The sequence below is a fragment of the Cibotium barometz genome, chromosome 23 (genome assembly GCF_041138505.1).
Source record: "Cibotium barometz isolate CiBa-2024 chromosome 23, ASM4113850v1, whole genome shotgun sequence".
In the NCBI taxonomy this organism is placed as follows: domain Eukaryota; kingdom Viridiplantae; phylum Streptophyta; class Polypodiopsida; order Cyatheales; family Cibotiaceae; genus Cibotium; species Cibotium barometz.
In genome coordinates, this window is record NC_141068.1 from 29221943 (window position 1) to 29282890 (window position 60948).

The window sequence follows — 60948 nt, forward strand, 5'->3', positions numbered from 1 at the left end:
AGGCCTTTTGGAGCATTTTCAGCAAGCGGAGGAGCCTAGTGTGCTTTGGCAGGAGTTGAGCATCTTGAAGCAGGTTTGTGGGCAATCATTGGATGATTTTGTGAAGGTATTTACATGTTTGTGGGGTAAGTGGTGTATGACATTGAAGCAGGAAGTTCCTCCTATGTTTTTGAAGAAAAGCTTGTTTATTGATGGTTTGCTACCCCATTTGAAGGTCAGGGTTGAGTTGAAGAATCCCAAGTCATTTGATGATGTAGTTAGGGTTGCTAGGGAAAAGGAAGGTAAGATTTTGAAGCAGATGGAGATGGGTATTTATCCGCATGAAGGTGTTGTGTCTGCAAGGGATATGCATATAAATTTGGTTGAGGTGGATAAGAGTTCTATGCAAAGTTTGATTAGACAGGAGCCTCAAATGCCTATACACGTGCAAAGGGGGATGTTTTATGTGCCTTCTGATTTTTTTCCAAAGTCTTTAAAGCAGGTGAAGGTGGATGAAAAGTAGGTGAAGGAGCAAAGTGAAGATGTGTGTTTGGTGAACAATGTGGATGTAGCTAAGGTTTTCCCTATTGATGCTGTGATTGAAATTAAGGATGTGCATGTTGAAAAGCAGGATAAGGAATCTAGGTCAAGGTCTGAGACTTTTGCAGATGAGGAGTTGCCAATGGATTCTTCTTTGGATTTGGACGTCATAGCTGTACATGACAGTGATTTGGAATGTTCTATTGAAAATTATTTGCATTCGGATTTGGATGACATGCATGCACAAGGAAGCAAAGAGGATGATGCCTTGGGATTCGCTGATGATAAGAAGGAAGAGGAGTTGGATACAGAATGCTTTGAGGATGATTCTTTGCCAGATTCTATAAGGGAGGAGGATGGGGTAGAGACTTGTGATGAAGTGAAGATGGTTTGCAATGCGGATGTGGAGAGCATGGAGGAAGATCCTATTGTTATGGATTCTCTTGGACAGCTTGATGGTGGTCTGGTACTTGCGACGATGAATGATGTGGATGATTCTCCATTTGATGCATTATGTGCTGGGGAGTCTTTGGACAATGATACTAGGGGGGTTGGCAACACTCAAGAAGGTATGCATGTAGATTGGGCTGATGAAGAGCATTGTGAGATGAGTATTGTGCTTGAGGATGATATATGGGAAGTTTCTAGCCTTGATGAACAGGAGCCAGAGGTGGACATGGATGCAAATATGGCTGAGAATGTAAGGCTTCTTTGCGTGTTGCTGAAATGCTAAAGGCAAACTGCATGGATGACAAGGATTCTGAACTACTTGAGCTGTATGGTTGTGAAGAGATGCCTTTTTTATAAGAGTCGGAAGTGTTTGTGGACACTGCTGTTGGAAAGGATGTGGACTTTTCTATGCATAAAGGTCAAAGTGTTGGAACCTGGCCTTTCACTGGTATTGATGAATTGGATGCTAGATGTTGCAATGCCACAGGTTTTGAAGACAGGGAGGTTTGTTGTGGGTGAAGTGTTCTCTCATGGTTTATTTGAAGAGCAAAGGCTTGAGGGTGATGTTGCATGGTCAGAGTCTGTGAATGAGTATCAAATGATGGATGAAAATGATTTTGTGGCCTATATGGTTGACGTCTCGTATGTAGTGATACAGCTATGGTTTTTCACAGATATTGGGAAATGGGATGGTGAGTTGCAGCAGTTTCCTTTTGATCCTGGTGGTGGATAGCTATTGGACTTTATCTTTTTGGTGAGCATAAATGCTCTAGCAGACAGGGGGGTTGGCAAAGTATGTCAGGCAAAAATCTGAGAGGTGTTTTGGGCTTGTGTACATTTGGAATGCATGGCATGTGAAGAGCTTTGCCCTTGAAGGCCCTGGCAAATGTACAGAGTGGGTGGTTTTATGTTTTTTTTACGAGCTCTTGGTGATGCCTTCATGTGAAAGTATTACGAGAACCCCGAATGTGATGATGGTTGGTCAATCTGGGCTGATTCTGGATGCAGAGATGGCGCTCCATTTTTAGCATGAATGTGATGATGATCGGCAGTGCATGGCACTGACTGCAAAACGGTCGTGTTTTGGTAAGTCGAGGTGCAGCTGATTGAAGACATGTGGGTAGCTCTTGCATTGTTTTGGAAAGTTATGGACGCCGCATGTTCAGGTGAAGCATAAGGAGCCGCCAGCCCTCTTAGTATTGTGGCCATCATTAAAGCTATGGAAAGTTATGGACGTCGCATAGTATTGTGGCCATCATTAAAGCTTTAAAGAAGAATAATAATAAATACCAATCAACATGGCCACCAACAAGAAAAAGGACCACGTGGAGGTTTGTTTCAACTGCCAGCTACCTTGCCAGCGCAGATGCTAGAAGGTTGGCGAAGAGTGGTGAGTCGGGTTTTGGTAAAAAGGTGCCTCCCGATAGAGGAGAGGATGGCTCTGGAGTGATCGTGCAGAGCGAAGGGGAGGAAGGAGCTACAGAGTGGAGTCGAGTCCTCTGAAGTGTGGTTGCCGCCTTGCTGGAGAGGGGCTGGAGTGGAGCCGGACAGAGGGTGGTTGGCACAGCCGCAGCACAGCAGAGAGTGGGCTGGTGATTGACAAGGTGGAGAATGCCTTGGGTTAGCTGCTCTGCAGATGCTGGAGATGGCTGGCAACGTCGCGACAGGCTCTGGTTTTGAGGCCATCGGGAGGTGGACCACCTGCAGAGGGAGACGCCTAGGACAGCGTGGCTGGAGGCTAGTAGCGATAGAAGGCTGACGGCGTGAAAGGAGCGGTCTAGAAGGTATTACTCTGGCTGGGCTGCTGGAGTGAAGGAAAGTGTAGAGCCGGGCAAGCAGGTTTGGGTGTTGGCTGCAGGGCAAGCGACAGAGCGAGGGCTTGGTTAAGGTGGTCACCTACGACACTTGGCAGGCAGCAGCAGACAGCTGGACAAAGAGTCGACGGGCTGCAGAGGAACTTGAGGGTTGCTGGTGGGGCGCCCTCTGAAGAGAGAGAGAGAGAGAGAGTTGATGAAGGTGGCTGATGGCTAGCAGTGGCTAGCAACGTTGAGGGAGCTGTGGCTACTGGCGAAGACAGTAGAGGTGCCGACTTGGGCTGGAGACAGCAGGTGGGCTCGCCTATGACACCTGGCTGTGCACAGCTAGAGGCAGTGACTCCGAGGTGGCTGGCAGTGAAGCTGTGAAGGAGGGACAACAGTTTCACCAAGAGAAGCAGAGATCGGGAGAGAGGCTTGGTTGTCAGACGCAAGGGTGAATTCTCTTGGTAGTAAATCCAAGCCAGAGTCTTGGTTTTTGGTGTAATTGTTGTGTTTGTTTGAAGTGTGGTGAAGATGGGACTGGATTTCTCAAAGTTTTATGGTGTGGATGGTGTTGTATATGTTTTTTGCTGGATGATCATTTGTCTATCGAGGTTTTGAGCTATCTTTATGGTGTGGGCGGGTGGTTCCAGCCGGTGGCTGGTGGTGCCCCCGTTGTCGTGGTGTTTTCCTAGGTTGGGAGGTGAAGGGCTATAGAGGAATGGTCTTTTTTTCTTGTTTTCACCTCACATCTTTCTGGTGCCCCCACTGAGGATAGCTCAGGTGTTGTTCTTTGCCTAGAAGGGTGTATGTCCCACTGAGGAGAGCTCACGTATTGTTGCAGATTTTCATGATGTAGTCTTATCCAGAATTTCATGGCAGGAAGGGTGAAGATGTGTTTGACTTTTTGGAGCAAATAGAGTTGGCATGCATTAGCAATCATGTTACAGATGAAGAGCAGGTTTTGAGGTTAGTAAAGATTTTTTTGAAGGAAGATGCCCGAAAGCTGGTTTAAAGATTTTGAAGCACAGGATGCGGCATATAAGCTACATGGTGTTTTGACCTTAGACAGGTTGAAAGAAGGCCTTTTGGAGCATTTTCAGTAAGCGGAGGAGCCTAGTGTGCTTTGGCAGGAATTGAGCATCTTGAAGCAGGTCCGTGGGCAATCACTGGATGATTTTGTGAAGGTATTTACATGTTTGTGGGGTAAGTGGTGTATGACATTGAAGCAGGAAGTTCCTCCTATGTTTTTGAAGAAAAGCTTGTTTATTGATGGTTTGCTACCCCATTTGAAGGTCAGGGTTGAGTTGAAGAATCCCAAGTCATTTGATGATGCAGTTAGGGTTGCTAGGAAAAAGGAAGGTAAGATTTTGAAGCAGATGGAGATGGGTATTTATCCGCATGAAGGTGTTGTGTCTGCAAGGGATATGCATGTAAATTTGGTTAAGGTGGATAAGAGTTCTATGCAAAGTTTGATTAGACAAGAGCCTCAAAGGCCTATACAGGTGCAAAGGGGGATGTTTTATGTGCCTTCTGATTTTTTTCCAAAGTCTTTAAAGCAGGTGAAGGTGGATGAAAAGCAGGTGAAGGAGCAAAGTGAAGATGTGTGTTTGGTGAACGATGTGGATGTAGCTAAGGTTTTCCCTATTGATGCTGTGATTGAAATTAAGGATGTGCATGTTGAAAAGCAGGATAAGGAATCTGGGTCAAGGTCTGAGACTTTTGCAGATGAGGAGTTGCCAATGGATTCTTCTTTGGATTTGGACGTCATAGCTGTACATGACATTGATTTGGAATGTTCTATTGAAAATTATTTGCATTCGGATTTGGATGACATGCATGCACAGGGAAGCAAAGAGGATGATGCCTTGGGATTCGCTGATGATAAGAAGGAAGAGGAGTTGGATACAGAATGCTTTGAGCATGATTCTTTGCTAGATTCTATAAGGGAGGAGGATGGGGTAGAGACTTGTGATGAAGTGAAGATGGTTTGCAATGCGGATGTGGAGAGCATGGAGGAAGATCCTATTGTTATGGATTTTCTTGGATAGCTTGATGGTGGTCTGGTACCTGCGACGATGAATGATGTGGATGTTTCTCCATTTGATGCATTATGTGCTAGGGAGTCTTTGGACAATGATACTAGGGGGGTTGGCAACACTCAAGAAGGTATGCATGTAGATTGGGCTGATGAAGATCGTTGTGAGATGAGTATTGTGCTTGAGGATGATATATGGGAAGTTGCTAGCCTTGATGAACAGGAGCCAGAGGTGGACATGGATGCAAATATGGCTGAGAATGTAACTAAGGCTTCTTTGTGTGTTGCTGAAATTCTAAAGGCAAACTGCATGGATGACAAGGATTCTGAACTAGTTGAGCTGTATGGTTGTGAAGAAATGCCTTTTTTACAAGAGTCGGAAGTGTTTGTGGACACTGCTGTTGGAAAGGATGTGGACTTTTCTATGCATAAAGGTCAAAGTGTTGGAACCTGGCCTTCACTGGTATTGATGAATTGGATGCTAGATGTTGTAATGCCACAGGTTTTGAAGACAGGGAGGTTTGTTGTGGGTGAAGTGTTCTCTCATGGTTTATTTGAAGAGCAAAGGCTTGAGGGTGATGCTGCATGGTCAGAGTCTGTGAATGAGTATCAAATGATGGTTCGATGAAAATGATTTTGTGGCATATATGGTTGACGTCTAGTATGTAGTGATACAGCCATGGTTTTTCATAGATATTAGGAAATGGGATGGTGAGTTGCAGTAGTTTCCTTTTGATCCTGGTGGATAGCTATTGGACTTTATCTTTTTGCTGCTGAGCATAAATGCTCTAGCAGACGGGGAGGGTTGGCAAAGTATGTCAGGCGAAAATCTGAGAGGTGTTTTGGGCTTGTGTACATATGGAATGCATGGCATGTGAAGAGATTTGCCCTGGAATGCCCTGGCAAATGTACAAAGTGGGTGGTTTTATGTTTTTTTTTACGAGCTCTTGGTGATGCCTTCATGTGAAAGTATTACGGGAACCCCGAATGTGATGATGGTTGGTCAATCTGGGCTGATTCTGGATGCAGAGATGGCGCTCCATTTTTAGCATGAATGTGATGATGATTGGCAGTGCATGAATGGCACTGATTGCAATGGTCGTGTTTTGGTAAGTCGAGGTGCAGCTAATTGATTGAAGACGTGTGGGCAGTTCTTGCATTGTTTTGGAAAGTTATGGACGCCGCATGTTCAGGTGAAGCATAAGGAGCGGCCAGCCCTCTTAGTATTGTGGCTATCATTGAAGCTTTAAAGAAGAATAATAATAAATACCAATCAATGTGGCCAACAAGAAAAAGGACCACGTGGAGGTTTGTTTCAATTGCCAGCTACCTTGCCAGCGCAGATGCTAGAAGGTTGGCGAAGAGTGGTGAGTCGGGTTTTGGTAAAAAGGTGCCGCCCGGTAGAGGAGAGGCTGGCTCTGGAGTGATCATGCAGAGCGAAGGGGAGGAAGGAGCTACAGAGTGGAGTCGAGTCCTCTGTAGTGTGGTTGCCGCCTTACTGGAGAGGGGCTGGAGTGGAGCCGGACAAAGGGTGGTTGGCACAGCCGCAGCACAGCAGAGAGTGGGCTGGTGACAGGGTGGAGAATGCCTTGGGTTAGCTGCTGCTGCAGGTGCTGGAGATGGCTGGCAATGTCGACAGGCTCTGGTTTTGAGGCCATCGGGAGGTGGACCACCTACAGAGGGAGCCGCCTAGGATAGCTTGGCTGGAGGTTAGTAGCGATAGAAGGCTAACGGCGTGAAAGGAGCTGTCTAGAAGGTATTACTCTGGCTGGGCTGCTGGAGTGAAGGAAAGTGTAGAGACGGGCAAGCAAGTTTGGGTGTTGGCTGCACTGCAAGTGACAGAGAGAGGGCCTGGGTTAAGGTGGTCACCTACGACACTTGGCAGGCAGCTACAGCAGCTGGACAAAGAGTGGGCGGGCTGCAAAGGAAGTTGAGGGTTGCTGGTGGGGTGCCCTCTGAAGAGAGAGAGAGAGTTGATGTAGGTGGCTGATGGCTAGCAGTGGCTAGCGACGTTGAGGGAGCTGTGGCTGCAGGCGAAGACAGTAGAGGTGCCGACTTGGGCTGGAAACAGGTGGGCTCACCTACGACACCTGGCTGTGCAGAGTTGGAGGCAGTGACTCTGAGGTGGCTGGCAGTGAAGCCGTGAAGGAGGGACAGCAGTTTCACCAAGAGAAGCAGAGATCGGGAGAGAGGCCTTGTTGTCAGACGCAAGGGTGAATTCCCTTGGTAGTAAATCCAAGCCAGAGTCTTGGTTTTTGGTGTAATTGTTGTGTTTGTTTGAAGTGTGGTGAAGATGGGACTGGATTTCTCAAAGTTTTATGGTGTGGATGGTGCTGTATATGTTTTTTGCTGGATGATCATTTGTCTATCGTGGTTTTGAGCTATCTTTATGGTGTGGGTGGGTGGTGAATAGTGAGAAGTGTTCCAGCCAGTGGTGGCTGGTGGTGCCCCCGTTGTCGTGGTGTTTTCCAAGGTTGGGAGGTGAAGGGCTATAGAGGCATGGTCTTTTTTTCTTGTTTTCACCTCACACTAGGCTATATCTCTCGATTCATTTCTCCATAGCACTTGAGTTGAGGATGCAAAATTTATTAATCTTCTCTCGTAATGCCATATCCATTGTTCTCTGAAGCCCTTGTCCTTGAGGCTCTTCTCCAACGAGCCATCCCATTGCCATACTACCCTCAAGTTGAGATTTTTGACAAACAAAACCTTTCAATGTTTTCATAAATCTCTCAAGGAAAAACATCTATCTCGAGACTATTAAAAACACCTGCTATAGCAACCTTGTCAACCACATGAACAATTAGGTGCAATTGAATGTTCAAGAAACTTGTTGGAAAGAATTTCTTTGCCATTATAATTGCTTCAATCGAGTTTAGACAAGCTGCTTCCAACGTATTTCTTCTAATATCCTTCTTTGATATCCACCTTACCACTACACTAATCTTGTATATTGTCACTCTTATGTCTTTGCCAAGGCAATCCTTAATGGCTATTGGCAGCACAAACTATAAGATTTTATGCCAATCATGAGACTTCAAGCCACTAAGCTCTTCATCCTTTGTGAATGCTCCCCTTCAAGCAATGCATACAACCAGAGGGAGTACGAAACTCACTTATGCACGTCTTTATATGCCACTGCTTTTCTTTGGTTAAGACCCGAAGTGCTCTATGGAGAATCACCTTCCCACCATCAGGTCTACTCCGTGCCCACCATTAGTGTTGCATGTGGTCCACCTCTTGTAGATCATCCCTTTGTGCCTTGCTCTCTTTAGCACCTATGATGGTTTTCCAAAGCAGATCGGCTATGTTCTTGAAAATGTGCATAGACTCAAGAAGATGGTTGACTAAAATATCACTCCATCATGGGAGTAGATGCAAGATGGATAGCCACTTCTTTACGGTGTGGGTGAACAACTTGGATCCATTTCCCATGCCCTCCTCCAATCACTTTGCTTTAGCACACAAGGAGGCCTCCTTAGAAATCTCTCTCGCAACTCATGGTTGTCGGGCCCATACTTTTCGTGGCTCTCATAGAGACAACCTTCTTTAAAGATGTTAAGTACCAAGCCTCTAATCCAAGCTCACATATAGGGCATGCATTATAACCAGATATTGAAAGCCTTGCCAAACATGCTAATGATTGTGATGAGGTATGCAAATAATACAAAATGATCAAAATCGTGGAATTAAATCAGATCAAGAAATCTTATAATAATTAACTTACCATAGCACTCTCCATAGCCCGGCCAATCATGCATGGTCTACATAAGTATTCCTCCCATTGTTGCATCTCTTTCTCCAAAATGCTTAGATGCATCATGAACTTGGATACCATCCCATAACGTGCATAGCTCATCAACTAATGGAGCCAAGTATACATCCATGTTCTTAACCTTGTACTTCCACGGAACTATCAAGGAAAGTAAAAGGTTCCCCTTCTTTATTGCTAACCATGGTGGTAAGTTATAGTTCACTGGGCCATGTACTCCATGATGAACTTCATAAGCCAAATGGATTGACTCCATCCATTGCTAGTCTGAGAGACGAATAAGATGAGGCTCTTCCCTAAAGTCCACCCACTTCTCTTCAATATGCCTCCACGCTCTAGAGAATCAGCAAGAGCACATGCATAATGTCATCTTTGGATCTAGTGTTCCGATGCCAAGTCATTAAAGATGCAATGGATTTGGATCTGAATCATTAGGGCCAAAAACGTCTCAAAATGGGCTGTGTAAGGAATTTCACTAACTTGCTAATTAGTAGAATGCTGACGGTCAAAACGGCTCCAAATTTGGCCGTTTTGGATATTTAAAGCGTATCTATGTGACTGAACACGTATCTAAGTACATATTTTAAAATCTAAAAAAATATATCGTTTTCATGCTACTCTTTAATGGCTCGTCTCGAAATTTGTCCTCTTTTAGTGACTTCGCGGCAAATACTTATTTCTCTTACTTTTGAATGACCATTCCCTCCGAACGCGCTCTCATCCATTCTCCAAAAAATTTCACTCCTCTGTTTCTCTAAGAATTTCACAAGCTACATCTCATTCTCATTCTTCTGCGTCTCTCATGTTCTAATAGCTCTGCTAATATTTTTAGCTCTGTTAGTAATGAGTGATACATCTAATCGTAAGTTTCATTTGAATATCAAGCTCAACCAAGAGTATGCAACTACACGGAGTGTCTACCAACAAAGACTCCTTTCATGTGCGAATGAAGCTCAACATCTTCGCAAACGAAGGAAAGAAGCATATTGACCTATGGACAGATGGAAGTCTATATCCACCGGATCCCAGAACAGGACGGTATCCTTCTTTTCACACACCACATGATTTGATTAGATTTGTTGGTGATGGAGTGGATGGCTTACTTGGTTATAGTTCAAGACTATCTCAATCACATGCAGAATATATTACATATCTTCAAAATACTTTATCTTTGAATGCAACAAAAATTATAGAACTTGAAAACAAAATAGTGTCTTTGAAACAAGAAAATGATCAATTGAAAACCCTAAAAGAAGCTCCAATAGGGTTAAGAGCACGAGTAAAACGAATGCGAGATGTAGTTAACTTGATAGAGAGATCTGGACAAAGGAAAAAAAGGTTAAAACTTGTAAGAGATCATGTTGCATGATGAATGAAGATCAATACAAGGATGCAACAAAAAAGACACTTAGGGCTCTTGTAAAGAATTCCAAGTTGTAGATGAATGTGGGAGAGGGCTTGACAATAATCCCACATGGGAACTTTTGGGAGTTCTAAAGTTTTTGTATAAAAGGTGGCCCATTTGAGAGCTAGAGAGGACTCTTTGGTCATTTGGTTGAGAGACTCATAGAGAGAGCTTGCTCCATAGCTCCTTCTCATGTGCTCTCCCAAGGCTCTCCATCTCCATTCTTGCTTCAATCTTGTACTCTCTATTCTCTACATTTTCAATGATATGAGGTTATGGTCTACACACTTGCTAATCTAGATTTCTTAATGATATTTTGATGCTAAAATCTAATTTGTAGAGTGCATGTGATGAAGCTTGTGCATGAAATGATGTGTAGTTGAGGCTTGTGTGATAGCTCTTTGCATGTTAGATTCTTTGCATAAGTTGCATTTTTGTGCTTAAGTGTAGCCTAATCTTGATGCGTTGATTATGTTAGATTGATTGCTTGAGTATTGAAGAAGGATTGAGTAGGACTAGAAGTCATTAGTGTGTGGTTAACTAATCTTCTCCCATTCGGGATAGCCTCTATGCGCTAACCGGGTTGCATTCACGGGGATTGACAAAGTGTGTGGGTTGGAGTGTAGCCTCCGCTATGCTATGATGTCCCAAACAATGGCACCGCTGCCGGGGAACGCACACCTAAGTTAGTGAAGGGTGTTAACCATTACTTCTTACTAAGTGCTCCATTGATTGTAAAATCGTGGATTAGGGTAGATTAGAGTAGAGTTTGCAAGGGCATTGAGTGTGTGATCTCAAGGGCGCCTTGTGTGTTTTCTGTTTTTTGATTAGAAGCAAAAAAAAAAAACCCCATTGCGGTAGAGAAATCCCGCCATTAATCAGATTTAAGTACTTTCTGTTTTTGCATCTTTGACGGGGTTGGCGAGAGGTAGGTAGGAAGTGTTGGAGGCGGCCTTTTTTTATTGTTTTGTTGTTTTGTTATTGTGTGGGGAGGCGTCTCCATCAAGCGCAGCAAAGAAAAATAGATATATATATATATATATATATATATATATATATATATATATACGTGCATCTGTAAGGCGGCCAGCTGAAAGCCTGCAGTGAAGGCGGTTTTTAAAAAATATATATATATAAATATATATTTTTATATACTGACGTGGCAGCAGCCTGCACAGTGGGTGGCATTGGCTGCATCGAGCGCTGCAAGTGCAGAAGGCTGGTAGAAGGAGCAGACAGCGTTGCAGAAGGCGAAGCTGTGGGCGGCCGACTGAAAGGTGGCCGAGCGAAGGTGTTGCAGCTGTGGGGGGCGGCCAGCGTTGCAGAAGGCGAAGCTGTGGGCGGCCGGCTGAAAGCTGGAGGCGAAGGTGTAGGCGGCCGGCTGAAAGCAAGGTGGCCGAGCGAAGAACTGGAGGTGCAGCCTGCAGAGTGTAGCACGGAGAGGAAGGCGTCGAGGAGACGGCAGTTGGAGTGGAAGAAGTCGGCAGCACGGAGAGGAAGGCGTCGGTGTGGAGGCGATAAGGTGAAGGGGCACCTGGCCATTAAAGGAAGCAGAGGCGGTGGTGAGACGAGCCAGAAGGGCGCCTGACGAAGCACGTGAAGGCGGCTGCAGCGGCGTACAATCCGGGCCGATAAGGATTATAAGGTGAGTGTTTTTTTTTAAATTTTTTAATTCTATTTTTTATTTTTTATTTTTCTTAATTTTCATGTTTTTTTATATTTGTTTTTAAAAAAAATTAAAAAAATAATAAAAAGAAAAAGAAAAAGAAATATAAAACAAGAAAAATAAATTTTATTTTTAAAAAAAATAAAAGGAAAAGAAAAAAAGAGATAGAAAAAAAGAAAAAAGAAAAAAAAACAATTTTTATTTTTGTATTTTGAATCCATTGTTCATTATTTAAATTTCTGTAATTTTTTTTGCATAATTAGAGTAGCTTGCATTTTTTTAATAGAATTTTTATAATTGCGTGCATAATTAGTAGATTCGTATTTTTTGTAATTGGCACGAAATTTATTAGTTTAAAAAAAAACAAACAAACAAACAAAAAAAACCAACAACAAAAGGAGAAGAAAACAAAAGAAAACAAAAGAAAAGAAATAGAAATTAAAAAAATAATAATAATAAAAATCTATAAATTAAGTGTTTTTTAAGAGTCTACTTTTTTGCATATTTTGTAATTCTTCAATTTTTTTAATTTTTTGCATAATTAGGGTAACTTGCATTGTTTTAAAATTTCTGTAATTGTGTGCATAATTAGTGTTTTGTTTAGCGTGATTCATATTTTTTTGTAATTAGGAAAAAAAACAAAAACAAAACAAAACAAAACAAAAACACATAAAAAACCAAAAAAATTTGACCTTATGCACTTGCGGTCGGGACGTCTTATAGATTCTGCCATAGGGCCTAGGGCACCTTCTAGAGTACCTACGCAAGAAAGTGGGACCCAATCGATAGGAAATTTGGCAGATATTGCTGAAACCCTTTCTGAATCCCAATCCGATACCCTTTCCTCCAGAACAACTGGTTCATTGTCCATGGACAATCTAGGGCCGACAAATAGTCATCCCGTAGCCCCAAATAGGACACCCGCAAGATCTTTTAATCCATTTGAAGCCGACACCATGGGGTTAACACTTAATGTGAGACTCCAATATGTTTACACAAATGCTCAAGGAGCTGAGATCTTTAGGGATCCACAACAACGGTATCTTGTTAAGATCGCATACATTTTCTCAGAACTTGATAGAGCACCTCTAGTCAATGACTAGGGTAACATGTACATGGGTGGAGATGGTGTTCGCTACGAAGTCACCTACCATCCAGAAAATGTAGACAAATTAGGGGAGCTCTCTAAAACTGAGTTCTTAGACTTGTCAAAACTTTCCAGAGCAAGGGAGTCTAGAGATAACTGGCTCATTGAGCCGGACATGCCTGGACCCTCCAATGCCCAGTCCTCAAAGCCATCCATAGATGATTTACTTCTTGTAGATCTAAATTTGGAAAGGGATAGGAAAGGCAAGAGTAAAATGGATCAGGGGGCTGAGAACCAATGGGAGTTTGTACGACAAATTCCAGTGACAAAGATCTTACAGGATGACCCACTTCAAGAGGTCTATAAGGACTCATTAGAGGGATATTATGCCACAACTAGATTGCCACAGCTAGATCTTCCTCTAGCTCTTGTGGTGGTAGTTGCAGGACACATGAACAGAATAATTGATAAATGGGCCAATGAATACCGAACCTTAGATTGGAAAGAGATTCGGGAACTCACGTGGAAAGGACAACCATTATTCATGGAAGTGTTCTCAACAAATACAGCCAAACCAGGAGAGACAGCCTTTCTTGGAGAAACTGTTGCTCCTCCCCTACGAGAGTTTACTAGAGAGGGACCTTCAACATCCAAGTGGACCACTGCTATAGTAGCCCAACTCTAGCACCAAGATATCGTCCTACACCAAATGTGCGACCATCGGTCACACCACAACAACATCTTTCTCACTATGACAATCGGAGGAGAGGGAAGCCAACTCGGCCTCCCATTAATGCACCTCCTGAAATGCGGGTGACAAGATCTTTGGAGGGGTTTGGTGAGGCTGGTAATAGGGGAGCCACACCAAGTTTGGATGCATCTGGACCATCTTACCAAAGAGAGGAACAATTCCCACTGAGAGTGAGAGGCCGTAGGCCCTATGATGAGAATTCAAGACAAGTAAGGCCATCAACTCTTCAGAAACTGGTAAAGAAGTATGAAGGGTCGGGAGATCTATACGACCATGTAGCAGCATTTAGGCAAGCAGTTCGAGCTGAGCAAGTGGCTGACAAGCATACTTAAATTGAAGGATTTGGACTCACTCTTGAGGGAAAAGCCCTGGCTTGGTTTCAGGCACTAGAGGCTTCAGATAAATCTTCTTTACGAGTTTTGGAAGAGAGATTCATTGCTGCTTTTTCCTTGATGGAAATTCAACATGACACGGTAGCACACATCTACTCTTTCAAGCAAGGCGAGAATGAGAGTGTTAGAGACTGTGTAAATAGAATGAAGCAGTACATTAATCGTTGCCCAGATGATGAGAAGCCCGCCCAAAGTCGATTAATTTCTCTCTTCTTAAAAGGACTCAAAAATTCAACACTGCATACACATCTCTATGCGAAGAAGCATACAAATTTCAATGAGTGTTGCCATGATGCTATGGATTTCACCGATAACTTCAAATTCCAAGATGGTTCTGGCCCAGAGGTGAAACCTAGAGATCAGTGGGGTGATGACCAAAGTTCAGGGTCTAGCGCGCTAGTAAATCCAGACCAGATAGCTAACCTAGTACTAAGGAGATTGGGACAGACCTATCTTCTATCCTTGCAGCCACAACAACAGCAGCAGAGAATGAGGAGTGTACTTCCTACAGGTCCTCATCTTTGTGGAGCATGTGGCGGTAACCATAAAACAGAGGAATGTAATACCTTTTCTCCTCTAGTCACAAACCAACCCACAAAAAAGTGGTGCCAAGCCTGTGCTTGGAACTTTACCCATACCACATAGGAATGTACTCGCATTGCGAGAATGAGACAGGAACGTGAGCAGCCAAGGGGTGGAGTGGCTCCACAAATGTATCAACAGTATACTAATTTTGAACGTAAGCCACCGATGGCACAAGAGCAAGCACGACCTGTTCTTGGTGCTCAACCTCCTGCTCCTGTGAGGGTTGTTGACTACGACAATTCAAATATGTGTAGAGACTTGGTAAAAACAGGCTATGTGGAGGAGCAATATGCATCATATTCATCCGAAGAAAATATCTTTGAAAGTCTCGCATACCCAAGCCCAGCACTGGAGACTCAACCAGGGGAACAAAACTCTTTGATGTTGCTAGGCGGCTACCAACCTAGGACTCTAGGCCCCTCAGGTCAATGGCAGCCAAGGAAAGTAGAGGCCAAACCAATGGGCCCCTGTTATGAGTGCGGAGAACCCCATTGGGCTCGTGATTGTCCACATCGCTCAAGGCAAGCATCTCGATCCAATATAACAGTACAAGAGTTTCCACCAATTGAAAGATATTGTCTAGGGTGTTGTGTAGAACACTTCCCAAAAGATTGTCTGCTGAAACCACATGAGGAAGGCACCTCTCAACCAAAGGTCTCACTCAACCTTGTAGGGGCAGTTCCATCACCACCTTTATCAGAGAATGAGGATGTTGTGCCACTTAGAGTCATGACTAGATCACAGACACGAAATGCCAAAATACAGACTGATGAGACACCTCGAACTAGGGATGCAAAGACAAATCTAGTGGATAAGACCCTACAGTCCAATAGAAAAAAAACCACTAGAAGGAAGAAGAACCGAAACAAGCAAACTAAAAGTACATCCACTAGTTCTCAAGAAGCCTCTAAACAAAATATGAGGGATCAAACTTTTACATCCCAAGAAGTGCATGAGGAACATCAACCTCAACCTGGGCCTAGTGCTAAACAAGATGAGGCTAGTACGACTGAGGATAGTTCTGGGGGTTCTGTTTTTGTGGATAAAGTGAATGAGACTCTAGATGCCATCATTGATGCTCATAGAAGTCGCATTGCAGCTTTATCTGAGCTACCCAAGAAGCTTCAAGAATACCCAAACCCTCGTGAGGAGAAGATCAATCTAGCTGTACATCAGCAACTCATTAGGGAAGCTCAGTCAATACTTGAGGGACCACCACCACCTATTCCTCAGGGCCTGACCTCTCTTAAGCCAACATTAGAAACCATACCAGAAGTGTCATCAAGTCAGGAAATGAAAAGTGAGCTCATTTCACAAGCTCATAGCGAAAGGTCTGCACCAATTGACACCCAATTGAAAGGAGGTAATCTGCCACCACCTAGCCTTGTCTTCCCATGCAATGATGAAGTTATTGATGCTAATGAGGACATGGCAAATGAGATGTGGGCCGCAGTTCATGAGAAAGTTAATGAGAACATGTCCTCTATTAGTTCGCCTCCATTCTCTGAGGTGGATTTTACCAGGGGCACGGAAAACAACTTTAGACGCCCAAGCATCCAGGAGGAAGTTCAAACAATTGTTTCTCCTAGAAGTAAGCATACAATGAAAACCTTACCACCATCATATCTGGGAGAATATGAGAACTATTCTCAAACCTTGAGGATACCCTCCATGCATAAAAGGTTGACAAAGCAGAAGGATATGAATACTGTGCAAGCTATTTTGTCAGCACCAGTGGCTTGTACCTTACCATTGCTTGATTTGATAAAAATTCGACCTGAGTTGTGGAATGATATTGCCACATGTTTGTCAGAGCAGGTATTGTTACAAAAGGGTCACCATGAGTGTACTATACACCCCGAGACAAAGCATGTTATGCCAGTTCCTATCAACAAAGTAGGAAAATTTTGTGAGGACGATCAGGGAAATGCTACCCTCCCATTAGAAGTGCGAAAAGTAGCTTCAACTGCAATACTTGATAGTGGTGCAGGAGTGGGCATTGTGACAAGGTCCATTTGGGAAAAGTGGGGCAAACCAGCTATTAGGAGTACCAGGATGCGCTTGCAACTAGCAGATGGAAGCTTAGAACATCCCCTTGGGCTGCTTGAGAACATATTGGTCACCACATGTGGGATTGAATATGAGCACACCTTTGCAGTAGTGGATTTTGGAAAACATCCAAACTATGAAGTGATATTGGGTAGACCATTCATGCGACAATTTCAAATGATTCAAGATTGGGGATACAATTATTCGTACCTCCGACATGATTCTGTCATCACAAGGGTCAACCTAAGGAATCACTCATATCGTGATGTAACAAGGTCTCCAATAGATGAGTTTGATTCTGCTTCATCTGAGGGCTCAAGAGTTACATTGTCAGACGGGCGAGAAGATCTGTGGATGTGTGGAGCCTCATGTAGGGATTTCAACACTGAGAGACTTAAGGGTAATCGAAGTGTATCAGACGAGGCATACATTCCACAACCCTTCCCTGAGCATTTAATTGATCCACTAGAATGGAGTCATGTCCTTGCAACATTATCGACATGTGCTTTACCGAAGCCAATTCAATTTTGTGACTCGGATAGATATGATATTATTCCTATACGAATGGTACAACCACGTGCCCTTCTAGATGATTTGTACTATAGGGATACATCCACAACAGCTATGCATGTCGAGGAAGTCTCAGTGGAGGATTTAACACTCGAATCTGCTAATGATGCTGATAAGGAAGATGGATGGGACTCTGATTTTAATAATGATGTGACAATCCCTGAGGAAGAGTTAGGAAAGGCATGCCTACTCTTGAGAGGAAGGGAGGTTCAAGTAGAGATCCCTCGAAGCCGACCTAAACGTAAATGCTGTAAGAGCCATAAAAGAATCAGTAGACAAGATGAGCGGGAACAACGTGAGAGACTACAAAAAGAAAGGAGGAGTCTAAGAGTGAAAACTCTCGACCACCACCTCACTTCTCAGGAAAGAACGGATATCTATACTATGTCCAAGCACAAGATAGTATCAAAGACCAAGTAAAACGATTAGATGGATTCCAAGCAGGGGAAAAGCTAACAACTGTTAGCAAAAATCGTAAAAAAACGAAGAAACAAAAACCAAAACTCAAGTCTAAAACCGATTCAAAAGAGAGTGTCGGAAGTGCAAAGACAACGGTTGAACAAAAAAATCCGATGCAAGATGGCAAAGGAGAGCTCAAAACCGCATGGTCTTTAATGAGTGAAGACTCAAGTGGACAAGAACAAGGTCTCAATGTTCCTCCCAATTTCACACAGTACACTCTTCAAGATCGGAAGATTGTTCTTCAATAGCCCATGCGACAAAAACCAAGTATGCCAGGGATTTCATACGATGGTCCAAAAGATGCAAAAAAGATTGATATTGCTAAGCCAGGAGAAGAGCCTCGCTATGTGTGGATTGCCACTGACTTGTCCTTAGATGAGGAGAAGTTATTAATACAAACAATAAAGGAGTATCGCGATGTTTTTGCTTGGAGTTATAAAGACCTCAAAGCAGTTGATCCAAGCATATGTCAGCATACAATTCCATTGCGAGAGGATGCAAAACCCTCCAAGCAACGTCCTTATACTTACAATGAAAATTTTGCACGGAAGATAAAGGAAGAAATAGACAAGCTCTTAGAGGAAAAATTTATCTATGAGATTGAACACACTGAATGGGTCTCCCCTATTGTAGTGGTGCCCAAGAAAAATGGAAAACTTCGAGTATGTGTAAACCTCAAGAAGGTAAATGCAGCTACTGTGCGTGATCATTACCCACTTCCAATCACGGATCATGTTCTAGAACGAGTTGCAGGGAAAAAGGCATATAGTTTCTTGGATGGAGTCTCTGGTTACAATCAAGTGTCAATTGATCCAAAGGATCAACACAAGACAGCCTTTGCTACTGAAGATGGCATCTTTGCCTATCGTGTTATGCCATTTGGTCTAACAAATGCACCAGCAACCTTTCAGCGGTTAATGAGTCATGTATTCAAGGAGTATCTTAGGCAATTTCTTGAGATTTTCATGGATGATTTATGTGTTCACTCACAAGAGCGTGATGATCATATAGAGCACCTGAGACTTGTGTTTCAAAAGTGTCAACTTTATCGTATATGCTTGAATCCTGACAAGTGCAAATTCATGGTAAGACAAGGAAAAATTTTGGGCCATATTGTTTCTCGCAATGGGATTTCAACAGATATGGATAAAATTGATGTCATTGTCTCATTACCTCGGCCTATCAACCCTAAAGGGGTACAAACATTCATGGGACATTGTGGCTATTACCGTAGATTCATCTACATGTACGCTGTCCTAGCCAGACCATTATATGCTCTCCTTGTGTAAAGTTTAATTGGACTGATGAGTGTGAGGAATCCTTTGAAAAGTTGAAGCAAGCATTAGTGACTGCACCCATCTTACAGGCACCAGATTGGAACCAAATCTTTCATGTCCATATTGATGCTTCTAACTTTGCAATTGGATGTATTTTGGCTCAATCGGGAGAACATAATAAGGATTTCCCAATCTTATATGCTAGTCGACAGTTGAACAATGCTGAGAAGAATTACACCACAACAGAAAGAGAAGGATTGTCCATGATATATGCAGTGAAAAAGTTTCGCCATTACCTTGGCAAACAAATTCATATTTTTTGTGGACCATCAAGCATTGCTATATTCGGTAAATAAGCCTTGTGCAACTGGAAGGATTGTGAGGTGGTTTATCATCCTTTTTGAGTTTGATTTTGAAGTTGCAGCTCGAAAAGGAACAACTCATCTAAGGGCAGATCATTTGTCTCGAATCACCTCTGGCGAAGCTCCTGTGGGTGTGGATGATGATATGTTAGATTCAACACTTTTCCTTGTAGAGACAGCTCCTAAATGGTCTAAATCCATTTTAGAAATTTTGACAAGTGGGCAGATACAACTAGCGGGTCCTAATGTGGACCTATGACAACCATTCACGTTAATCTCAGGGAGATTATATCATCAGGGTAATGATGGAGTGTTGCGGCTTATACCTAACCCCGACCAATATGAGGAAATCTTGCAATGGGCACATGCAGGTATCGATGGAATCCATACATCAGCTACTACTTGTGTGCGACGTATCTCTCAGGATGGGCAATGGTGGCCTACCATGCATGCGGATGCTGAAACATTTGTTCGTAACTGTGCTTCATGTAAAATTCAGAAGCCAATTCATAATATCACATTATTCCAAATTTCAACTACACCAAGTTGGAGTAAGTATATTGTGGACTATCTTCAGCATGGTCATACGGATCAAAAAATTCCTAAACATCGAAAGCATGCTATTAAAGTTGAAGCGGCAAACTATATGCTGATAGAGGGCCAACTCTACAAGAGGGGCAAGGATGGCAACTTACGCATGTGTGTATGTGAAGCTGACTACTTGAAAATCTTAACTCATGCACATGCAGGTGTTGGGGGTGGACACTTTTCGGGCAATACCACAGCTAAGTTGATTAGGTGGTCTGGGCTTTGGTGGCCAACCTTACAAATGGATGCCGAAGAATATGTGAAACATTGTGACGATTGTCAAAGGACCAAACCTCCCATCACAAAGGACAATATGCCATTGCGGCCTATGTTAAGCACACGTGCATTTGCAAAATGGGGTATTGATTTTGTCGGTCCCATTAAACCTCCAGCTCGTCACACGCATGCTGAATATATTATAGTCGCAACCGACTATTTGACCAAATGGGTAGAGGCAAAGGCAACAGTCAAAAATGATGCCAGAACCACAGCCAAGTTCTTGTATGAGTACGTGTTTACACGCTATGGCTTACCTATTGAGATCGTTAGTGATCAAGGTGTGCACTTTGTAAATGAGGTCATAGAGTTTTTGCTTCAAGAATTTATGGTAATTCACAAGCGTTCTGCACCCTATCATCCCCAGACCAATGGACAAGCTGAGAGTACTAACAAGATTCTCTGCATAGCGCTCACAAAGATTGTTGAGGGACATAGGACTGATTGGGAGTAAAAGTTGCACTCAGTTCTCTGGGCATATAGGACAGCCTATAAAACATCTGTGGGCACAACCCCATTTGAGCTTGCTTTTGGATTAGACGTAATTCTTCCCATTGAATTTCTTGTACCTACTCTACGAGTAGCTAAACAATTGGATTGGACTGGTCATGAGCTTTCACAACGCGTTGATGAATTGGAAAAGCTTGATGAGACCCGCTTATTGGCGGTAATGGGGATGTATGCCGAGAAGAGGAGACAGAAGCAATGGTATGATAGAAATGTAACAACTGGACGATTCAAAAAAGGAGGCCTGGTGCTCTTGTACACACTTAAGAAGCATAAGAGAAAGCTCAAGAAACGTGGCCTAGGACCGTTTGTGATTAATGAGCTTACTCCAAGTGGTGCAGTGCGTTTAGAGACACTAGAAGGTGAGCAAATGCCTAACTTCATTAATGGAAGTCGTCTCAAGAAATACAATGAACCATTAACTGAAGCCATGCTTCAACAGATGCATGCTGCACAAACACGAAAAGAAGCACTTGACCTACTTAAACGTCAGGCTCAAGAGGAGGCTAAAGCTAGAGTTGCAAAAGCCAAGGAGCGTCGCAAAGCTTCTATGTTGGCCATACAGTTGGCTACTGATGAACCATATGTCGATCCATTCAATATTCAAGTGTGCCTCCATCTTCATGAGACTACCTACTTTGTCTCTGCCTTAATTGACTCTGGTGTAGATTATAATGTTCTCTCGTTTGATAGCCTTGGGTCAACCACCACTTGTGCAAATTCCTATTGACTTACGAAGCTTCTCAGGTGAAGATAACCCTATAGAGAAAAAATGTGTCATTATGATGTCCATTCAGGATCACCAGATGTCAGTGCCCTTTTATGTGGCAAGTAAGTCCAAGGCAGTAGTAGAGGCTGTTCCCGGTAGATCGTGGTTAAGTGCTACCAATTGCTCATTAGATTGGAAGAATAGACAATACAAGTTGCAAATTGATTCTGATTGCATCTTGGGATTTGCTACTCCACGAGCTTTATCGTGTCAAAAGGGTAATGTTTCTACCTTACACAACCAACTCTCAAAATCTGCTCTTGAAGCTCCAAAACAAATGATGTGGATAATTGATGAGTACTCAAGTGAAGGACATGGGTGGCATGTTCCAACTACTCTAGTTGCTGCTCAAAGAAGGCCAGGCAAGAAGGAATTATCAATTTGGCTACCCAAAGATGCGTACAAACTTGTACCATCTAGTCGAGTTGCTAAGCCTCTTAAGAAGCACATCATTTCCAGGCCTAAACCTCGGATTGTTACTCGATGGGTCCCAAAACATGTTCTTAAAGCACAAGGCTATTATGAGGGGACAATTGAAGCTCTTTGGTAGATCAATGTTTGAATAATGTAGTTCCTTATGCCTTTAGAAGATGTGTTCTTTTTGAGATAATCTTGTTTTTGATTGGAATTGTAATGATGGATATGAGTGTTCTAAATTTCATTGTTTTACGTCCAGATAACACCTGATGGATATTTGGCGAGATACATGTCCACCATGCATTGACCCTGATAGTACTCGACCTGATCATCGCGGGGGTTATAGTGCTCCTCCGTTTCAAACACATTCTAGGTACTTCTATGCTCCCTTAGGTGAAAATTGCTGTGGGCATCACTTTGTCACGTTATTCTATCAACAGCATCACCCATTTCCACATTGTCAAGAGTGTACACGGCTCGTATTAGGAGAAGCTTCACATATTTGTTGGATATGCCGCTCTTACTTTAGACGATATGGCACAGGCTTAATGAAGCAAATTGTGGGAATTACACCCCAACGCCATAATCTTCTTAATGTGAGAATACCAGAGAGAGGACCAAATCAACGTAGATTACCTGAGGAGGTTCAAGCACAACAATGGAGGGATACAAGCTTAAATGACTTGCAACCACCGATCTTGCAAGCCCTCCTTCCCCAAGCCTCAACATGTCAATATTGGATCAATATGAGTACCTATATTGCGCAGTTCCAAAATCGAAATTGTCTGCTTAACCTTCCCATAGAACCAATGCCATATTTTAGTGAGGAAGCACTCCTTCCTCTACCACCTTCTCAAGAGGCCGGTTTTTGTGAGGGGTTGCCCCTGCATCCTGAGGAAATTGATACCATCTTTCCAGCAGACGAGGACACGGATCCACCACCAGCGCAAGGGTAAGCTCAACGACTCCACAATAAGATCGACAAGCCAGGGCACTTTTCTCCCACTGGGTTTTTCCCCTCGGCTATATTCGGTGATTGGCACCAATAGCAAATTTTATTCTTTTCTTTTCTTTTCTTGTTTGTTAATAAAAATTTTGCAGAGATCTTTGCTAAAAAAAGAGCATCAAAAACGCCCCAATAGTCCACCTATCGTGCACACAAATTAGGAAGGGGGGAGACATGCTATGCCTACAAAGTTCAAGGAGGGGCAATCTGCACAAAATCAGCAATGCATCAATGCAAACGAACAACATCAACGGGCACTACAACAGGTGTATTCAAATCTTAATCTTTTTGTTCTTTATGTGCTTTTATCTTGTGGATATATGGTTTGCATGTTCACACAATGTTGGCTGGTTTAAGTTTTTGATTAGTTGTTAAAATATGGTGAGTGAATTCTAGATTCTTAGAAGACTTAGTAAAAGATATTTCTATCTAAAGACAATGTAGGATATATACCAATGGAATATGCCAAGTTCTTATGCTTTCAAGGTATATTAGTTATCCCTAGTGGTGGCTACCTCTTAGGTATGAGCTAGGTGCTAGGAGTAATAAAAATTTATGAAAATATACCCTAAAAATATATATATATATACAAAGTGAATTGAGACATGACGTGTCTACAGCCATCAGGAATGCTTGGTAGGACCTAGGGTTGTCTTAGCACCTTGGGGCCGATGCCTTGGTTTCCATGGGGTGAACACGGACGTCTAAAAAACTTCAGAAGAAGACCTTCAAGGAATCTATCGCCTTGATAGATGTTGGTAGGACTCTGGGGTACACTATGGGCCCTCGAGACCGATGCCCTCATCTTCATGGGGTACTCCTTATGTCATAAAAGAAAGAAAAAGGGTCTGTCGCCCTTGAGATACTTAGCGGCTTTTAGATTCTCTTTGCGGAGGTCTCTTGGCCATTGCTTGGGTCTTTTTGGGATGGAACCTTAATCTTTATCACCTTCTACACACACATCAGAAAAAAAAAAAAAAAGAGAGTTCCAATCACCTTTGCTCATATTTAGGAGTAGACAACATAGGTGATTTCATTGTGGAATGACATTTGAGTGCCGACCTCAAGGCGTTGAAGTGTATGTTTGGTGTATGTGGAGGAGCAAATACCAAATATCCATGTCTTTATTGCATGGCAAGCACAGGGACAAGAGAATGGCTTGCAGAAAATGAGATTGGAAAACCACCATCCAGAAATAATGTGAATGTTGTCGATTATCAAACATCTGTTAAAATTTGGGATCCAATTCTACCAATAAATTTAAAAAATGTGCATATATGTACATTGCATGCAGAGATAAGAATCTTGGACAAATTGCTCCGACTTCATCTGGACTATGCATATTCTATTAAGCCGACTAAACTTGTAGATGAGTGCATAGAAAAATGCGAAGCCTTGCTCTCTCAAATGGGTTTCCAAGGTGGCGAATTGCAACTTAAAAAAGATCCTGTTCTTTCTAGAGGTACAGGAGATGTTCTTTAAGATGTTTCAATGGGAGGAGCAAAAGCAAGAAGATTTTTGAGCAACCATGACACCAAACAAGTCAATGCAATGTGGAACTGCTGGAAACATCTATGTGTCATCACCACAAATGTCAAAAGTAGACCAGATGTAGCCAACAAACGTATGGAAGTTTGGAAAAAACTCGACAATTTTTTCAAAGTCCTAAGACAACAAGTTGGTTCAAATACTTATGCAGATGATTTCAAAAAAGCAATAAAGTTTTTAATAAAAGCTATCATAGATGCTTGGGGAGAAAAAGACATAACTTATTACTTGGTGAGTGTTCAGACTTATCAAAATAGTTAAAATTAAAGTGTAATTTCTTAAATTTACTAACAAAGAATTGTCTTTGTAGCATATTCTTTACTTGCATGGACCATATTTTGCTATAGAAGGACCCCTTGCAATATGGAACACACAAGGAATGGAAAAGTCTCACTATCAAGCGAGAACTTCCTTTTTCAGATGTACCAGAAGAGGAGGTGGTCAAAGAAGAAGCAATGCATTTAAAGAATTATTCAATTGGTTCTATAGGAGGCAATTACAAAGAATGAGATCAAAGAACCAGCAATCTGAAACTACACAAACACCTCAAGATAGAGACTAATGATTTACTAACACATTTGTACCTCTTACAAAATATTTGCTGAATTATAATCAGTCCTTGCAAAATATTGTGTACATTAGTTTTTGATTCTCTTGGGACTATTTGGCATGTCACCTCTGTATCTCAAAAATTTTCTCCTTCTATAACCTCCAAGAAGATTGATATCTGACTCCTCAGCTACAGCTGCATAGCTAGAGTAGCAAAGAAAGTATCCTGCTCTTGAGGCATTGAAACCTGCAGCATATCCAAAGATTCTAAGAGCAGCAGCTCTCTCTAGAAGCAAGACCTTGTTAGCATTTATTTAAAGGGGAGTGTATCCCATGAACCTTGACAACACCTTCAAGGCAAATATTGGCAACTCAGCATCTTCAGAGAAGTTCATGTGGAATGCATAGAACACAGCCTTATCCAATGTAGGTAAGAAGTGCATGAGAGCAGATGAAGGCCTTCTTGACCTAGTCTCTGTAGCTTTCACTCTGCTGCCTTTAGCTCTTCCTAGAAAATCATCCTTATCAAGCAATTCAATCTGCAAGACAAAAACCTCACTTTAAAAAAATTACAATCACAATAACATTTTGCAAAAGATTAAATGGAAACTACCTTCTGCAACTCATCCTCAATTACTACTTTGTCTTTCATCAAGTTGCATGAGCCAACCCTTTCCACTTTATCAAAATCTGCCTGAAGCTTGAAATCTCTGCCAAAAGACTCTACACCTAACTCAATAAGTCTGTTCTCAAAATCCTCATATCTAAGGGAAGGTTTCTCCTCATCCACTTTTTTAAGGCACAAGGCAAGAGCATCAGGAGAGGAGGGATAAATGAGTGGTCAGATGTTTGCAAATCAAGTGGTAAAAACTCTTCCTTTGACTTTACTTCTGTATCAATAAAGTCTTTGGTCACCTCACAAGCTTCTGAAATTGCTGCAATACAGTAGTCTTCCCTGATATTGAAGAGACATTGAAGATAGGACAAAGGAATAAAATCTTTCTCATTGATATAGAAGAAAGGAAGGCTTGGAACAGTAACAGAGGATTCAGATATGCTTGCTTCCTCTGAGGGCTCTTCAGTAACAGTGAAAGCCCTAAATTCAGCAACATCAAGATTGGCACTTTCTTTCTCCTCAGCTTGAACATCAATTTCTTCCTCTTCTGAAATCTCACTTTTCTCTAGCTTTGAGACTGTGGTGACATTTAAGTTTTCTTCCTCCTTCTCTGCATCAATTTTTGATTGTTGCTCTTTATCTTGTATTTTTGCTCTCAAAAATAGAAAGAAAAGAAAGGAGACATCCTTGGGGACAAGGTTACAAAGCTTTTTATGAATTGGACAAGAAATGGATGAAGGGCATGTGAAAGAGATTCTATTTGAAAATCTACTGAACCTCTGTAACTTTGGCTTTCTCCACTGACAGCTAAGTAAAATCGGTAAGGTGACAAAAATCATTGTCTCCGATATGAAAACAATGAGCTTCAATTGACATTTCAAATTGTTTGTACTCCTCTTCAAGAATGTCCTTAAGCTTCATCAAAACATCTGAAAGAACAAACTTTGGATTGAATATCTCCACTGCATCTACGTATACCTTCATTTCATGACCATCTTGCAAAATAGCATTCAAGAGTCTTTCACTTGGGCTTTCTTCAACAAGTTCATGTCGTCCCTCAACACTTTTACTCATTGTGATATTTGAGAAAAATGCTGGAATAATTCTGAAGAAGGCTTAGAAGTCTTGATATGAAAGAGCCCGAACGAAGCGAAAATAAGTGGTCCAAAAGTTTTGGAATGCTTCTATCGCTTGGTGCGGGCTTTGGCAATTTGAAGGTTCGAAAAAAAAACAGAGGAAGTTTGCAAAATAGGGCTTGGAAGTCAATATATGGCACATCTTGACTAAGCGAAAATAAGTGGTCCAAAAGTTTAGAAAAAAATTGAGAGAGAGTTTTTGAGAATATCCGATGGAGCATGTGGAGCGTGGCAAAAACACCTTAAATGACCGTTTGTGCCACGTGGCAAAAATGATTGCATGACACGTGTATCCAACAATCCTATGTACGACGGATTCGAGGTACAAAAAGTTAATTTTCTTGAAAACATTTCTATTTTTCACCGACACGGTATCAAGCGAGATCACTCCTCCGAATTTCTCGGAATCTCCTTTTACCCTTCTCACCCATATCAAGCGATAGATCTCATCCATATCAATCGAACCTTCTTCATCGCTTCGTTCCGGATCCTCCCCTATCACTTGGCCATACCGAATCAAGCTAGAACCAAGCGATTGCACATTTCCAATACTTTAGGAAGCCTTCAATCGCTTAGTTCCATCTCCATTTATCATTGCCCGAATCAAGCGATAGTGCTTATCCAACCACTTTGGATCCGCCCAATCGCTTCGTTCGGGATCCTCCCCTATCACTTGGCCATATCGAATCAAGCTAGAACCAAGCGATTGCACATTTCCAATACTTTTGGAAGCCTTCAATCGCTTAGTTCCATCTCCATTTGTCATTGCCGGAATCAAGCGATAGTGCTTATCCAACCACTTTGGATCCGCTCCATTGCTTCGTTCGGGCTTTGTGAGTTTTTTTTATCTCAACACACAAATCACCTAGATAGTGTCTCTTTTTTTTCTTTAACTTGAATGGCGAGGACAAAACAAACTGCAAGGAAAGTCTACCCCCCTTTGGAGACTAAAAAAGCTGAAGACAAACCAGGATCTTCCAAAAAGCCAGTTAGCGATGAAAAACAAGAAAAGCCTCCTCCAAAGCCTCGTGCTAGGGTAACAGCAAGAAAGAGATTAAACTATCAGGTGAAGTCATTAAGAGAGATTAGAGCGGCACAGAAATCTACTAGTCTTCTCATCCCTCGACTGCCATTTATTCGGGTTGTCAGGGACATATCAGAAAGGTTAGTTGGCAAAATGAGACACAAATCTTGATAAATTCCGATGGGAGTCACAGGCCCTTATGTGTCTTCAAGAGGCTGCTGAAGATTTTTTAATCGACTTTATGAATGATGGATACATTGCTTGTGTCTAGACTTAGATACAATTTTGACAAAGCTTTGGAACCCATTCCAAGTCAAGATATGAGGGCTTTTGAAATTCTTAATATTTCTCCAGCAAGACAACCCAAACAATCAATTGTTATTGAAGATATTTCGCATACTTATAGTACAAGAAAAGCTCAGGATATTAAAGAAGAAGTGGAGAAAGAGAGAGAGCAGGAGAAGATTACAGAGGATGCCATTCTTTCTCAGCAAGGTGAAATTCTTCATGCATCCAATTCAGAGCTTTATCAGAATGTAACAGGTCAAATGATAGTAGATGTCTCCATGCATGGAGAGGATGAGGTTTATTGTGACATTGCCCCTGAAGACACAAGTATGCTTGTGAATCACAATATTGAGATATCTGACACAGTCCTCTTCATCTGTCTGAGGTTTGTGTGGATTTCCTTTTGCTTTCTTGATGAATTTCTCAGATTTCATATTTTGTTGATATGTTTTGTTTATATCTCCAGATGTCTTATGATGGATCTTCCTGACTCAATGGCTATGCAAGTGACCATTCTTGATCCCCTTGTTACACAGTGCCTTTTCAATAGGCAAGGGGATCTTGCAAGTTTTCTCAAAAACTTTGATATGCTGACACCCTTATGTTGAAGTGTAAGACACACTCAATTATCTTTTGTCCATCATTATAATATTCACAACTAATTGTAGTATTCATCTTATCACAGAGGCCATTGGAGTCTTATTATCTTCAATCTATTGGATAGACATGTAATCTTTATGAATTCTTTAGCATCCATTCATGGGAGAAGTAAAATGTAAGAATCAACTTTACCATGGTTTATGTTCTAGAGCAATATTTTGTATGTTTTCAATTGTTTGGTTGACCCTCAATATTTTATGCTTGCAGTGCTGCCAAACTTATCTTGAGTTTTCTAGGTTCCACCTATGAAGACTACAAATTTGAAGATTTTAAGTACTACAATCAGGAAGTTCCTTTGCAGAAAGACTCAACATCTTGTGGATGGTGCTTGCTAATGCTTGGAGATATCTTGAGTCAAGATTTAGAATGACAACACTTACTGTAAGTTCATGTAATAATAGCATTGATTGATTGGGTCAATACATTTAGTGACTTTGTCATATTAAGAAATTTTCTTATTTTCTTTTGCCTTAGTTGCATGAATATCTAGATTCTTGGGTAAGTTGGGTAAGGGAGAAGGCAGTGTCTATGGTTTTGGACAGATCTATCAATCCAGTTGATCCTGATTTCCCCTTTCCACCTAATAAAGGAGCCAAGGGTACAACTTCAAAGAAAAGAAAAGAGGAGGAGAAGGAAAGCCATGTCAAGGATGGCTCATCCAAAAAGAAAAAGACCTCTGCCAAAGAGAAGAAGAAAAGAAAGAAGAGCCCTACTAAGAGCCGATCTTCCAAGGGGATTAAGAGCACTACTAAAGAGAAGAACCATTCTAAAGGAAAGAGCCCTCAGGCTATAGAGAAGAGCCGTAGCCCTCCTGCTAAAGAGAAGAGCCCTAGCCCTCCTGCTAAAGAGAAGACCCCTAGCCCTCCTGCCAAAGAGAAGATCTCTTCACCAGCTCAAGAGAAGACTCCTATCAAAGAGAAGACCCCAAGCCCTCCTGCCAAAGAGAAGAGCTCTTCACCAGCTCAAGAGAAGACTCCTATCAAAGAGAAGACCCCTGTCAAAGAGAAAACCCCAAGCAAAGAGAAGACCCCTGTCAAAGAGAAGAGTGCTACTAAAGGTCTTCCATTTCACTCACCAATGAAATTTAAAATTCAGAAGCATCGTTTATCCAACAAAGAAAGTAAGAGGGCAAACGTTGGCTCTCCATTCAATTTCTTTTTCATATTCCCCAAGAAGACTGCCAAGTCTCCAAAGCCAACCTCCAAAGAACCTTCTCCAAAGCCAACCTCCAAAGAACCTTCTCCAAAACCAGACCCCACTGCCAAATCTCCCTCGCCAACACCTAAAGATCTCAGAGAAGAGCCCAACTTACCACCAGTTGAGGAATCCACTGCAAAGTCTTCCTTTCCAACACCTCAAGAGCTCAAAACTCCGGAACTTGAACCTCAATCAACCAAATTTGATCAAAGCAAACAGAAGAGAGAAAGATTCTCTAAAGAACCAGGGTCATCCCATGCCAAAAGAAAAGTTGATTTTGTTGAGTGATTCCACAAATTGGCTTTTGTTTTGTTCATTTTGTCCATATGAACACACCCTTTTTGGGACTATATTCTATACTTAAATTCAGTATCAATAATTTGATATTCAACTATTAAACCTTGTTTTGTGTTGCGAACAATATGTTGACCATTTTTGTGAAGAAGTCAAGACGAAATTTAGCAGAATATATTGATTACATTATTGGAGAAATCCTTTTCAGCTTTACAAACTTGCCCTTGCAAGTGGCTCAAATACAACTTTTTTTGGGGGGAGACATGTGATGCATGAGGTTACACTCTCCATCCTTGTACTGACAACAATATCATCTACTTTGAATCTATATTCAGGTGATGTTTCGTCCAGAAACTCAAGCGACTCTCTTACATGTTGTAGTCTCCAGTTTGATGTTACTATGAGGTTCCTAGGATCTATGAATGGATGGACTATGATGTTAAATTCAAACTCTGGACAATTCTCTTCAGAATCCAAAGGGACCCAACTACCAAGCTTGCTTTTCCATCTCGTATAGTCATAGCCCAAAACTAGGGATTGACGACATAGTTGGTATGAGATAGACATAGAATTTGGGCTTACTCTACAACTGATATTGTCGCCAATATGAAAAGTTTCCTTGGTACTCCATCCTTCTCCAAGTACAGTGTCCAGATCAGTCGTAGATAGTCTTCTATTAAGCCACATCGTTCTTGTCCTCTCCAATTCCATAGTATTGAAACATGCCACAAAGACATGTATAGGCAAGAACCATTGAATTTTTATCCTTCTTGAAATCCTTCCAGGAGAGACATAGCTTTAAGAATATCATCTTTGATTTTGGATTTGAAGCTTGTTATGGTATTTGGATCAGGAACTTCCCATTCCAATGACATTAATGTGGGAATAGGTATGTCATATAATTCTCCATGAACACCTTCTCTTGATGGAACCCTGTATTCTGCAAAATACACAAATATATCCACTGATTTGTAAAATGAAGGTGGTTTATCTGCATACATTACATCTGCAATCCCCTTGTGAATTGCTTTGAATGTGCCACTTAAGCTCTCAACAGGCTGCCACTCCACAGCTGTTGATGGAAAGATAAGTGAAAGTAAACAAACAACAAATATATCAGAAGGAGAAATATTGTGTTGTATCAAATAGATAAAGTTTTGTTAAATTACAGTAAGAATGGAGAATTGGATGTTCATCCAAGTTCAACACCATGTCTTTGGCCATGTAGACATGTTGAACTTTTGCAAGTCAGCCATTGTCGGTCACTTTGAAGGCAAGAACACGACCTTTCCAATGGGATTTCACTTCATTTCGCTTGGTTCTTTTCACCCTCTGGGCACCTTTGCAGCAAGAGGGAAGCATTGTTACCCAATCATTCGCACGAAAAAACATGGGTTTTCAAACACCATCCTCTGTGGTGTTATGAAAATCACAAGAAATTATATTATGAGAAGGACGATGTGAGGACGCCGTAGAAGCTCACAGATGAGAGAAAAATAGTGAGTCTTTTGAAAATGCAAAGAAAGGAGAATAAGCCATATGCCAAAATGGAGGGAAGGTGGAAAAGGGAATGAGCCATACCAAAATGGAGGGAAGGTGGAAAGTAGACGTTTGAAAAAATTTGGTGATTTGTCATTAATAGCGTTGTTTTCAGAGCCTGAAAAGAGAAGATTTCGTATCTTCCTGCTTGATTTTTTGAAATATAAAATGGAACAAGATGTCACTATTTTGGACCCAAACTTTAATGTTAGCCATTGTAAACGTCTAAATTAAGCCGTTTTAGCCGTTCACCACTAAAATAGAACCGTTAAGAAGACATTTAGAGGAGACAAGAATGCCATACTTTTGTATACGTGTCAATTCACAATTGGACAATTTCTTAATCCGTAGATTAATAAACAGCCCTTTTCCAGTCGTTTTTGGCCCTAATGATTCTTTGAATACGTGGAATGATAGCTTGTAATAGTGAGTATAGGAATTGCTTTGCATGGACATACCATGATATGAAGGGAGTTCCTACAAAGGTGGTACAACACACCATCCCCATGGTACCTGAAGTTAAACCAGTCAAACAACGACCCTATCCAATGAATCCCAAATATGCAAGCATTGTTAAGGAAGAAATCGATAAGCTTATTGAGTGTGGATTTATCTATGAGATTGAACACCCAGAATGGGTATCATCCATTATGGTTGTGCCCAAGAAGAATGGAAAACTTAGAGTGTGCGTCGATCTCAAGAAAGTGAATACTACCACGCGCAGGAATCACTACCCCTTGCCATATTCAGAACATGTGCTCGAAGAAGTTGCAGGCAAGGAGTCTTATAGTTTTTTAGATGGATACTCACACTATAATCAAATTTCGATCGCACCTAAGGACCAATCCAAAACAACCTTTATCACTGAGCATGGTGTATATGCTTATAGAGTTATGCCATTTTGTCTAACCAACACACCAGCCACATTCCAAAGGCTTATGAATACTACTTTTAAGGACTTAAGAAAGTTTCTCAAAGCTTCTTGGATTATTTGTGCATTCAATCATCTTGGAGAGAGCACCTAGCGTGCCTAAAAAAGGTGTTTGAAAGGTGTCAATTTTATTGCATATTCCTTAAACCCTTACAAATGCCAGTTTTGGGTGAAACATAGAGTTATTCTCAGGAATTTAGTGTCGAAAATGGGATTTCTACTGATGAGAGCAAAATCAAGGTCATCTTGGAATTACCCCCACCGATAAACTACAAGGGAGTCTAGAGATTCATGGACCATGTCAGCTACTACCATCGGTTTATTCTTTTCTATGTGGAAATAGCTCATCCTTTGGACAAGCTATTGATTGTATTTATATGGACCAAGGAGTGTTAACAAGCTTATGATGTGCTGAAGCAAGCCTTGGCCAGTGCTCCAATCTCGTGAACACCTAACTGGGATCTCATCTTTCATGTGTACATTGATGCATCTAATTTTGCAATTGATGTGCCCTAGCACTGCCAGGGGAGAACAAATTGGACTATCCTATAAGTTTTGCAAGTCGGTAACTAGATGAAGCTGAGATAAATTACACCACCACTGAGCGTGAAGGGCAATGGTTTATGCTCTAAAGAAATTTCAACATTACCTTCGTGCTAGCAACTTTATTTTCTATGTTGACCATCAAGCCTTGTTATATCTAGTAAATAAACCATGTTACATGGGAAGGATCACAAGGTTATTGTTAATTCTTCTTGAGTTCGATTTTATAGTAGTTGTGAGGCCTAACAAGAAACATGTCATGGATCATCTATCCCACACATACCTAATGGTCAAGCCCTAATCGGGGTTGATGTGGACGAGTTATCGGATGCTACGTTATTCAAGGTGCTGAGGCTATTCCAAAATGGAGTGGAAAAATCGTTAACTTTTTAGCCAATGGTTTTCTAGAAGGAAAGGAACTAAAAAAAGATTGCAAGAAAGTTTCGTAAAGAGAGTGCACCTTACCAACTTATTACCGGAACCTTTTTATAGAAGAAGTAAGGATGACATACTAAGATGCTACCTAGGAAGGATGAATTCTTATACATCATCGAACAAGCACACCAAGGGGTATCTGGTGGACACTTAGCAGCAGCAGGTGAGTTACAACAAGAAACATACTCCAAGGACGTCATTTACATAGAGTCCAAGACATGGGACATCGTTTACATGGAGTCCAATACATGGGTGAAGGTCACCATGGAAGCTTAGGCATGAGCACCAAGAAGACAGACGTCTAGAGAGTAAAATATGATTAAAAAAAGGTACAATGCCCATGAGCCCTATGCCTAATATAGCATAGCCCAATGCCCCCAAAAGTACACATGTAAATGACCGTAAGCCCAAGTGCCTAGACCCCATCCCCCATGTGCATGTGCATACCAAATCTACTTCATTACACATTCGGTTCCATTTTTTTTATGTTTTTTTTCCATTTCACGGTTGAGAACGTGATTATCAATGCAGTTGAGAAAATGGTTAGTATATGTGGCCTAGCCATGAATCTATAGCCGCATTACCAACTGTGTTTATAATTGCGAAACATGGTTTTGTCAATCTCTCATCACTGCTTTTCTTTGCTTCGTAGATAGAAATGGGGCTATACCCCCTAGTGGCTATTATATAACTCAATAACTAGCTGACTAACACAAGAATCTTTTATTTTAATTCAAGAGTCTTCATGCTCATGGCATGCTAAATTGAATTGAATTTTGAACCTGGATGTTGAACCTCTTAAATTACTTATGGAGATTCAATCTTATATATATGAACATCTTTATCATTACAACATGAATGTCTTATTTATCTTGTACATGGCGGCAACCCATTGGTCATTGGAGTTATTATTAACAGCGACAAATTGACATGACATGGTGTTATTGTTTTCATATGCCTAAAGAACAATTATGCACCCTCCTCTCAAAGTTATTACTATATATTTACCATGACCATGGCTATATCGAGGTCTAAATTTATTTCCCTCCTCAAATCCTAGCTTTTAAACATATACAAGTTGAAGAGTTTACTTACCAAAGCATTCGATCGAGTATTTTGAGATGCTGGTAGACAAATGTATGACCTTTTAACACAATATAAGAAGAGTTTAAGTTATTGAATTGTATAACCAAATATGATTATATACTTGAATAGAATGATACATCATTTTCTTTTTTATTTTGCAAGTGATAGGCAACGTAGATACAAGTAGTGGGGATCTAATTTTGACACCTACCTTGAGAGTCGAGCCCCTTACCAATTGCTCACATAGGAACGACAAATCATCAGTTTTATTGTATATGAGAAGGCTTTAGGATGTAGAGTAAAATAATGAGCACATATCACTGATATGGGATATGCATATCCAATCATGGAATGGTATGGTGGTATGCAATGGCATGATCATATATAAATTTATTTGTTCAAGGTGTTTATCTTCTTGTGTTCAAAGGCGTTCTCTTATGATTTGTATGCCCATGTACCTTGAGGAAAACAACAATTGAAGAGATGTTAAGTTAGAACCACTTCCAAATTAAGATGATGTTATGAGGAGATGTGGAGTGAGAGCCACTTGCATATTAAAACGTTGTTGTGAAAAGAAAAGAAGATCACGTGGTGAAGGTTGGGTGTGAGAAAAAAATACCTTCCGAGCATCATGACACTGGCTTGAGGGTTGGTGCCGGGAGAGAAGTTCCAAGTGGATCCGTCGATGACCCGGAGGGCATCCACGCCAAGGACGTGATAGGAGGGGTCAACGACGGGGCCAACTTGGCATCCGCCGTGGTAGTGCCAGATGGTGGTGACGGTGTCACGGCAGAACTGCTGGAGGGAGGAGGAGTCGTTGGTCTGCTTGGGGATGAGATTGACGGGGAGGCTGCTGGTGAGGTTGAGCAGATCCGCCGCCGATTGCTCCGGGTACTTGAAGTCCACGAAGGAGCCGGAGTTGATGACTTGCTCGATTGTGCGTATGCCCTCCACGCAGCTCTCCAAATCAGCAGCCTCCGCGAAGTAGTTGAAGGTGACGGCGGGGTTCTCGCTCACGTTTACATTGAGCAGGCGCAGCTGCCCATTGGACAACGGCCCTATCACCTTCTCCAGAATGAAGCCTCCTGAAAACGGCGACGCCCTCGCTGCCGCCGCCGCTTTGAGCTGCGCCATGGCGCTCGCTATGTTCTCCTCTGTGCGCTGCCCCGGAGGATACGTCGCAAGCTGCCCTATCTGCACACATCGACAAGGTACGCATTAGCAAGTTTGCCTCTCCTGTTAAAAGACTCATTGAAGTGATTAAGAAACTATACAATATATACATATATGTCTCCTTTTACCGTTGGAAGTGATTAAGGAAACTATTAATGCACCATTGGAAGTGATTAAAGAAACTATATATATGTGTGTGTGTATATGGAGAGAGAAAGTGATTAAGGAAACTATACAATATATATATAGGAGAGAGAGAGGGGGGGGAGAGAAAATTATTCTGTTATTATTCAACTCAATGATTTATTCTGATAATCAATAATTCACACACCTCGGGAGACATGATACCAAGATCAAGCGGAGCTTCGCTACTAGTAGAAACAAATCCGCCACTTATCCCGCTGGATGCCTCTATGAAGCTACCAAACTCCGTCACACCGACAACTTGGATTAGCGCCGTTTCCACGGGAATGGGCGATGGCACGAAGATCGCGTTCATGGGGTTGTCGGCCATTCCTGTTCCCACGCCGGGAAGATCCAGAAGGACGGAGATGTTGAAGGAGCGCAGATGGTCTGCTGGCCCGATCCCGCTAAGCATAAGCAGCTGCGGACTACCCAATGCGCCGGCGCTGATGATGATCTCGCTGCCGTTGCTGGTGTCGTCTAGGTGAGCCCTGTGGGTTGAGCCTTTGGCGTCCGTGTACACTACTGCGTGAGCTGAAGGACGAGCTCTCTCTGCACCCCCATGACTACATGGATTAGTACGTAATCGTGTTTAGATTAGTTAAGAACGATTAGAAGCTTAAAATACCTTCGGTGTCGAAGAGGATGCGCTGCACGGTAGCGTGGAGGAGGACGGTAAGGTTGCGCGGGTCGGCGTACTGAAGGAGGTCGGCGGCCGTATGGCGGTTGCCATCGCGGTCAAAGATAGAGCCACCCACCTTGGTACCGGGCAGGTGATCGTAGGTCTCGCCATTGTAGGGCAGCACGCCCACCTCCAGCAGCCCATTTCTCACCCCGCTCTGCCACTGTTGCACATCCGGCACATTTGCCACCACCGCCTCGACCCAAGGGTACGACTCGTTCACCAGCGACCCATTCCAGCCGAGCCGCGCCACGTAGGCCGGGCTGGCACGGCTATAAAAGCCGGCGTTTAAGCAGCTGCCGCCGCCCAGCACCCGGGCGCGAGCGCTGATCACGCCGTCCGTGGAGACGAAGCGTTGCGCGGGGGAGTCGGGCCTGTTGTCTGCGAGCGTTTTGGGGAAGTTCTCCAGGCGAGTGATGTTGGAGTTTCCGTAGGGCACCCCGCCCCTCTCCAGCAGCAGGACCCTGTACTTGCTCGACAGCGTCGCCGCCAGTGGGCAACCTGCCGTCCCCCCGCCAACGATAATGTAGTCGAACTTATCATGCAGGGGGCTTGCATCGCTCGCCTCCTTCACAAAGGTGTAGTTGGGAGCTGCAGCAAAGCCATTACGAAAATACATTAATGCGGCACGCACTGATAAATCAAACAGCAAAAATGGCACGTCCACGCAAATTAGCACCTTTCTCAGCACAGCAATAGGTTAGCAACAAGCTTATCCACAAGAGAAGAGCACAAATCACAATCGAGGCATTTGCAATACAAAGACTGGGTAGCCAGCTCCCAGCTGCTTGTTTCCCCATTAAAACCATATACGGATTAGCCCTAATTCTGGGCTTAATGAACCAGACAGTACTGTCGCCTTAACTCAAAGCCACCACAATTTATCAACAACAAGCAGTCCCTTGCTCATGCAACAGTCACACTCTTTGCCTGCCTGATCACGTAAAGATCAACGCCCATTCGGCTCACGGCTCCTGTCTAATGACTCCCTGGAGCTACCCACACACCACCTAATTTGGTTTGATTTAAACAAGATGTGCATGCATGTTTCTATATTACTGCACGCGATCATTACCGAGGCGAGATGGGTGATGTTTTTTTTTTTGTCTCGACAGAATTTATAAACCTATTTTTATAAGAAGTCTTCGACAGAAGAATGTCTCAGCTCATCTCAAAACTACGGAATAATTTCGAAGGCCATTGTAAAGACGGCATCAATGGTGATGTTTCTGTTTGACTAAGAGTTTCGAAGTCCATGCGTGTGATTAGCGTAACATGATGTGTTACAACTTACCATTCTAACTTCATTTCAACTTCTTTGGCATTGTCACTTTGGTGGATAGAGGAGTGTGTGGTCACCTCTCTCTAAATTCATTTCAACTTCTTTGGCATTGTCAATTTGGTGGAGAGAGAGAGAAAGAGAGAGAGAGAGGGGGAGAGGGAGGTGTGTGGTCACCCTTCACACTACCAGAATAAATAGAATAAATGAAGATTTCGCTCCTCACAAAGCTATCAGTCAAGACGTTCAAATTTACCACAAAAAGTGTTTTTCTTCAAGCAATTAGACCTTTGGAGGAGCCTACAAGATAAATACAAATTCCAATGGTGTAACACTTCTTATTCACTTTTCAATAGGACTCTAAATTAGACATTTCTAGGTGGCGTGCCACAATTTGAAATAAGCATCATGACTTAAATGACAATAACGTTCTATGGACACTACAAGGAAAAAGTTGGTTAAATGTCACTTGTTGATTGTGACATTGTGTAAACTTGAAAAATTTTAAGGTGATAGTGATGTTAGGAATGATATACTGAGCACATTGCAAAATGTCACTATAAACCTCAAAGTTTATTAAACATAAATTTTTTGTTGCTTTTACCGTCACTAAATTTCTTATTAAACATCAATTATGGTTATATTTAGTAGGATGAGTACTTCTTTTGGAAGCTATACTCTGTTACTTGCATACATGTATGCTACTTGTTCTCTCTTGCTAAGTTTCTCTCTTGCATACAACTTATAGGTAGCACAGTTTCATTCTCTCATCAAAGTAGAGCTCTATGAAACATACTCACATATGTACATAACAACACACGGGGAGAATAACCACATTTAGAACCACATGATAATAAAATAAACTACGTTGAAAAAAAATGCCTCACATGGCTATAGGTGTGGCTATGCATGTGGCTAGTGGCACATGGCTATAGCCACGTAGTAGGTGCGGCGTCTATAGTCGTGTGCATAGCTATGCTACAGTCTGCAAAAAAAAACCACATCTCTCCCATTCTATCCCCATTTTTTGCCATATATAAAATATTCCAAATATTAAAAAAACAATTGCAATTCATACACATGAGCCTTACAATACTTGGCAAATATGATTTTATTGCATATTCTCTATCCCTAGAAAATTACATAATTTGATTGAGTCCAAAAAGGCTTTTAAAAAAACTAAAAAGGTGAGTAATAAGAAAAGTGATTAAGTTAAATCATCTTCATCTTCATCTTCAAGATTGTCCTCGCCATAATCTTCCTCTCCACATCACGTGTATGGTGACCACCTTCTTCAGCATCATCTTCCTACATTTAATAATGAAAAAATGCAAAAAAGTTAGTGCTAAAGGTAAAATAACATAGGAATTAAGACTTTGGTAATAATTGACTACTCACAGTCATAGTTTCCCTGAGCTTGTTGGATATCAGCATCAGTGACCACTCCCTTTCAACCACCCCCAAGTCACGACTTCATTGTGATATTTTTGGTATCTATTCTCCTGAGCAGTTGGGCCATGACCTGCTACCCTTTCTTACAATAAATTACAACATGGGTAAGATATGAAATTCATGAGGAGAAATGAACTAGCGGATCAATAGCTTGGTCCTATAATTAGAGTTTAGCTACCACCAAAGCCGCTTATGCCTCATAGCATAAATCTAGGTCATCCTCTAGTAAAGGTGTACTCGAGGATGCCCCTCCATATACTAGATCATTCTCTGGTGGTAGCCACTATAAAAATTAATACCACACTGATTAGCATAGACAATAACTTAAGATGAGAAATAGGCAAAGCTAGTGGGATGCATGGAAATGGGTGATTGTGGGATAGATGAAGTCTCTAGCACATAGAAGGTGAGGGATACGCCAAAGAGACTCAATAGCTCAGTCCTATACTTAGAGTTCAACCCGCTACCAAGTCTTTTATGCCTCATAGACACTACGTAAATATGGGTCATCTCTCTGGTATAGGAGGTGTACTGGAGAATGCCCCTCCATATGTCGGATCATTCTCTAGTGGTGGCCACATCTATAAAACTTAATATAGTTAGAATTATATATTAAGCTCTATGCATAAGATTATGCATCTCTCTGGTATAGGAGGTGTACTGGAGAATGCCCCTCCATATGTCGGATCATTCTCTAGTGGTGGCCACATCTATAAAACTTAATATAGTTAGAATTATATATTAAGCTCTATGCATAAGATTATGCATTAATCTGTATGCATAGGCTTAGGCATTAAACTTTATGCAAGCTCATGCATAGAGCTAATGTATTAAGCTCTATGCATAAGCTTATGCATAATATAGCATTATGTATTAAGCTCATGTATAAGCTCTATGCATAGAGCTTATGCATTAAGCTCATGCAAGAGCTTATGCATAGATCTCATGCATAGGCTTAAGGGATTATGCATTAAGCTCATGCAAAAGCTCAATGCATAGAGCTTATGCATAAGCTTAATGTATAGAGATTATGCATTAAACTCTATGCATATGCTCATGCATTAAGCTCTATGCATAGAGATTATATGTATATGATTAATGCATAGAGCTTATGCATTAAAGCTCTATACATAAGCATAATGCACAAGCTCTATGCATAAGCTTTATGCATACATGCATACATAGAGCTTATGCATAACCTTAATTCACGAGCCTATGTTGTATTATGCTTATGCATAAGCATAATGCACAAGCCCTATGTATAAGCTTTATGCATGTATGCATAGATAAGCTTAATGCGTAAGCTTACAAGCATATGCTATAAGCTTTATACATGCATGCTTTCATAAAGCATGCATGCAAGCATATGCATAAACACTATATTCGTGAGTTTGGGAATTTCCCAACTCCCATTTTTTGAATGCTAAAAAGGTGGGACCTGGATAACATGCCTATAAGTTTTTCAAAACCATATCATGTGACTTATTATTGGAAAGCGCTTGGAAAATGGAATCTAGTGAGCTATAGAGCGCTCAATTTGGAGTAACGGTGTTCAAGTTATGATTAATCCAAAGATTTGACCACATGTCCCAAACTTATGGAAAATTCTCATATTCCCTAATATGGTGTTCATAAGATTTATGCATGCATGCTTCCATAATGCAAGCATATGCATAAGATTTACCCATGCATTCTTTCATAAAGCATGTATGCATAAGATTTATGCATGCATGCAAGCATGTATGCATAAAGCTCTAGCATAGGATTGTGCATAAAACTTATGCATAAGCTCTATGCACAGGCATAAAAAGCACAAGTTAAGAATAAATCCCTAGCACTTGAAGGTGAAAAACTAGCAAAGATTCAAGTCAAGGGCTTACCTCTTATGCTTGCTAGAAGTTTGCAGGTGGTTGAGGGAGTTAGGATTATACATTAAGATCTATTTATAAGCTCATGCATAGGCTTATGCATTAAGCGCATCCATAACAATGCTTAATGCATAGAGATTAATGCTTAATGCATAGAGCTCATGCATAGAGTTTATGCATTAAGCAACTCATGGATAGAGAAGCTCATGCATAGAGCTAGATATGCATTAAGCTTATGGTTTATGCATGATCTCTATGCATGAGCTCTATGCATTGAGCTTATGCATAAGCTCAATGCATAGAGCTCGTGCATAGTCTTATGCATTAATCTCATGCATAAGCTCTACACATAGAGCTCATGCATAGGCGTAATTCAAAGAGCTCATGCATAAGCTTTATGCACAAGCTCTCTGCATAAGCATAATGCACAAGTTTGTGCGTAATTCATAGAGCTCATGCATAAGCTTTATGCACAAGCTCTCTGCATAAGCATAATGCACAAGTTTGTGCATAAGCATAATGAACAAGCTCTATGCATAAGCTTTATGAATAAGTGTATACATAGAGCTTATGCTAAGCTTAGTGCACAAGCCTATGCATAAGCATAATTCACAAGTTCTATGTATAAGCTTTATGCATACATAGAGCTTATGTATAAGCTTAAGGCACAAGAGGCCTATGCATAAGCTTTATTCATGCATGCTTTATGAAAGCATGCATGCATAAAGCTTATGCATAGGCTTGTGCATTAAGCTTGTGTATAGGATCTAAAACACAAGTAAAGAATAAGTCCCTAGCACCCACTATTGAATGTGCAAAAATAGCAAAGATTCAAGTCAGGGGCTTACCTCTTATGCTTGCTAAAAGATTCAAGTCAGGGGCTTACCTCTTATGCTTGCTAAAAGCTTTTGGGGAGTTTAGGGAGTTTGGAAAGGCTTAATATCCGAGCCTCCTTATGAAAGATGTGGGCTACTTACCTTAACCTAGTCACAAAAATAAAAAAGATTAGTAAAGCTTTTATTTAATAACTTAAGTGAACTATTAATGAATTCATACAAGAGAAAGAGATGAGAGTAACATTAATATGCATTAATAGTTCATTTAATAACTTAAGTGAACTATTAATGGATGCATACAAGAGAAAGAGAAGAGGGTAACATAAGGAAAAGAGAGAGAGCAAGCACATTGAGGTAACTCTGGAACCCTAACAAAACATGTAATCATTTTATTTTGCTTGAGATTATCTTACGCTTGATAATTGTGATGCTTATGGAGAGAGGCTTTTCTTGCTTATGATGCTTATGGAGAGGGAATTTTCTTACTTGGCGAAGGGAAAAGAGATCTTGTTTGGCAAAGGGAAAAGAGATCTTGTTTGTGAAAGGAGAAAAGGGTGAAGAGGGAGAAGAGGTGAGCACTTTGTAAACCCTACACAAAACATGCCATTAATTAGTTTGTTTTCAAATAAACAAGGTTAAAGAAAACAATAAGGACAAGAGCTTGATATTACCTTAATGCTTATGATACTTGTGTAGTGAGACCTTTCTTGCTTGTGAAGAGAGAAGAGGGTTTTCGTGTGAAGGGAGATGAGGGAGAAGAGTTTAGGGCTTGGGAACAAAAGGGCTTGTAAGAACATCTTGATAGCAAGGGCAAGAGGGAGATTAGGGCAAGGTATAAGGGCATGCCATAGCTAAGGTGTGGAGAAAGACCTTTTTTGCCTGTGAAGGGAGAAGAGGGTTTGCTTATTGAAGGGAGATGAGGGAGAAGTGGTGAGGGCTTGTGAGAAGATCTTGATAGCAAGGAAAAGAGGGAGATTAGAACAAGTTACAAGGGCATGACATAGCTAGGGTTTGACAAGAAAAGGGCTTGTGAGAAGAGCTTGACAGTAAGGAAAAGAGAGATATTAGGGCAAGATACAAGGGCATGCCATAGCTAGGGTTTGGTAGGCAAGATTTGAGCTCCAAGGAGGAGATATTTGATGGAGAATAGGAAGCACACCATGTGGGAACACTACAAAATGTTGCCCTACAATCTCTCCACCTTTCTAATCTTCTACCCCAAAACCTACCCCCCAAAAGGTGCACCATACATTTCCGTCAGAGTCACCAATGTGCCCCATCCTTGCATACATCATGACCTATAGTCTCTCCACCTTTCCACTCTTATGTCCCAAACCTACCCCTCAAAATGTGTGCCATACATTGCTGTCAAAGTCTCATCAATGTTTCCCATCCCTTCATTCAAGGTTCTTGAAAGTGGGTATGGAAGCACGTCTCTCTAAGTGGGCAATGGTTGACAGAATGTGGCTGTCAATTTCATGTTAAAGGTCAGTCTTATAAAGTTGACTCCCAAGTATACATATGAGTCCACAATCTCTACCCTCTAATATCGTGCATATGTGAAGTGCATGTCCTTCATCTTAGGCCTAGATGTGTTAAGACCATGACCTTGGTCTTGCCAAGGTTGATAGTAAGGTCTTGCTACTCACAGAAGAATGCTTGTAATGGCTCCATGTGTCTCTTTAGGCTAGTCATAGAATCTGAAATCAACACTATATCATCTACATATAATAAGATATCATCTGGCAGCATTGTATCACAAAGTGTGCCCTCTAGCCCTCTAGCCCTCTAGCCCTCTAAACCTACAAATGAAAAAAAAATCTCATCAATGTAGAGACCAAATAAGGTCGATGGGAAAAGGCATTCATGGTTTACTCTAATAGTGCTCAATCACCAACTCAAACAACCCCCTTATGGCACCCTCACCCTCCCTATATAGTGACGTATACAATGTGAAAACCCCCCATATTGATATCTTCTCACATAGACCAAGCTCTTAAAAGTAGTGAAGTTAGCATGCATGAGGCACATTACACTACTACCAATTGGGGGAATAGATGTGTGATATAGCTATACCATTAGTGAGAGAGTGGCATCTATACTGAGTGAATGATAGAGGAGCATCGAATTGCAGGATGTGGCTATAGGCATGGCGAGCCAGGTACTGAGATTAAAAAAACTTGGATTCTGTTGTGCCACATGGCGTGACCTAGCTTTTGGCTCGCCAATCTTAGCGCCTCTAGTCCTCCTTTCCCAAAACTTGCACCAAAAAGACATATTTCTCCTCCTTCCATCTCACGTACCTCAAGCAAGAAACTCATTCTCTCTTCTCTTTATGTGCTTTTAACGTCCTTACCTCAAGCAAGAAACTCGTGCTCAAGGTAAGGTTTTCTCCTCTCTATTCCTCTTCTTTTTTTATTTCATTCATTTATATGTATATGTAAGATTAGATTAGAAGGAGATGGTTAGACTTGGCTTCATCTTTTGATTCTTGTCTTCTTCTTATTCTTCTCGCTTCTCTATCACTAAAAAGAGATTTACTCTATTCATTTTAAAGATTCTCCTTTTATGGTAGGTAAACTTATCAAATGCTTTTTTAATTAACTTTATTATAATTGCTTGTTTTGTAGGTTTATGGTTTATGATTAGCTTCATTTCGATAGGTAAGGCTTCCTTTTTATTCATAATCTTTTTTTTCCTTTCATCTCTTTGATTATTTTCTTTTATACATGTTTACTCGAGGTTAACACAGACCACTTGCATGCATAAAAAATGCACACATCTGTATCTTACGACAAGCTTCGTGGTGGAAGTATACATTGGTCACAAGTGGAGATGAGCCATCTACAATGATCTAGGAGCATGCACAAGTAGCAGTGTAGAGTCACTAAAATATATGCACACATAATGTGCACCACCTAAAAGATCCTTGTCCACCCTCACTTATGTGTTTACTTTTAGGGGGAATTAATAACTTGTTCCAATAATTGTATTTTTTGCATAATTATGCTTAATGATATACTCAAGGGATGACTAAGACAAGTAAAAGAGCCGGCATCCACTTAATGTGCGCTTAGACTAGCCTAGAAAAGGGAGAGAAAAAGGTTAGAAATAAGGGGGCACCCAATGAGTTATTGGGTATGGATGCCCAAAATTATAACTCCCTTGTATATAAGTGAATTGCTTTGATGAGAAAGAGAGATTTCCCTTTATTTTTTATTGAGAGTGTGCTCTTGCTCCTTATTGTATAGCTCTCTAACCTTCCCTCTTGCCCTTTTGGTAGTGCTTGTGTGCTAGTGAGAGAGTGTGTGAGTGATAGAGAGAGAGAGAGAGGGATATTGTCTTATGCGGTGGAGCATGGTCTTGCAGCAATACTTGGGAGATGCAAGCTTTACGTGACTCGTCTTGTGGTGACAATAGGAGGCGGGTCTTCTCAAGTGTTAACATCTTTGCGGTTGCCTCTTCTATGAGATGGTGGGGCTAAGCAACCACGTTCCCAACGACATGTGAAAGGTAAGCTCTCTTCACTTGGTTAGCCATGAGCTAGTGAGTGTGGTGGGTTTGGAGCATGGTCTTGCAACACTCGGGAGTTGCGAGCTCTACATGTGCAACTCTTGTGGTGACAATGGGAGGCGGGTCTTCTCAAGTTCTACCCAACATCTTTGCAGTTTCCTCTTCTACGAGATGGTGGCTAAGCAACCAGGTTCACAACGACATGTGAAAGGTAAGCTCTCTTCACTTGGTTAGCCCTGAGCTAGTGAATCGTGGGTTTGGGCTTTCCATTGCCACCACTTCCAGGGATCACAGTTGTGTGCCTTAGTGCTTGTTTATACTCATGTGTAGGGTTTGTTTTCTTTGTTTCCACTCGGTGAAAGATCTGGTGTTGGTTGCTACATTTAGTGAAAGATTTGTTAGTGAGGGAGGTATATTTGATTAAAAGGGTTGGTTTTAATTTTGTGGTTGGATTTGATTTATCGTAGTAGGACAAAGTTAGGATAATGCTTGTGTGATTTTTTGTTGTTTGTTGGTGTTTATTGGTGTTTTTTTTTCCATATTAATTAGTGTTTTTTTGAGTTTAAGCTTAGTTATGAGAAACTAGTGTTAGCTTTAGGATTAACTTTAGTATTAGTAATAGGGTTAGTAATTGGTGTTAGTGTCAATAGAATAAGTAGTTAGTGTTAATCAAAATGATTAAGACTAATATTAGGATTAAGTTTTACGGTTATTTTAATTATGTAGTTAGTATTAACTTATTAGTTAGAGTTTTAGTTAGTGTTATTATCGATAATTAGAGCTAGATAATTACTATAGGTTAGTGCAGTCAGGATTAGATAGTGGCAAAAAAATAAAAAAGGAAAAGAGAAAAAAGATTCTTCTTTTTTTTTAAAGAAAACCAAAAATAGCAAGGTCGTCTTAGGGATAAGGCTCCTAGGGGTGCACAAGGGAGAGAAAAGGGTGCAAGGAGGAGCTGTTGGCACACAGTAGCAAGGCGAATCAACAGGCACGCGAACTAGGCGATGCATAGCAAAGGGAGGCACAACAAGGTGGGATTACGGGCAAGAAAAACAGGTTGGCCATGTGGGGCTGTTGTGGCAAGCAAAGCTGGCCAAAGCAGCTGATGCTGCTGTTGCTGCTGCTACATGCACGGCTCACAATCGGTGCAGCAGCTCGGCAAGAATCAAGGCACAAGTGTCTGGCGCACTGCACGAGAAGCGCCAGGCGGGCACAATAGTGAAGCATGGTGGGCTACGAACAAAGTGGGTGTCTGAGTCCCGATTGTGGTGGTGACAAAGAAAAACTGTAACCTTTGCATGTAGATTGATCTAAAAAAGTTAATGGTGCCACATTAAAGAATAGCTTCCCACTTCCTTTCAGACAGGCTTTAGGTAGATTTTGGGGTGCCTCAATACGTGGCACCCCATTTGACCGGGCCCATACCCGGGGGCTCTTTTTGAACGCACGCTCACTCGTTCGCGGATGTAGGCGCCTATGTATGGACATCGGGTTGTATACAGGTGTAAACATGGGTTTGTCACGCTTGTGCCATGGTGGAGTTGGTAAGGCATGTGCTTGGGATGAGGGAGGTATTGGGTTCGAATCCCACCTCCCCACGTGACGTCTAGACATGTGTTGGTACATGTGTTCACACCATTTTGCATGGACCAATGTTTAGACATGGCACTCAAACTTAGAAAAAATTCTAAGTCCCAAAGCCGGATGACCGGCTACCGGGGTCAATGGGGTACCACGTATTGAGGCACCCCGAAATCCAGCATGTCTTTGAGAGAGTATCAAGAAGGAAGCTTATAGTTTTCTCGATGGATTCTCAAGATATAATCAAGTTATGATTGATCCTAATAAGGACCAACATAAGACATCCTTTGCTACTCTAGGAAACATTTTGCATATAAAGTCATGCCCTTTGGCCTCTCCAATGCTCCAACACATGTTCCAAAGACTAATGAGTACAGTCTTCAAAGAACTTCTTACAAAATGTTTAGAGGTGTTCACGGATGATCTGTGTGTGAATTCCTCTCAGAAAGAACACCTAGAATGTCTACGAAAAGTTTTTGAACTATGCAAGTTGTGTCACATCTCTCTAAACCGTAAATTCATGGTATGCCATGGAGTAATTTTTGGACACATAATTTCCAAGAATGGTATCCCCACCACTGATGAGAGCTAAGTCAAGGTTCTTAACTTCAAGGGTGTCTAAAGGTTCATGGGACATTACCCGAGATTTATCTTCATGTATGCAAACATCACACAACCACTGTATAGATTTCTCATTATCTTTGAATGGATTGAATAATGTAAGGAGACATTCCAAAAGTTGAAAACGACATTGTCTTCAGCTCCAATCTTAAGACCACCAAGATGGGAGGTGGTGTCTAAACCGTAAATTCATGGTATGCCATGGAGTAATTTTTGGACACATAATTTCCAAGAATGGTATCCCCACCACTAATGAGAGCTAAGTCAAGGTTCTTAACTTCAAGGGTGTCTAAAGGTTCATGGGACATTACCCGAGATTTATCTTCATGTATGCAAACATCACACAACCACTGTATAGATTTCTCATTATCTTTGAATGGATTGAATAATGTAAGGAGACATTCCAAAAGTTGAAAATGACATTGTCTTCAGCTCCAATCCTCACACCACCAAGATGGGAGGTGGTGTTTAATGTGCACATCGATGCGTTTGCTTTTGCCATTAGTTGTATCTCAGTGCAACCAAAGAAAAACAACATGAATTTTCATGTGTGTTGTATAGTAGGCAACTTAATGATACTGAGAAAAACTACACAACTACCAAAACAAGAAGGATTGGCCATAGTATATGCAGTAAAATAGTTTAGACATTACCTTCTTGCTAATAAGTTTGTGTATTTTGTTGACCATCAAGAACTTCTGTATTTGGTGAACAAGCCTTGTCCTATTGGAAGCATCACTCGATGGTTGTTAATTGTAATGGAATTCGACTTTACAGTGACAGTTTGGAGAGATGAGAAAGATACTTTTGTGCTCTCTCAACATTGTGAGCAAGTATGTACCAATCTTTAAATAAAGCAGCTTACTCATGATAGAGTAAAATGGGCTACTTATTATTTTGTGATTTTGTAGGATATTTTTCATGATAGAGTAAAATGGGCTACTTATTATTTTGTGATTTTGTAGAAGGTGGGTTTTTAGATGTTTAGGATTAAGAACACTTGACCCTTGCAAGGTAGGGAGAAGGAGGCAAGGGTCTTATCAGCTTGCACCTCAAGCTACTCGCGGTAAAATAACCCTGTCTAACGGAGAGCTATGGTCCTCCACCTTTCCTCCTTCATTGTCACCACGATAAATAACAAAGATTCTTACAACTATTATGAAAAAATGGGACATTGGGCTAGAGATTGCTATTCCAAGAGACAATAGGAATGTCACTTTAAAGCAACGAAATCATGCCTCGATAGAAGGAAAGAGAAAATAATAAGACAAACATAACTTGTTTTCTATTCCTCAAAGTTAGTGATAGTATTTGGAAAAAGAAAAAATGTACATATATTCTACATGTACAAATCACATGACTCGAAGAGAATACTTTTTTTTGCATCAAAACAAGAGGTTGCCAAGAAGACGAGTGTATTCACTGGAGATGATACACCACATTCTGTTATTAATATTGGAAGTATAGTTTTGGAGATTACTAAAGGAGGAGTTCAACATTTAGGCAATTTTCTTTATTTTCTAGACATTACAAAGAATTTGGTGTTAGTAGTTGGAGAGATTGTGAAGGAAAATATACAAGTAACAATGAATCTAGATGGGTATGTTAACACACTCAAGGTTTTAGCGATAGGTAAAAAAGTTGGAAGAATATTTATTTTAGATGTTATGCCTATCATGTTAGAGGCATGTGCATATACAAGAAACTCATCTATGTCTGAGATTGAGATTTGGCACAAGAGGCTTGGGTACATAAGTATCTCTCAATTGAAAGATATAGCAAAGGTTTAGTAAAGGGATTGCCAACTCTCAAAGGAAAATCATTGTCTGGATTATGTGAACCATGTGAAAAAAGAAAGAAAGATATCCTTTCAATAAAGAAGGATGTATTCATCAAAAGACTTTTGAGCTTATACACACATATCTATGGGATCCAACATAAACACATAGCATTGGAGGAGAAGGATTTTACATAACCTTTATTGGTGGCTATTCAAGAAATGTTTAGACACTACAAGACAATGCTGCCATACACGCGTTTCATACACGCGATAAATTACGAACGCGTGTATGGTCGCGCTTGTATTTGAATAGAATCGGGCGTGTATATTTTAGCATTTAAGTTCGCGTGTATATTTGCATTTATCAACGCGTGTATAAACGCGTTTATATACACGCAGTAATACACGCATCTATACACGATAATATTCACGGGGTAATACTCGCTATAATACACAGATAAATACACGCTGGTATACACGGATTAATACACGCATGGCAGAGAAAAACTGAAGAAAAACTGAATTCCTTTACAAAATTAAAAACTATTTTCCTTAAACTATCTCATAGTACATTACAGTATACATCATTACACAATCCCACTACATGCATTTACAACAATGAAATATATTCAAAAATAAATCATGCATATGAGATGATAGAAATGTCATCAATTTAGAACATACAGTGACGGATTGGTTAGGGTTCGATCTCATCTTCAATAAGATCCATCCTTGCCAAACGATCAACATCAATATCCATTTGATCAATTGGTAAGGCTACGATTAAATTTATTCCACTATCGATATTCTGTACTCCATTGATAATGGTATCGATGTCCTGATCATCCTCATCAACATCACCATCATCCTCAATGGTAGGGTCATTCTCATGATCATGAGAAATGGCATGCTCATCCTCATTATCATGATCATCTCTTATTTCTTGATCATCGATCACAACATCTTCAATGGCATGTTCGACGTCATCTTCATTGCGGCTTGTTACATCCTCCATATGCTCCATATTAGTGAATGTATTATACATCACTTTGGAACGTGGTGCAATAGGGATGACGTACCACCATTTGATGTCATGCACCATTGGTAGATAGATAACCTACTCAAATACACACAGTACAGTAATTAATTAGCATATCAAAAGTCAAGGGGTACGCGAGCTTAGATATATATGTACATGAAACACATTAGTAAAAAAATGCATACCTGCTCACATTGTTGTGGCAATACGAGCCTATCTTTCTTTGTTTGCCAGAACTTTGTAGAGTCAATAGTTACATATCCACTTGCATGGCGTTTTATCGTTGCATCAGGCCCTTTTTCCACCACGTTCATTTGCCATTTGACATCCAAAACATACACAAAGAAGCGACGAAAGTCAAGCCTAAATATGTCTTGGATTATGCCACAATAATCATCCATTTTTCCATTAGCTCCCTCAAAGCTACTAATGACACCGCAATCTTGTGTATTTCTCTTTTCATCAATTCTTTGTTTTCGAAAATGCTTGCCTTCACACCATATAGCATTGAACATAGTGCACTGGACCAAAATAGAAGCAATATTTGTGTAAGCAATGTGAATAAATATTAAAAGCAAATCACTTACAACTAATGCAAAACATTAGTTCTATGTACCTTTGACATGCATCCTCGTGCATACTCCCATTCTTCCGCCGTGATATGCAGCCCCTCGTCGCTCTCTGCTCTCTCCATTTCCTCATGCAACCAATCAACATGGATATCATTCGGAAGTGTTGCTAGATGCTTAGGGTACGCCTTCCGAGAGCCATGTTGCCTCCAAAAGAGAGCTCTTTCTGCTTGCCTTTTTGTCTTTGCATCCTCATATCTTGTAACCCATCTGCTCATCACATCACTATTAAGGATACAAGTGAAATTGAGATCATCAATCAATGTTCTGTCAATTACTTTACTCTGTCCTTTTCCTTGAGGCACAATAGAGGTCATCCTCAAGTCCTCTTCATTGCTCCATAGTCGTGGCAAAGAGCTGTCCACCTGACCAAGAAATTCTGAAATATATACAAGAGACTCTTGTATCAACCAACCCTCGGCCATGCTTCCTTCAGGCCTTGCACTTTGCCTCACAAAGTCTTTTAAGGTCTTCATGAAGCGCTCTAGGAAGAACATCCAACGTGCATGCACAGTACCACATAAAGCAATTTCGTCCACTAAATGCACAATGAGATGTAGTTGACTTGTGAGAATGGTTCGCGGAAAAGTCTCCTCTACCAAACAAACCACCTCCACTGCCATAACACGCGCATCATCCAACGTGGCTGGATCAATTGCTTTGGAGCTAACATATCTGAAAAATAAATAAATAGTACGTTATACCTCATGCACGTTCATTTTGCAAGGTATAATGAAGGGTGATCTGAGCATGGGTTTTACATACCTCACAAGCTCGCCCATCTTATAAATACATTTTTTCAAACTCTTATTCGCACAATGGTCGATGCTAGTAGGTAGTATGAACTGCGCACATAAGAACACATTTATGGTTTATGGCATTACAAAATTTAATTTCAACGTACGTACAAGACTTGGAAAACACTTACTTGAAGCATCTTGTGCCAATCGTGGGACTTCAACCCATATAGTTGCTCAACGCCTCTTTTCTTAGTGGTTGTAAAGGCTCCCTTCAATGATCTCATGCATCCAGTGGGAGTACGCAAAGTGGTGATGGCCTGCTTTACCTGCTTCTCCTCTTTCTTTGATATAATCCATGGTGCAGGCGGAAGACGAACGTGCCCACCCACCTCTCGTGGCCAAGCTTGACGCATACGTCCTGCGACCCGCAAGTCCTTACGTACGCTAACATTGTCTCGTTTACCAGTAATATGTTCCCAAATACCAGATCCCACATTCTTGAAGATGTGCATGGGATCAAGAAGATGGTTGGTCTTAAGATGGGTCCAATATGGCAGCCGGAAAAAAATGGAGTACCTGCACAAGGGATTGCTCTATGTGACCTTTAATCCAATTAGAGACTACACAAAACAAGATTGAAAAAACATCACTATACCTGTTCATGCCATCTGGAGGAAGAATAGTTGTAGACTCCCAAATACGCTTCCAATCTTTTGCACGAAGTGTTTGTGGAGGAATGTTACTCTTACTAGCAACATATTTAGGATGATCTGAGGGGAGAAATCGATGATGATTATCGAATATAGTCTTACACAAACCATCAGCATACTCATGTACTAACGAAGGGCCACAAACAGGACATGCATGTTTACCCGATGTTTTCAAACCTGTTAAAATATAAATAAAAGTTAGAATAATAAAGTCAAACCGTCTAATTAATATATATAGCCAATAGTAATAGAGTAGGGAGGTAATTAGAATTCTTACCAGAACAATCGCTGTATCCTGGAAAGTCATGCATTGTCCACATCAACACTGCTTTTAAGTCGAAGTGTCGAGAGGAGGGAGGCCTACTAATGTCCACCACCGCAACACCTCTCCATAGTTCCTCCAACTCATCAATCAGTGGTTCAAGATAAACATCCATATGCTTGACTTTATGTTTCCCTGGAATTAGAAGGGATAACATAAGATGTCCCTTCTTGATCGCCATTGATGGTGGAAGGTTGTAATTCACCAACACAACTGGCCACACGCTGTATGCGGTGCTTTTGAAACCAAATGGATTCACTCCATCCATACCCAGGCCAAGTCTCAAGTTTCTGGGCTCTGTTTTAAAGCTGGGCCACTCATCTTCAATATGCTTCCAAGCAGGAGTGTCTGCGGGAATTCTCCACATGCCATCATCCGATCGATGTGAGGAATGCCATGACATGAGCTCTGCTATGGATTTGCACTTGAACATGTGTTTGATGCGAGGAATTATAGGAAAGTGTCGCAAGACTTTACGAGGTACATCAAAACTCTTCATATCTGTTCTGTACCTTGCTTCACCACAAGTGGGACAATGTAGAGCCTCCTTATGCGTCCCACGAAAGAGAATGCAATCATTGACGCATGCATGTATTTTATCATAATCCAGTCCTCCAAGAGATGTCACATAGCGCCTCGCTATGTCTCTTGAGGTGGGTAGTCTATTTTCCTTTGGAAGCATGTTTGATAATAGCCTGCATCCAATATCATCAATTATAATTAGTCTTAAATCCTAAACCTTAAACCACTAATTCAAATTTGTAAGTTAGAATGCTTACTTCAACAATGCGTCAAGACTTGCATTGCTCCATCCATAAACTGTTTGTATATTAAGTAGTTCAAGTGAAGCACGTAAAACTGAGAATGTGCACCCTTCAAACACCGGTGTCGATGAAGCCTTATAAAGATGCTCTTGTTCCATATCATCGTCGTCCATACCTTTGGGATCATCCTTAAAAAGATTCCGCACCATATCATCAAGCACCTCCTCTTCCACAACTTCGTGGGGTGCAGGGCTATTGTCGTCCCTTTCCCACTCATCTCTGACAATAGATCCCGAAGCTCCAGCATCATCTCGTCGACGCTTTACGTGCTCTCGTCGCGCGTAGGGTACCATGTTAGGGTGTGGTACTGCATCCTGCTTCAATTTATCAAATTATATGTTACAACTCTATTAATTTAATTTGGATACCATGAGTCATTTGAATACCATCAATTTACATCTACTCACCTCTAAACCTGTTTGATTCCATTCTCCATACATGGAGATGTGATTCAAGGTAATTCGACGTGCTCGTACAATGCATCCTTGACATCGATTACACATACATTTGATCCGTTGTCCCAACCACACATCGCGATTACGATGACGCATTGTCTCATCTTCCCCAGAACTGCTTGAAGAGGTTGATGACATCCTGTGTACAAATCAGAAAACACAAAATCATTATATGTTTTTAATGAAAGCACAAAAATCGCGTGTATTAACGCGGCTATTTCCTAAACATTGCGTGTATTAACGCGGCTACGTCCTAAAAATCGCGTGTATTCACGTGGCTATTTTCTGCAAACCTGTCTGCAGAGTATGTACACGCGAATATAAACGCGGCCGTATGTTTAAACTAAAAATAGCCCGCCTTCCCCAAATATAGATTTTGAACTAAGAAATCGACTGTGCATGCGTTTTCGCCTATTTTCGCCTCTTCCAACAGTAAGGAGGGAGCAGAGAAAGGAGCACACACACGGGAGAAGGAGAGAGCAGAGAAGGAGCAGAGAAGACTCACTTTTTCAGAGGTGAGTCACTTTGTCCTGTGCCTTGTCTCTTTTGTCAGATTTGTTTACTTTGCTCTTTGCTCTTTGGGTTTGTCCTTTTGCACACGATTGGGTTACTGCATCCTGACAGGGGCGACAATGGCTGGTCCTTTTATAAGGACATTCTGTCTTTGTCGGGGGGTCGGTCTTTTCAAGAAAATTTTTTCGCAGGTCGCGTGTACGAGCGCGTGTAGAAGCGCGTGTAACCTGTCTGCAGAGTATGTTCACGCGGATATACACACGTTTCTGGACGGGTGTATACACGCGTTTTTTGACGGGTGTATACACGCGTTTTTGCAGACAGAAAACTGCGGCGTTTCAGATTTCATGATTTGCAGGCAACTGACTTGAATGATGATATTTGTGTGAGTCACCTCCACTGCCCATGATGTACATGAAGATGTTTGTTGCAGGTTCTTTATGGATATTCCAGGTTCTTCATCCGATCCATTTGCGTACAGCAATTGGCTGATGGAGATGCTGAATCACTTTGGGTGCCAACCTGGTCCGGTTGAGCTTACAGAGTATATGTATGCCCATCCCCCTCCTTCCCTGCCTGGTGTCTATACCCCTACCGCGAGTATCCAGGGCACTCCAGTGCCGTCTATTCCTCCGAGTCCGACGAGACGGCATGCAGCTTCTCCTCTTCCACGTCCACCGAGGAGACATACCTCGTCCCAGACACACTCACGTACACCCTCACAGCCACCATCACGTGCTCCCTCAGAGCCACCATCACATCAGGGCTCACAGCCACCGTCACGTAGACAATCCCCCAGTCGTGACTCCACCCGCAGCAGTAGGAAGAGTGGGAGTGGAGGATGCGGGGGGCGGGTGCTTTGGTGGGGGAGGTGGGGGAAGTGGGGGAGGTAGTAGGGCACGCGGTGAGAGAGGAGATAGAGAGAGAAGAGTTAGAGGAGATAGTTCGGAAGAGGAGGAGATGAGAGAGATAGAGAGAGTAGTCTGCTATGATGTGACGGATAGGGGCGGGATAGTGATGGATGCGAGGGGGGGGGAGGTAATGGAGTACATGCGTGGGTTAGTATCAAACTCATATAGAAATTGTTTTATTAAATTTAAAGATCAAAATAGCCGATTAGTTGGGGAGGTGATAGAGGCTGTACATAGTCGGTACCCCAATCCCCCACATGCTACATTCTCGGATGTATGGGGAAGGACGCGAATAAGGGAGATCTTAAGTAATAAAAGATCTCACCTTAAAAAACTCGCGTACGATGACCGGCTAAATGTAGCTGCGGGTGGCTATCCTGCCGAGAAACCTGCCACCCACTGCGCACAAACGCGAGTGGAAGGAGGCAAAGAAACGAGCAGAGGGTGGCGTGAAGAGCAGGCAGCATGTGGAGGCACGACGGATCCAGATGGAGACCATTAGATCTTCGCATTTCGGATCTGGCGGCGTCGAGTCATGGGAGGCAGAGTTCGTAAGTATCCTGCCACTTTATTTGATTGTTTACTTAATTCATTGATTCTATGATTGTTTTAATCTTACAAATTGTGTTGATTATGATACAGCGACGAGTTACGGGGAGGAAGCCCACAACCCACAATACTGCGTATGCTCGCCGGCATAGCAGACGTGACACGTGGGCCATCTTCAGAGCCGAGGGACGTATTACGGACGCGCAGTTTGAGATGGCCATGAGACCATACGATCGACAGGTACTTGAAAATTCGTAACGAATGGTTTTGGTTTATTGAATTGCATATATATATACTTATATACTATATATTACTTGAACAGGCACAAGCTGCTGATGATCCACCGGCCGCCGCTGCAGAGGGTGGACGTGAGCACTACTCCTCGGACATTCCGACCGATGTGAGCTCATCTGAGCATGGAGGGAGCACCGAGTCATCATCTGGGTCTAAGTAGTACTCAGACTTATAGTATCACATTCCATATTGAGGATGTGATTGTATATATTTTTTTGTAAACTCAAGCCATGGGCTACTTCGAGATATGGACTCCCTTGTATACATGTATGAAATTTTGATAGTAATATTGAATTGATTGATCGATAGTATTACATTCATGTCTGTGTTGAATCGTGTAATGACAATGTATGCATTCATGTCGTTCTTGTCTTAATCTCCCTCGTGCATATGTTCTTCGTGGATGGTCTAATGGGATGGTCTAATGCACAAAAAAAAAACCCAGAGAGTGCTATTGGGTACTGGAATGCTGGAACAGTATTCAGGCACCAAATAGCACTCTCTGGATTTTTTTTTTTGCTCTCTGTTCGCGTGTATAAACGCGTCAGAACTGCTAAAACTCGCGTGTATCTACGCGGATACTCTGGAAAATACGCATGTATTAATGCGTATAAACTGGCAATTACGCGTGTATAAGCGCATTTAAATTAAAGAAACGCGTGTATAGACGCAGGTATAAACGCGTCTGGGACATTGGAACTGAACAGGATGCGGCTATACACCCGTGTATGAGCGCGTTTAATATAAGAAAAAGCGTGTATAGCCGCGTGTATGAACGCGTCTGTGAAAAGAACGCGGCTACACACCCGTGTATACGCGCGTCTGAGTGGTACTATACACGCGATTTTACACGCATGTCTCTGGCCGCGATGATACACGCGCTGATACACGGGCCCGCTACTTTTTTTCACAAGTCATTTTTAGCGGCTAAGAGCGCGGGTATGAGCCCGATCCCTTGTAGTGAGACATATATTTTAAAAGCTAAAAGAAAATCTTTTGATAAGTTTTAACAATTCAAAGTAGAAGTAGAAAAGAAAAGTGATCTCAAGATCAAAACCTTGAGAAGTGACAGTGGAGGAGAGTACATATCATGGTAACTTCATAAACACTTAAATCAACAAGGTATTAGAAGAGATAGTTGACTCCAAGATACATGCCACAAAGGAAAGGATTGGTAGAAAGGAAGAACTAGCACATTGCATAGATGGCAAGAGCCATGTTATATATGAGAAAAGCATGTTAGACTATTATTGGGCAAAGGCATGTAACTATGCAGCTTTCTTTGGATGTGTATATCCTTTTGGGGGGTTTTTTCTTTATTTCTTCAATTTATCTCCTCCCTACATTTGGATTAATCTAATTGGTCCCTCGGAACCTTAATCCAAAATTTTTAAAAAATCTAGACCCTTAGGCTAAGGCCTTTTGAGCAGATTATAATTTATTTCTAATGCACCTTAGAAATTTCTTTTTAACCTTCTGTTTCGGGGGAATTTAGTTTAATAAGAAAGGATATTTTTCCATCCAAAGATATCTAAAAATTGAGTTATCTCTCTCTAAAATATTTTCTCTCTCTAGGCAAAGGTAGAAACAAGATCTTTTATTATTCTGAAAAGGGGATTGATTACAAGGGAATAAACTGGACATCTTGAGGGGATGGGGAGGAATCTTACATTCTCTCCCACTTGAAAAACGTGAGATGTCCTCATCTCGCAAGTGGAGGATGATCTCTTTCATCTTCTTCAATTACTTCCAACGTGAGATGTCCTCATCTCGCAAGTGGAGGATGATCTTCTTCTTCTTCTTCAATTACTTCCAGCGTTAGTGCCTTGGAAGTGGACGGCCGATTTGGAAATATCTCTCTTTGCCTTCCCCTATTCTGATTACTCTGGAAGGAAGGAGCTGGAGTCTGGAATCTTGATCCTTGATTTTCCTATCCCAAAAACCTTGATCCAAAAGGTGTTGGGCAATGCATACTGTGATGTCCAAATCCTTGTTGACAGTTATAGCATTTCACTCCCTTATTCAAGGGTGGAACTTCTGAAGTTGAATTCCAAGGGATTGAGTTTCGGGAAAAGGACATTTCTTCCATTTTGGAACTTGCCATATCCTGGGCTTGACCCTGATATCTTTTAGGCGGCAGAAGGTTGGAATCACCTTCTAAAAATAAAAACCTTTTGAAAGGTGATGGTACTGGCTTCGGCGGGACCGTTGACATCAAAGGCTTTGGTGAAATCCTTTGCCATCCGCATTGCTTCAGCCATAGAAACTGGCTTGGCATTCTTCGCCAAGATATTCAAAGGTTCGTTCGAATGAACCTGGCCATTAGTTGTTCTTCATCCAGTGGTGGCAAGAATTTGAGGAGGAGAGCGAATGCTTGGTGAAATAATTCAATAATTTTGCTTCCCTGGGTTCACTCTAAGAAAAAGCCGAGAGGACAGAACCTCACCGTTATTAGTAGGTAACTTTTGAGATCATTCCATGTTTGGGTATTTCGATCCAGACGTTTTTTCTCGCAATGGTTCTTCCATGCCACTCTGGCTATTTCTACTATCTTCAGTCTTGCAAGAGCCATTTTTCTCTTCTCATTGTACCCGATGACATCGAAGTACTCTTCCATTGCATTGATCCACTTTTCCACAGCCTCACCCAAGTTTTTCCCTTCACCCTTGAAAGGTCCAGGCTGCAATCTATGAAGAGTTTTACAAACATCCAAGTCGAGCTCTTCCTCGTCGAGTTGGGGGTTATCATTTCTACCACAATCGACGACCTCGATCCCTGCTCCTATCAATACAAAAATTCTTGTTAAGTCCCTTTATTTATGATTCAAATCCGATTTTAGATTCAATTGATTCTAGGGTTCTTTAGATTGGTCAGTTCCTCACAGAATCATGGGATAAAGATATTCATATAGAACTCATTATCGGATAACAGTTCATTCAGAACATCTCATTCATATCTTTAACACAATAATGGTCCATTAGACCGACATTTCTATTTGAACAGTCCTCCATGGGGATTTCAATTATCCAGATTTTTAATTTATCATGCCTTAACTTGATCCACTGGGTCGTGTTAACAATAGCGATTTGTCAGCACAATCCACTAATCTCATATTGATTTGCTGAAGTCATTATCGTCATTCTAGTTATGAACATCATCACAGGGACTCGTCCCATTCATCCTCATTGTGGTTTTGTTCAGCTTATTACATTTCAACCGAAATTCAGGAATCATCATTTTTCAATTAGAATCCAAATCAACTCATCAGTTCTCAACCAAAATTTTAAAATCATATCAACCACATTCGAATTCATCATCTGGATAGCATTTCTGCTTATAATTTCAAGATCTTAGATTTACTCGTATATACTGCCAGTAAAGAGCTACAGTTATACCCTCGGTATATGTCTCATCACCTCTATTCACATCACATCTATTCATCCCTTCATTCACATCTATTTGATTCACATCACACATCTCATCACTTCTATTTACCTCACATCTCTTTTTCTTCCTGAATTATCTTTCTCGAAAAGAGGGTGATATTTCAATTACCAGTTTACTGAATTTCATTCATTGAGAATATTCACTTAAGTGATTTCTAAATTAATCACGAATTTCGAGAGGAATAAATTAATCATTTATTTGAATATTTTGACTTTGATAGATTCCCTGAATTTTCTCTTTACAAACCGAGTGAATATGAAACAAGAGAGTTTTCCCTCTCAGAGTATTTACTTATTCATTTATCAAATATTCATGAAAATTAAACATAGAATTAAAGAGAATCTAATTTTGATATAAAAATTCTTTATGCATCTATTTATGCATAAAATCAATTTAATAGGAATAACACTTTTAAAATAAAAAGATTTCCAATATCCATCTTTCTATGCATAGGATTTAAATCTAATGAAAATAACACTTTTATAATAAGAAAATTTCCAATATGCATCTTTCTATGCATAGAAATTGAATCTAATGAAAATAACACTTTTATAATAATAAAAATTCCAATATGCATCTTTCTATGCATAGAAATTGAATCTAATGAAAATAACACTTTTATAATATTCAAAAAAATATCCAATATGCATCTTTCTATGCATAGAAATTGAATCTAATGAAAATAACACTTTTATATAAAAAAATATCCAATATGCATCTTTCTATGCATAAAAACTGAATCTAATGAAAATAACACTTTTATAATAAAAATATTTTCAATATGCATCTTTCAATGCATAGAAATTGAATCTAATGAAAATAACACTTTTATAATAATAAAAAATATCCAATATGCATCTTTCTATGCATAAAAATTGAATCTAATAAAAATAACACTTTTATAATAAAAAAATTTCCAATATTCATCTTTCTATGCATAGAAATTGAATCTAATGA

The 60948-nt window shown here is 41.1% G+C and overlaps 1 protein-coding gene across 1 annotated transcript; it reads right to left on the bottom strand.

Moving 5' to 3' along the window:
- Positions 1 to 35011: 35011 nt before the first annotated feature.
- LOC147625826 (Glucose-methanol-choline (GMC) oxidoreductase family protein) lies at positions 35012 to 37247 on the bottom strand. The gene is made up of 4 exons (XM_086817839.1): positions 36575 to 37247; positions 36095 to 36498; positions 35210 to 35784; positions 35012 to 35048 (listed from the first exon to the last, which is right to left on the bottom strand). Exons 1-4 carry the CDS (start codon positions 37245 to 37247, stop codon positions 35012 to 35014), a joined length of 1689 nt encoding a protein of 562 aa, XP_086673965.1.
- Between the last annotated feature and the right edge of the window lie 23701 nt (positions 37248 to 60948).

What these genes read in the sequence shown, in the direction of transcription:
- LOC147625826 (XM_086817839.1), bottom strand. Translation starts at nt 37,247, where the DNA reads ATGTATTTTCGTAATGGCTTTGCTGCAGCTCCCAACTACACCTTTGTG. An exon ending in CATCCTCTTCGACACCGAAG is followed by an intron (nt 36,499 to 36,574) that starts GTATTTTAAGCT and finishes ATGGGGGTGCAG; the next exon opens with AGAGAGCTCGTCCTTCAGCT. An exon ending in TTGGTATCATGTCTCCCGAG is followed by an intron (nt 35,785 to 36,094) that starts GTGTGTGAATTA and finishes CGATGTGTGCAG; the next exon opens with ATAGGGCAGCTTGCGACGTA.